The following is a 62,436-nucleotide window of genomic DNA, read 5'->3' on the forward strand; positions in this document are numbered from 1 at the left end:
GGTAGGTAGTTTCATCTTTTTATAAAGCCTGTTAAGCTCTCCATTTGTGATTCAGTTTTTGGCTTATTGGCCCTCGAATAAAATTCATCATCCCACTGCGAAGCTTTACCAAAGTAGCTAAATGTGAGTCATTTTATTATGGTTTCAATCATTTGTGAAGAAATGCCCAAGGATGTCTTATGGAAAATACAAGCACAACATTTGAAAAGACTTAACTTTCTGTAATTTTTTCAGCTTTCACTGTAATTCGCACACAAGGTCTTATTATCGCAGTTATACAACAATGATTTTGATCACAGTTTCGTCTGGAGCGCGGTGAACCAAGCAGGTTTTAGAGACAGTACAGAATTAGAGTGTAGAGTGGTGGTGAGCTCCACTCGCACGGAGAGAACAATCCTCTCAAGAGGGGTCGAGTATATAAATGTTTTCATTTCAGTGACCAAACAGCGCTGTGCATCAGCAAATTTCACTGAGGACACACTGCATATTCTACACTGATCTATACCACTGTTGGCTCGCGGCACACTTTGGGGGATTCCGTAGTCCACAGCAAGAAATGAGTTCTAGGAGCAAAAGTTGTTAGAATTTGACAGATAAAATTTGGTGTTTGATGGAGGTCATGCTGACATTCTCTACATTTATTTCAGATTTTACTAATAGCACCATTAAATGACATATCCAACTAGAAGTAACTTGATGAGCTATTGGTCATCAAAAAAAAATATCGTTCTACACTGTGCTAAGTTTGACTTGTTTGTTTGCTGCAAGGACAAACATTCTGGTATGGCCTTGAAACAGCAATATTTAGTCAGCATCAGTATCTCATTTATTGCCTTTTCTTTGGTCCAAGGAATTGCAAATGCAGATAAGGTGCAGAGAATGGTTCATATTTTTTTTCCCAAAATAAATCTGATTAAAATATTGACATGATTAAAATGTCTCACGATGCCCCTTCTGTCTACTGTTAGTCTGCAAAGAGAGCAACAGAAACTCCAAAGCAGATAAAGATTTACACTACAATGCACTATCATAAAGTTTCAATATAAAAATCTATTTGAAATACCTTGAAGTGTGGTCAGGTCAGTGGGAAGCATCTGGAGTCAAACCAAAGCTGCTGTGCTGCAGATCAGCAAGGCTACCACGGGATTGTGTGGTTGCTTTGCTTGTGCATTTGCGTTTTAGTTGCAACTACTGATGAAAATAAAAGGTCAGAGCCAAAGCAGGATTTGCCCTCTTTAGCCAGTCACTCTTACAATCCTTTTTCAAGAAGAGAGACCCCTCTTGTATAAAATCGACTACAGAGAGACGCACTAGTTGAATGCGGTGAGCGAGCCTCTGAAAACAAGCAAAAGTAAAATGATCTTTAACAATATTCAATACCCAGGCCTCTTAAATGGAAGGGCACTAGCACCTCTTATGCGAGGTTGAAAATCTAGCCTCAGTAGGTATTTTTGTACTAGAGAAGAGAAGCAGAGGCACTATGACATACAAACATTGTGTAACAGGGTCAATAAGCGCTGCTTAAATTACTGAGATTTTTTTTTAGGAATGTGGAGCACCAGATTGTTATCTTTCAGTCCACACACAGCTTTTAGGAATACAGCGCGTTTCTCAAATCTTTATGACAAGCTTGTTTAAATTATTCCAACTTAATCAATAAACTCCCACTGTGAGCTCATTGCCTCTTTCTCACCTCCGCTGTAGCTTCTTTCAAAGAAGCCTCATACATAATGTCCTCGTTTGCAGAACAGTAGGATTATACAGATATATTTGTGTGGTGTTGTTCAGTCAAATCTGAATATGATGCATCTATACTTGTCATTTTTGATATGTAATGCAAGGCTATGTGTAACCAGTCCACTTACAACACTCCCTTGATTCCTCAGTTTCAGGACTTATCTCTACACACTAAATGTGGCGATCCTCCTTGTTTGAGTCCACAGGGAATACACAGTGGTGTGTAGGCACATGGAAGAACTGTTAGACACCAGTTTAATAACTTCCAACCTGCCAGGTGGGTTTTGTCTGCTCTGGCTGGGTCCTGTTATCAGTATGACAGACTGTCACGGTAGACATCAAATTTTCACACAATCCCCCATCAAGCCTCCCCACTATACTATCTCCTCTAAACATCATGCATCAACTGAAGGTAGTGGAATTAGATAGCGTTACTGCCCACACAAACACTCGCACACACATGCACAGACAGATCAAATCAATGGCTACCTTCCTCCACATCAGGAAGAGCTGTGCAGTGGGTGGCCAATGGAGGAGTCCGCCCACTCGCAGGATATTCAATTGCAAGCATGCACAAATTCATCCTCTCTCTGTCTCACTCATGTTCGCATGGGATCAGCTACATTTACTCATGCACCTTTGACCAAGTACCGCTTGTGTGTGCACACCCACACATGTCGACCCAACATAGAAACCTGCGCGCATGCACATGCACACACAAACACAAACACACACAAACACTCCCTCACTGTCGCATAGAAACACTTCAGGACGTGAGCCACACAGAAATACTCCAAAAAGACGCAGCTGGATTTATGAATGAACTTTGAGGATATGAAAGTGGCTCAAAGTGCACTTTCTGCTTTTCTTCAAAATGTGCATTAGGTTGCTCTATATCATATGAGGTTTGAGTTACTTTTTCACTAATTAAATTGACACAAGTACTTTACTTACATAAGCTGCATTTAATGTGACTTTGCACCACTACCATACTGCAATGCAGAAGCAAATGATCTACTATTTACTACACTTTATTAAAACATGGATTAAACTAGAATATCAGTAGGTTCACATTAGGCACATGTTTCCCAAAGGCTACAATAAAGCAATGGGCTGTTCTACATAATTATCTTTTTTTTAAATATTACAAGTGCAATGTCATACTTACACTTCTGCTATTCTGCTCTTGGGAAATTAAGATATTTCTAGCTGTATCACTACCGTTAAAGATTTGAGTGCTTGTACCACCAGATTTTGGCATTCTTCTTTTAAAAAATACACTTTTGTACTATATGTAACATCTTGTGCTATATCAGTACCTGCCTGGTGCTTCCACAGCCTTTCAAATTGAGACAGAATCAGGTAAGGGTCATGCATGTGGTTGTACAATGAACATACAAGTGTGAAACTGGGGAATGGGCAGTAAGAATATTAACCCAAGAGCCTCAGTCCATCCCCCCTGCAGGCCTCTAGTTAGACATCACCATGAGAAATCTGCTCATTAGGACTGTAAGAAACTCATATATCAAACACAGATAGCTGTCAGTTCTTCTCTGGGGGATCCGGTCATGATACTAGAACAGAAAGGCTGCAAGTCTTAGGTTGACGTAGTGTATGTACATGTATATTTACAGTCCATCTTCTCCATGTGTGGTATAACACTTGTAGGACAGATTCTTCCCATGGCACACTGTAGCAGCTTCCATTAAAAATTCATAGTATGAGCAGAAAGATAAGCGATTGATGACTTTAGGTGGTGTAGGACACTGCAGGGAAAAGTCATGATGAAGTTAAAAATGTATTATATTGCACCTTTGATCTGGATATTTTCTACAATATAAAGCCATGTTAGGTTTGTCTCATTAATTCCCACAAAGACAGTTTTTTCATGCAGAAATTCACTACAATATAAATAGTTAAATGTGAGGAACTAAGAGTGTTTATTAAATCAGAGTTGGGATTAGTGTCTCTGCATGCAGGTGGGCCGAGTGTGTTGATATGTGCTTTTTAATGGAGGCACTGTCGCACAGTAGAATAGCTCTGAAACAGATGGTTATCTGTGTGAGAAAGGTCAGTGACAATCTTCCCTGCCCTTTTCTTTCACCCTTGTGTCATGTAGCTTATTTTGAAAGAGGGATTCTGGCAGCTACCATTCAGCAGTGCACACAAAAAAACACTTAAGCTCCAAACAGGAGGTAGAGGGAAGCCTGACATTGATGGTGTGTGATGGTGGAAATTGGACCATGATTGGCTGCGAGACATCGGGCTGACAGAGCGTACGTCTTCTGTGGGACCTTTTTTGGTAGATGTGAATTGCTGACTGACTCGTTGCTATTGCTGCTGATGAAACCTGCCAAGACGTCGAGGCCCGCAAACTTGGAGATTGATGGAAGAGGTTGTGAATACAGACAGACGTGACATTTTTATTTACTTCCACTTTATTTTGCAGAACAGAACCTTTTTAAAAGAGTAAACATGCACAGATCTTCAGATTTTATGCCAGAATGTTTCTGTCATATATGAATTTGTTGAAGAGAGGTAGTGCAGACATTTAGTTTTTAATAGTATTGCTTCAGAAGACACATTTTACAGTCACGTGGCACCTTTATTAGCTCCAATTAGTTAGACAACTATACTGGGTGCAGTGAAAACCCTGCAGAGCGGAAAGTGTTTTGCTAATTGTAATCAATAAAGCAGCGGAGAGATCAAACAGGTCAGCTGCTACATACTTTAAGTTAAGTGTGGTTTAGCCCAACACACACGCACAGTGCGCTACTGGATAAAACCTCACTGTATATAGATATGGAGAATTCCAGTTGCATCTAAAAGTCCTGATCTTCTCTGTGATTGTCTACCTGAAACCAGGTTTAAATTAGTTTTTTAACAATTTGAACGTCTTCATGTAACACTCACGTGACATATATACAAACAGGGAGGTATTAGTCGATTGATTTGGCTAATTCAACCTCCTGAGATCCAATATATGCTTAAAAATGTTGTTTTTTTTGGAAAGGGAACAACAGATCTATGAATTTTCAGTCTTATTCTTTTAAAGAGTAATCTCACTGGCCAATAATTCTCCTAGCATACTTACAGCATGTGAAGGTTGTATTATGATATAACTAAAAGAAACACAAACTTATCTTTTATACCAAACCATCACTCTCATCCTTCCCAAACCCCACTGAGACGAGACTTGCTGTGACCCTCTTTTATCTTTTCCTCAAGCTGTTTTCTGGCAACTTGCCCTAAAGTTGCTACAGAAATATCTGTACATCAGACTCCCTATAGCAACACGCCCAAACAAATGAACACATGCACTGTACATATATCTATAGGTCCATGCATTTGCTCTGTATAAAAAAATGTAATACTCACATAACTGAACTTGGTCACTAAGAATTAACATGAAGGTGTTGGGCATTCAACAAGTGCAAATTAAGACCCTAAATTCTGTAAATACAGGGGGATACTTAGAGAAAGAAACAACATAAAGTATCCTAGGAAGGCATTAGGCCACCAGAGCAGCTGTAATACATCTTGTCATTGATTCTCCCAAACTCTGTAGCTCGCTCTACTGAAGGACACCATTCTTCCGTAAGATATTCCCTCTTTTGGTGTTTTGCTGATGTTGGTGGCAAGTGCTGTCTAACATCTCAGTGCAAAATCTCCCATATGTGTTGAATTGGGGATCTAGTGTTCATAGACGATGATTCACATCCTATAGTCAGCAAATAATCCAGTGACCCTTTGTCCCCTATGGCTGAGGGCATTGTCATCCTGGAAGACACTGCTCCAATCAGGACAGAAATATTCCACTATAGGATAGAGGTGATCACTCAGAACAACTTGCTACTGATTTGTAGGAAACCTTTCATCTAAAACCATGCCAGAAAATGCCTCTGACAGCATTAAAGAGTCACTTAATCCCCTTACTGTAGGAGTCAAGGGTGCAGCTTTTTCCTTTAATTTGTACCCCATCTATAAATGTTGTAAAAAGTCAATGTATTGGTGATGTCTCCCCTTGAACCATCCCCCTTAAACCGCCTCAAGACAAGGTCTGCTGTGACTATTTGCAAATACTCAGAGATAAGTGCACATACACTGTGTAGCAGATCCATGCATTTGCACTATTGAAAGTGGTGGTTCAGTAGTTAAGGTTTTTGACTGCAGATCAGAAGGTCTGGGATTCCAGTCCCGCCACCACCATGCTGCTACTGACGGATCTGTGAGCAACCCTGTCTGTGAGGCTGAGCATGCACCTAACAAACCTGGATATGCAAAAAGGCATTTTTCACAATAAAATCAGCCATACATGCACATTTGCAACATCATAATGTGTATTTGGAGGTGTTTTCACTAGTTGAGACCAATTTGCATGAAATATATCCCACCAATTGCACAGAATCAGTGAGAGAAAAGATGCTTTATTATTTTAAGCTGGATTCTGAAAATATTCTACACAACACAGTGGCTATAAAATAATAAATATTACGGGGGCCTTCTGCTGAAGGATTTGTGAGTGAGTAGAATGTTACCACCCAACACTAATTGCTTCAGGTGTGTTGTGCTGATTGTTGAGGTGAAAGCAAGACGCTGCCTCCAGAGCTGCTCTCTGATGTGACTTTTTGTTCATGCTTTTTCATTTCTTCACCCGCCCATTTTTGACCTCACGTCAAAAATGAGTCCGGTGGCACTCATGGCTCTGTGAAGGACAATGTATACAACACTTAACCTCTCGACTTTTGCAGACTCCAACCTGTCAGACCACCAGAGGCTGCAGGAGCTGAGCCACCGTTCCATCAAAGTGAGCATCATCGTTGTTTTGGGCGTCGTGATCACTTTGGGCAACATCGCAGTCCTCATGGTGATCACCTCCTCGGTGGATGGCTGGTCCAGAAACTCTCGGTACCTCCTGCTCTCTCTCACTGCTGCGGACTCTGCGTTCGGGCTGCTGGTGATGCCCTTGAACCTGTGGGTGAGTCTTTTAAAGGACTACACTGATGGGCCAGACGCGCTCTGCCACGTCGTGGCCTTCAGCAACGCCACCGTCTACTCCACCTGCATGTACACCCTGGCCACCATCAGCCTGGAGAGGTACATTGCGGTGTTTTACCCACTCCAATACACCACTCTGATGACCAGGAGAAGGACATTGCTCCTCATTGCGTTCAGCTGGTGTTTCCCCCCGTTTCTGCTGTTACCCATTTCATTCCCAGATGGCATCATCGAGGTTCATTTCTCCACCGCGTCACTGGTCTGCAATCCATCCTACTCGTCCAATGTCGGATACTCCCTCAGCCTGACGTGCTTCATATTTTTCCCTTGCTCCGTCATCATGACATATGCAAACCTCAGAGTGTGGTGCGCAGCCAAAAGGCAGAGACTGAAATTGCGCAAATATAATTGTGCGCGTTGCAGCAGACACGATGTGGCATCCAGGGTTCTGGTTCCTGTGTTGGCTGCCTACTACACCTGCTGGACTCCCTGCATGGCTGCTATGATCTACAATGGTCAGTAACATATAAGCCTTTATGTGTGGCTTTCTGGGGCAAAGCTTTAAAACAAAATGAAAGGATCTGCTACATAAATGATTTAAGTTTTCTGATGAATCTTCTATGAAAAGTTGCTTTTATTTCTTAAAGTTTTGCTACAAGCCACAAATCTTGGTAAACTATATATCATAATATATAACTACATATTATGAGAATAGTTTGCTAAGCTTCACTTGTTCATAAAGACCAAACGTGCTCAGCAAATACAAATTATCATCCAGTCCTACAATGAAATCTACATTCTAGAAAAAAGGAAAAGAAGGTATCTTAGTACGATGCTGGGTCAACATGTGCTACCACATAAACACATACACTCATTTATAGATCCATGCATTTGCACTATATAAAAATATTTACTACTCAAATAACTGAACTTGGTCAGTAACACTAAAGATGAAGATGTTCTGCTCTCAAAGTGGTAATTAGAACCCAATGATACAACAAAATCTAACTTCTGCACCTACAGAAGGGTGACAAATTAAGGGAAAAGCCAACATAAAGTGACTCAGTAAGGTGTTGGGCTACCAGAACAGCTTCAGTGCACTTCCAACACTATTCTTTCCAAAGATATTCCCTCCTTTGGTATTGTTATGATGGTGGTAGAGTGTTCTCTAACCATTTAGTTCAAAAATTCCCATAGGTGTTGAATCTGGTTAAGATCTAGTGTCTGCAAAGGCCATATATCATATGATTCCCATCAACTGCACACTCAAAAAAATCATTTTAGTGGCTCCTCATGTTGTGCCAGCGTGTGCTACCAGAGCAGCTTCAATGCACCTTGGCACTGATTCTCTAGGTCTGTGGAACTCTACTGGAGAAAAAAACTTTCTTCCAAAAGATGCTTTCCTTTGGTCTTTTGATGTTGGTGGTAGAGAGTGCTGTCCAACATTTCAATCCAAAATCTTCCAAAGGTGTTCTGCTAGGTTGAGATTTGGTAGATGCTAAGGTATCACATGATTCACTTCATCTTTTAACTCATAAAATTTCTCAATAACAACTCCTTCCCAGTCGGTGAGAGCTTTGCCATCCTGAAAGAGGTCACTCCCATCAGTTTAAAAATGTTCTATCATAGGTTAAAGGTGATCATTCATAACAGCTTTGTATTGATTTGCAGTGACTCTTTCCTCTGAGGAGGCAAGCCATGCCAGCAAAATTTCCCCCGAGCCACAGGATCCCCTCACTGTAAGGGTCCAAGGTTCAAGTTTTTCCTTTAATTTGTCACCCACCTTGACATACTGTAAAAAATGGATGTATGTGTGGTGTTTCTCCTGCGTCAGTATCAAACGATCTCATCTAAGAGCATCACATCCTTTTGCTATATAGCAAAATGAAGAATGAGGAAATCCAGCAAAGTAACTAATGCAATCTGTTGATGTGTATAGCTAGACTCGGTGGTATTTACTCTTGCAAATTATCTTGGAAAATGTAATACTGGGGTAGCATCTGATGTGGCCAAAACTAATCTCTCACTGAAAAAGTGCCACGTTAATTTGCAGTGGCTGCTTGAATGCATTTAGAAAGTGGCAGCAGTTTTGTATTTGATTTTAAGATTTAAGTTGTGTTGGATTGTTTATTTTGTTACCTAAAGGAAAAAGTAAGTGAAAGTTTGCAGGTCTTTGTTCATTTAGGTTTATTGTTATGCTGTTTAATATAAGAACTTTAATGTGGTCTTTGTTTTTTTTAAAGATGTACATTTAATAACTATTTCTCCCTCTACAAATCTTTCTGTTGATTTTTATCTAGTGCTTTGCTTAGATGAAGAGTTGCTTGTCACAGTTTTTAGTATGTAATTCTGGGCATGAATATACTAATTCAAAGCCAGTTATATGACTCAGACACTTTTTGACTTTTCTCATTTACTCCAACCATGTGCCGTCTTGGCGTAATCAAGCCTGAAAGTGGAGTCACAGCTGAATATTTTTAGAAGTGAAGACCTTTTCCAAAGAAGGCTGTAATTTATCTGATGTGGATGAAAATCCTTCAAAATGAAGCTGACAGTCTTAACTTAAACTTCAAAGTGTGCTGCTGTCTAAATGCTAGTGAATCTGACTGTAGTTTCCTCCTCTACCAAATCTAGCAGTTAATTTTGTACTTTCACATCAAGACTATAAATGTTGAGTTGATGGCTTCACATCGTTGCTCTCGGGGGAGAAACTTGCATCTTCAAAGGTGTTTTTAATGTGTTATCTGTTGATAGATTACATGCTAATCTGTAGTTTTATAAGTTTGGATGTGGTGCCATGAAAAGTGTTCACCCCGTTTGAAAGTTTTCTACTTTTATTGCTTTTTAACACTGGATCATAGTCAAATTAGGTAGATGGAAAGAACCTTTATTGATCGTGCAGTGGAGAAATTTTCGGTGGTGCAACAGCAAGAAAACTGACAGAACAGATGAACCTTTGGATGCAATTACCACATTGAGCCTGTGTAGATCAGTCTCAATCAGACCTGCACATCTGGCCACTGCAGTTTTACCTCATTCTTCTTTGCAAAGCTGTTAACTTGCATTAGGATCATGAATGAACAGCCCTTTGAAGTCCAGCCTAAAATTCTTAATTGGACTGAGGTCTCGGCTTTGACTCGGTTGACTCCACAAAATTCAATTTACTGTCTTTAAACCATTTCTGTGTAGCTTTGGCTGAATGCTTTGAGTCATTGTCTTGCTGAAAAACAAATCATCTCCCGTGCCGCAGTTCTTTTGCAGACTGCATCAAGTTGTCCTCCAGGATTTCCCTATACTTCGCTGAATTTTTTTTTACCTTCTGCCTCTACAAGTCATTTCCTTTTTTCACAGACTTGATTGAAATATTCTTTTGCCTTCATGGTGCAGTTACAGCCAAGAGCACTGACTCATCAGTGACTGGACCTTCCAGACACTGCACTCAGATGACGGTCACTTTAGAGAGAGCAATGCTTATACAATCACTTATTTTACATTTTTCAGAAGAATCTTTACATTATTTTGTCAAAAAAAGTCTAATTAAAATGGCCACGAATCAATGTTGACAAGTGCAAAACATCCAAGGGTCTAAATACTTTTATAAGGCACTCTGTATGGCCATGGAGCAGCCGTAGCTACACTGTTGTTCATTTGGAAGTTGCTATCTTGTCTTAGCTCTGTTGCTGTCTTGCTATGGATGCTTGTCTCACTTCAGTCTCCATGTTTTCTTCCCCACAGCAGTGTCAGGGAGCAGTGTACCAGAGTGGATAGAATTTGTCGTGGTGTGGCTGCCAACGTCCAATGGTTTCCTCAACTGCATCTTCTATTTCTGGATCAACCGAAGCTTCCGCAGGAAATTCCATCTCGTCCTTCAGAGGCTGGCTCTGGCCGCCTGCCCTGCGCTGGCCAACACTCTGGGTTGCTGCAGCACTTCGAAGACACACTTTGTGTCAGTAATTCCGGATAATAACAACAGCGTCCACGAGCGTTCTTCCAGCGTATCCTCCACCTGCACCTTGCTAACTTTGGCTTAGGAGCTCCGGACCTGAGGAGGGTTAAGGACATGATCAGTGACCTCTACATTGTCTGGCAGGACTGGACAACTGAAGCCATGCTGCTGACATATCCTCACATCAGGTATCAAGGGTAAGAGATAAAGTAATTGATAACATAGGCTGCAGTGTAAATGGTATGATACTCAGACAGGCTATGATGGCAGGTATTTCAAATAGCGACTGTACAGGCTACATCATATTGAGTTTGATGGATTTTTCTTATTTTTATTTTTTAAAATCTAATTTCAGTCTAAAAACAGTGTTCAGTTGACTGGAACACAACTGAATTTATAACTTATTAGGATTTTTTTTTTTTACTCATTCACATACTGCTGCCAGCATTTGATTTCCTGTCAGAACATCTTAAACCACCTTTTAGTTGTTTTAATTAGCCGTCAACCTCGTCTGTGCCTCAGAAAGGCCTGCCATTATTCTGCATGCAGCTGTATAATCAGTCTTTTAATAATGTCAGCTGTTGCCTTATTACACCTGTTGCTCAGGTCAACATACAATATTTTAGACATTTGAGGTTAGCCAATTAGTTCATCACAAGAAACGGATATGCAGATTTATTTTCATGTGAGACTTTGTGAAAACCACTAGTCGATTACCAGCGCTTTGAACGACGGAGGGCATCCACCTCTTCTTCAATTTAAACTGTGCGTCAAAGATCTTGGCATATAATAGCTTGGAGAAGTTAACCTTTAAGTCACAGCATTTCGGTGTGCGCAAGGAGAAAAGTAATTAGGCAACTACACTGTAGAAAGGTCACCACATTTGTGCTGGGAACAGATAGCTTGGGTAACTTCTGAGGCTCTGGTTGTTTATTTTGAGATATTAAGCCTAAGATATTCCTTTTCAGAGAGTTCAGCTTCAGTATGGATTCAGCTTGGCGAAGGCATATTATCATCTTTGAATAGTTTTCTGTCATGGTGAAGACTGGTTACAAGATCACTGAGAGTATGTCTATCCAGAAACTTCTCAGTAGCATTTTATGCAATCTATTTTAGCCTTGATGTTGCTGCTTGGCATTACAATCATTGGAGTTTGACACAATGGATGAGCAGCAGAGGAGTCACTAAATTATGTGAGAAAAGACCGACCTAATAATGTCCTTTTGTATGTATATATTTTGTTGTTTCTAAATTTGTAATATTATAACGACTGAATATTTGATAATGTAATGATTTATGAATGATCTATGAAATAAAGCTTTTGAACTGTTTGAGTTTGAGTCTTTACTCCAAGTTTGATATTTACAAATTGATCATTGTCTCTATAATTCATTGCGCTTGCAGGTGTGTGTGTATATAGGCCTGTTGTTCTGTTGATGTTCATCCTTTGTACGTTGCATGACTGCAATGAAGTTAAGATTAAGTTATTTAATGGGTCCATATAAAATTTCCTCGGCTGGTTCAGCTTGAATTGCTGCACACCATATAACTGAAGAACAAAACAGACCTGTCAGAGTAACAGTGCAGAGTAGTGTACCTTACTACCGAACCTTATAAGGTTGTTCACTTCTATGACAGCGCGTTTCTGCATGAGCTGTTCTGTGTTGTCAGGAAAAATACAGCGTGGTTCTTCTCAGTGAGCGTCTCGGCTTCTGTATGCTGTGGATGTATCTCCAAAACCTGGTAAAGAAAAAACAAAACTGCAACACTAGGAAATGCTGCTGTGTTTTCTTCTTATTAAATGATTTTGTTTTCATTGCAGAAAATGGTATTTTATGCATGCAGTGTTTCCTTTATAGCTAATGCACAGAAATGGTAAGTAGTTGGCTAATGAAGATTATAAGTTGGATTTCTCTTACACAGCATATACAGCACCCATGTGGTTTTATAATAGGCAGTTTGTGAGATATATGGAATACTTTCAAGCAGAATTTATTGCCTATTGTCCATTGTTGTTATAGCAGCCTTTATTGTTGTGAAGCATTTCAATAAAATCAGATAATTTAAATGGAAAGTTTTTATATGTATAGTGTTATAGTGTTGTTTCATAAGACTCTTTGACATAAAGCTTCTAAATTTTATGTGTTGTTGATTATTAAAGGAACTTTTTCCTGTCTAATTCCATTATGTAAAACCGCTCCATCACTAAGTTAGTCCTTCCACTAAAAACCTGACATCTCATTTGATTTTGGTAATGGTTGCACTCTGCTGCTTCTTCTGATGAGATGTTGAATTCTGACGAATAATTTGAATTGGATTATGGTAATAGCTACCTACCAGGGCCATGTTAGATAACAGGTTGAGCCAGGGGTATGGAGTTACAGAACATTATCCAAAATAATCATAAGATGAGAATAGAATACTTTGGCTTTTGCTTAATAGATGGATACAAATTCGATTGATATTGTCCCTGCTGTTGTTCCTGGCAAATGATGAACATCAACAAAACAACAGGTCTACATATACATATATGAGGTCAATGAATTCTGAAACAAGTAGTCTCAAAAAACTGTTTATGCAAAATATGAGTTTAGCAAGAAACATTAACAGGCATATGTGAAGTGATGTGATGACTGTGTGGTTTGCAATCAGAATGAGATATCCACAACACAGCAACTCATATTTTTGTGGTTCAATACAAAGACCCAGAACCAGAAGCGTGACGCTGGCAGGAGAAAAAATCCCTTAGTTCCTCAGGTGAATATAGTGCCTTCATTGGTCTAAGTCTTTCAGGAAAAAAAAGTGCTGGGTATGTTTTCATTGTGAGAGCTGAGTGTCTTTAGTGAACCTTTTAGGCAGTTGTCAAAACTGCAGAATCCACATGGGATTCCCTCTGCAGACAGACACTGGTTCTCTGTAACCAACCAGTCCCCATATGCATGAAAACAAACAACAACAACAACAAAAATGAATCTGATTTGATCCTGTGTAAAACATCTTGTGCTTGCTATGTATTCCATGAATATGTGACCTTTTCCTCAAGCTCAGACCTTGTCAGAGACCAGGTTTATTCCTGCAGCATCCATAAGTGTTTTTCCTTTTTTTTCCCCAGCTGTTTGAGGTTTTTGCCTTGCAGGTCTCCCAGGACACTGGAGTGTTGTGCATTAGCAGCCTCAGCTCTCCTTGAGGGTAGCTGCTGATAGGAATGACAGGCGATTCAGTCATGGGGAAAGATGTTCATCTGAGGGTTTCATATGCTCATATACTACACTATAGGAGCTCATCATTCTCTCTACTCATAATTCTTGTCACTATGTTAAGACTTTTTGCTGAGAAGCTGAGAAATATATGTAACAACAAGACAGGATACAGATCCAACTAAACTGTAATGCATTACTTGCATGGTTTACTCAATAAAACAGTACCATAAAATGCTTCTGTTGTAAAATGTTGTTAATCTGTTGTTTGTGTAACATATTTCCAAACTAGTTGAACATTGCTTCAGACAGGCAGGGGAAGGAATAGTCCAGATGTTTCCAGATAAACAATTTTTTCCAATGTATTGTTCCTAAATATTACTTTATACCCTCTCAGCGCATTCGGTCTTTATCAATGTTCATTCATCACAGTGACAGTGGTGCAGGTTGCTGTTTTCATCTTTCACACCACATCTGGAAGCTTTTTTTTGTTGTTTTCTCTGCTGTTCAGTGCTAATAAAACCTGGAAATTCTAAATTCTGAACTCATTTTAGACGTGTACATCTTTACTGTTTCTGGTAGAAGCAAAATGAAAGAGCTGCCATATTAATATCTTGAGGTTGTAGTGCCATCTTGTGTTTATATAAAGTATAGCATGGCAAAAACAAGGAGAGCTACTAAACATTAATAAAAGTAAATAAAATATTTTTCACTTATTGCGGTGATGCTAAATAGATTGCATTGCTGTCATTTTCATACAGTTAAGAGTGTCTACTTCTATAGCATTCAAAGTTGTTGTACTCCGAGCACTGAGTTTCACAAAACCCAGTATAAATAGCACATGTGGCATTGGAGTCTTTTACAAATAAACTAAAATATTTTTGTCTTCATCAGTTCCTGTTATAAGGAGATCTGGCTCTTGATATATTCTACCTGATTAAACCTGATTAAAAAGGATGATTCTATGGGTGTTGATGAGCCTTCTGTGCTGTGAGGGTTCTAGTGAAGGTTGCAGATTGAAAGGATTTAATTTCAGTCACTGCTTCTCTCCACTTACATCTCTCTCTTTTCCAGTCAGTGTAGCTGGGGGGAGCAGGCACCAATCAAGTATTATTTACTTTGTGCTGTAACTCTCTACAAGCTAGATTACTGTAGGAAAATTAAGTCAGAATATAAGTTCATCGCCTCTTTGTCAGCTACCTTAATAAATTAGAACAATTTACCAGGTAATATCTGATGTATTCCACTCACTTTTCTGTAAAGAATGAAAAGCGCATTGACACTTCTCGTTATTAATCTGTTCCTTATCATCACGGTGTTGTAGTTTTAGAAAGTCACTGTTTTTATGCTGTATATTGCCTTTGGTCACCAGCCGAATATATAAAAGCCAGGAGCAGGACCAGAAAGGGAAATTAAATCAGGTTGTTAAATATTTTATATCTGTAGTCCTTTCAAATTAGCATAGTGCTGTTGTGACACAATGTCCATTGTTGAGTTCATGAATATTTAAAGGCAAAGGAGCGTTGTAATGGTGTGTAGTCTCATTATTGTCTGAGAGTATTTAAACAGGACTAGTCAGAGGTGTGCGGAATGATCCAGCAGTAGTGGCCACACACAACACGAGGCTGAGAGAGGAGCTCCTTTCACTTTAATTGCCTCATCTGATGACTAAGTGATGAGTGTGTGAGTGGAGTTCTCTTGGGCTGCTGCAATCTTAGATGTTAGTTGAAGTAGACCTGCCGAGTGCTCCACACTTCTAGTGGTTGTCACAACAACCACGTACTTGTGTTCAGACTCATTAACCACGCCTGACGTACGTCAACGGGGTTACTGCATTCGCTTCGGTGTCTGACTGGGTAAGTATGTATGTGGGTGGGTATGTCCGGTCAGATATCTCTGCAAGTGCTGAAGTCAGGATAATCAAACTTGGCACTGAAGATCAGTCTAAGGTCCCCTGCTCAGTTGTGGAGTTAGAGGTCAGCAGATCAAGTAGGAAGGGATATATGTAGGATGATCAAAATTGATACAAAGTGTCATGCAAGGGCGTGGTTCTGCCCTCTACTGAGAGCTCATCTAGTTCCTTGTTCCAGGCATCAAACTGGCATTTTCAACTCAATCTGACATCCAGCAATTATTGCCATATCAAAGGCAAAAGTTTTATAGCAGTTTCAAACATTAAACAAAGCACGCTTTACCCACACAGGACCAACTGACAGACCTAGTGAATTTTCTTTCAGCATGACCAGGTTTTTAAAAACATTTATGCTAATTACTCTCTGACATTACTAAAGGCAACACAGTAGATCTGAAATATATTTTGAGTAAATACTTTTGAAGGAAGGAACATTTTTTAATTAATTTTCAAGTATTTCAAAGTTGTTTCATTCAGGCACTCAACTTTAGTGTTTAGATCCTTGACTGAGATAAGTTAGCCTTCCATTTGTTTTATTCCCCCATTCATTTTCCTGCATAAAGGTTTACATACAGCATTTTATTGGTGTACACATAAATCACTCTTTTGTATTTTGTTAACTGAAATAGCTAACTGAACAAATGTTTTGTCTAGACTGATAATCTATGTCACTTATTGTGTTGAATACATATAAAAACAAGAAAAGCACTCACAGAATGCAGTACTCTGCCAAGGCTGCTCAGTTCATTAAAATGTCATAGTTTAGACATACTAAGCTATGACATTTTAGTGACATTTTGGATGACATACTAAACTATGACAATTTAATGACATTTTGGACCACATTCTAAACTATGATGTTTTTTCCACATTTTGGACGACACACTAAACTATGACAAGTTGTCATAGTTTAGTATGACAACTTGTCAATCTTGTCAAAGCAACAAGTTGTTTTTTGGGCCCTTTTGTTGGTTTTATTCAATAGGTAAGGAGAGGAAGACAGAGAAGAGCTACAGTAAAGGGCCATGAGCTGGAATCAAATCTGCGTCTCTGACACAGTCCTAATTGCGAGTTGCCCTCTCAACCAGTTGAGCTATCTGTGCACTTTTCTACACTTGTTGGACGACATCTTAAACTATGATGCTTCAGTGACATTTTTTGACGACATACTAAACTATGACGTTCTTGGTCATATTTTGGACGACATACTAAACTACGATGTTTTTGCTCATATGTTGGACGACATAATAAACTATGACGTTTTTGGGTCATTTTTTGGACGACATACTAAACTATGACGTTTTTTGTCATTTTTTGGATGACGTACTAAACGATGACGTTTTTGGTGATATTTTGGACGACGTACTAAACGATGACGTTTTTGGTCATATTTTGGACGACGTACTAAACTATGACATTTTTGGTCATATTTTGGACAACGTACTAAACTATGACATTTTTGGTCATATTTTGGACAACGTACTAAACTATGACATTTTTGTCATATTCTTGACGACATATGACATTTTTGGTGATGTTGTGGACGACATGCGAAACTATGACGCTTTTTGCCATATTTTGGACGACATACTAAACCATAACGTTTTTGTCATATTTTTGATGACGTATAAAATTTTTGTCATATGTTGGACAACATAATAAACTATGACGTTTTTGGTCATATTTTGGACAACATGCTAAACCATGACATTTTGGTCATATTTTGGATGACATACTAAACTATGACATTTTTGGTCATATTTTGGACGACATACTGAACTATGATGTTTTTTTGTCATATTTTGGACGACAAACTAAACTAAAATGTTTCTGGCATATTCTTGATGACATATGACATTTTTGGTCAGATTTTAGACAACATACGAAACTATAATGTTTTATGTTATATTTTGGACGATATACTAAACTATGACACTTTTGGTCATATTTTGGACGACATACTAAACCATGACATTTTGGTGTTATTTTGTATGACAATCCTGAGCTATGATGTTTTTTATCATATTTTGGACGACATATGACATTTTCATATTTCTGACGACATACTAAACTATGACGCTTTTTGTATTATTTTGGACGACATATGACATTTTTGGTCATATTTTGGATGACATACTAAAAATGATGCTTGTTTTCATATTTTGGACGACATACTAAACCATAACGTTTTTGGTCATTTTGGACGGCAGACTAAACTATGACGTTTTTGGTCATATTTTGGACAACATACTAAACCTTGACATTTTGGTCATATTTTGGACGACATCGTAAACTATGATGTTTTTGGTCATATTTTGGACGACATACTAAACCATGACATTTTGGTCATATTTTAGACGACATACTAAACTATGACTTGTTTTCTCATATTTTGGACGACAATCCTGAGCTATGACATTTTTTGTCAAATTTTGGACGACATACTAATGTATGACGTTTTTGGTGATTTTTTGAACGACATACTAAACTATGATGTTTTTGTCAAATTTTGGATGACATACTAACATATGATGTTTTTGATCATTTTTTAAACGACATACTAAACTATGACGTTTTTGTCATATTTTGGACGACATACTAAACTATGATGTTTTTGGTCATATGTTGGACGACATACTAAAATGTGATGTTTTATGTCATACTTTGGATGACATAGGAAACTATGACGTTTTTGATCATATTTTGGACGACATACTAAACTATGACATTTTGGTCATATTTTGGACGACATACTAAACTATGACGTTTTTGGTCATATTTTGGATGACATACTAAACCATGAAATTTTGGTCATATTTTGGACGACATACTAAACTGTGATGTTTTTTGTCATACTTTGGACGACATACGAAACTATGACGTTTTTGGTAATATTTTGGACGACATACTAAACTATGACATTTTGGTCATACTATGGACGACATACTAAACTATGACGTTTTTTTGTAATATTTTGGATGGCATGCTAAACTATGACATTTTGGTCATATTTTGGATGACAATCCTGAGCTATGACATTTTTTGTCAAATTTTGGACAACATTGACATTTTTCATCATATTTCTGACGACATACTAAACTATGTAATTTTTGTCATATTTTGTACGACATACTAAACTAAGACGTTTTTCACATATTGTTGACGACATATGACATTTTTGGTCATATTTTGAACGACAATCCTGAGCTATGACGTTTTTGGTCATTTTTGAACGAAATAATAACTCTGACGTTTTTGTCATATTGTTGCCGACATAAGACATTTTTCATATTTCTGACGACATACTAAAAATGAGGCTTTTTTCATATTTTGGACAGCATACTAAACCATAACGTTTTTGGTCATTTTGGATGACATACTAAACTAAGACGTTTTTGGTCATATTTTGGTCAACATACTAAACCATGACATTTTGGTCATATTTTGGACGACATACTAAACTATGACTTGTTTTTTCATATTTTGGACGACAATCCTGAGCTATGACATTTTTTGTCAAATTTTGGACGACATACTAACCTATGACGTTTTTGGTCATTTTTTGAACGACATACTAAACTATGATGTTTTTGTCAAATTTTGGACGACATACTAAACTAAGACGTTTTTGGTCATATTTTGGACGATATACTAATCCATGACATTTTGGTCATATTTTAGACGACATACTAAACTATGACTTGTTTTTTCATATTTTGGACGACAATCCTGAGCTATGACATTTTTTGTCAAATTTTGGACGACATACTAACCTATGACGTTTTTGGTCATTTTTTGAACGACATACTAAACTATGATGTTTTTGTCAAATTTTGGACGACATACTAAACTAAGACGTTTTTGGTCATATTTTGGACGATATACTAAACCAAGACATTTTGGTCATATTTTAGACGACATACTAAACTATGACTTGTTTTGTCATATTTTGGACGACATACTAAATTATGACATTTTGGACCTATTTTGGACGACATACTAATATATGACGGTTTTATCATATTTTGGATGACATACTAACGTATGACGTTTTTGTCAAATTTTTGCCGACATATTAAACTATGAGGCTTTTTGTCATATTTTGCATGACATAGTGAACCATAACGTTTTTGTCATGTTTTTGATGACACATGAAATTTTGGTCATATTTTGGACGACATATGGCATTGGACCTATTTTGGACGACATATGAAACTATGACGTTTTTGATCATATTTTGGATGACATACTAAACTATGAAATTTTGGTCATATTTTGGACGACATACTAAACTGTGATGCTTTTTGTCATACTTTGGACGACATACTAAACTATGACATTTTGGTAATATTTTGGACGACATACTAAATTATGACTTTTTTTGTAATATTTTGGACGACATACTAATATATGACGTTTTTATCATATTTTGGATGGCATGCTAAACTATGACGTTTTCTCATATTTTGGACGACAATCCTGAGCTATGACATTTTTTGTCAAATTTTGGACGACATACTAATGTATGACGTTTTTGGTGATTTTTTGAACGACATACTAAACTATGACGTTTTTGTCAAATTTTGGATGACATACTAACATATGATGTTTTTGATCATTTTTTAAACGACATACTAATGTATGACGTTTTTGTCATATTTTGGACGACATACTAAACTATGACGTTTTTGGTCATATGTTGGACAACATACTAAAATGTGATGTTTTATGTCATACTTTGGATGACATACGAAACTATGACGTTTTTGATCATATTTTGGACGACATACTAAACTATGACATTTTGGTCATATTTTGGACGACATACTAAACTATGACGTTTTTGGTCATATTTTGGACGACATACTAAACCATGAAATTTTGGTCATACTTTGGACGACATACGAAACTATGACGTTTTTGGTAATATTTTGGATGACATACTAAACTATGACATTTTGGTCATACTTTGGACGACATACTAAACTATGACGTTTTTTGTAATATTTTGGATGGCATGCTAAACTATGACGTTTTGGTCATATTTTGGACGACATACTAAACTGTGACGTTTTTGGTCATATTTTGGACGACATACTAAACTGTGATGTTTTTTGTCATACTTTGGACGACATACGAAACTATGACGTTTTGGTCATATTTTGGACGACAATCCTGAGCTATGACGTTTTTTGTCAAATTTTGGACAACATTGACATTTTTCATCATATTTCTGACGACATACTAAACTATGTAATTTTTGTCATATTTTGTAAGACATACTAAACTAAGATGTTTTTCACATATTGTTGACGACATATGACATTTTTGGTCATATTTTGAACGACAATCCTGAGCTATGACGTTTTTGGTCATTTTTGAACGATAATACTAAACTATGATGTTTTTGTCAAATTTTGGACGACATACTAAACTAAGACGTTTTGGTAATATTTTGGACGATATACTAAACCATGACATTTTGGTCATATTTTAGACGACATACTAAACTATGACTTGTTTTGTCATATTTTGGACGACATACTAAATTATGACATTTTGGACCTATTTTGGACGACATACTAATATATGACGGTTTTATCATATTTTGGATGACATACTAACGTATGACGTTTTTGTCAAATTTTTGCCGACATACTAAACTATGAGGCTTTTTGTCATATTTTGCACGATATAGTGAACCATAACGTTTTTGTCATGTTTTTGATGACACATGAAATTTTGGTCATATTTTGGACGACATACTAAATTATGGCATTTTGGACCTATTTTGGACGACATATGAAACTATGACGTTTTTGATCATATTTTGGATGACATACTAAACTATGAAATTTTGGTCATATTTTGGACGACATACTAAACTGTGATGCTTTTTGTCATACTTTGGACGACATACTAAACTATGACATTTTGGTAATATTTTGGACGACATACTAAATTATGACGTTTTTTTGTAATATTTTGGACGACATACTAATATATGACGTTTTTATCATATTTTGGATGGCATGCTAAACTATGACGTTTTGGTCATATTTTGGACGACAATCCTGAGCTATGATATTTTTTGTCAAATTTTGGACAAAATAGGACATTTTTCATCATATTTTGGACGACATACTAAACCATGACATTTTGGTCATATTTTGGACGACATACTAAATTATGACATTTTGGACCAACTTTGGACGACATATTAATATATGATGGTTTTATCATATTTTGGACGACATACTAACATATGACATTTTTGATCATTTTTTGAATGACATACTAAACTATGACGTTTTTGTCAAATTTTTGCCGACATACTAAACTGTGAGGCTTTTTGTCATATTTTGCATGACATCGTAGACCATAATGTTTTTGTCATATTTTTGATGACATGAAATTTTTGTCATATTTTGGACAACATACTAAACTATGACATTTTTGGTCATATTTTGGACGACATACTAAACCAGAATGTTTTTGGCATATTTTGGATGACATACTAAACTGTGATGTTTTTTGTCATACTTTGGACGACATACGAAACTATGACGTTTTTGGTCATATTTTGGACGACATGCTAAACCATGACATTTTGGTCATATTTTGGACGACATACTAAATTATGACATTTTGGACCTGTTTTGGACGACATACTAATATATGACGTTTTAATCATATTTTGGATGACATGCTAAGCTATGATGTTTTGGTCATATTTTGGACGACAATCCTGAGCTATGACGTTTTTTTGTCAAATTTGGACGACATACTAACGTATGACATTTTTGGTCATATTTTGAACGACATACTAAACTATGATATTTTTGGTCATATTTTGGACGACAATCCTGAGCTTTGATGGTTTTTGTCAAATTTTGAACGACATAATAAACTATGACGTTTTTGGGCATATTTTGGACGACATCATCACTCTGACGTTTTTGTCATGTTGTTGGCTGACATATGACATTTTTTGGACGACATACTAAATTATGACATTTTGGACCTATTTTGGACGACATACTAATATATGACGTTTTAATCATATTTTGGATGACATGCTAAGCTTTGATGTTTTGGTCATATTTTGGACGACAATCCTGAGCTATGACGTTTTTGTCAAATTTTTGCCGACATACTAAACTATGAGGCTTTTTGTCATATTTTGCACGACATAGTAAACCATAAAGTTTTTGTCATATTTTGGACAACATACTAAATTATGATGTTTTTGCTCATATTTTGGACGACATACTAAACCAGAACGTTTTTGCTCATATTTTGGACGACAATCCCGAGCTTTGACGGTTTTTGTCAAATTTTGAACGACATAATAAACTATGACGTTTTTGGGCATATTTTGGACGACATACTAAACTATAACGTTTTTGTCATATTTTGGACGACATTCTAAACTATGACTTGTTTTGTCATATTTTGGACGACATACTAAACTATGACGTTTTTATCACATTTTGGATGACATGCTAAGCTATGACGTTTTTTGTCAGATTTTGGACGACATACTAACGTATGACGTTTTTGGTCATTTTTTTGAACGACATACTAAACCATAATGTTTTTGTCATATTTTTGATGACATATGAAATTTTTGTTATATTTTGGACAACATACCAAACTATGATGTTTTTGGTCATATTTTGGATGACAATCCTGAGCTATGACGATTTTTGTCAAATTTTGGATGACATATGACATTTTTCATCACATTTCTGACGACATGCTAAACCATGACATTTTGGTCATATTTTGGAGGACGTACTAAACTATGACGTTTTTGGTCATATTTTGGACGACATACTAAACTAGGACGTTTTTTGTCATATTTTGGATGACATACTAAACGATGATGTTTTTGACATATTTTGGACGATGTACTAAGCTATGACATTTTTGGTCATATTTTGGATGACAATCCTGAGCTATGACGTTTTTTGTCATATTGTGGACGACAGACTAAACTATGATGCTTTTTTTTAACGTTTTATTTTTGGGCCTTTTTTGGCTTTATTTGACAAGCTAAGTGAGAGAGTGACAGAAAACGAGAGAGTGGAGCGGGTAAAGACATGCAGCAAAGGGCTGCGAGCAGAATTCGATCCCGGGCCACTGCTTCGGACACCAGCTCCTATACGTTGTTTACTTGCATAACCCATTGAGCTATACGGTCGCCCCAACTATGACATTTTTGTCATAGTTTTGATGACATATGACGTTTTTGGTCATATTTTGGATGTTATACTAAACCATAACGTTTTTTGTCATTTTGGACGACATACTAAACTATGACGTTTTTGGTCATATTTTGGACGACAATCCTGAGCTATGACGTTTTTGTCAAATTTTGGACGACATAATAAACTATGACGTTTTTGGTCATATTTTGGACGACATAATAAACTGTCGTTTTTGTCATATTCTGGATGACATACTAAACTATGATGTTTTTGGTCGACATACTAAACTATGACGCTTTTTGTCATATTTTGGACGACATATGTTGGAAATCAGTCTATTCTACAATTAAACAAACCAACAGAATATGTGTAAGGCTATTTCCGCCCAGTTCTTTTGATGGAGTAATCAGGAGACTTCTTCTTAAATCAGAAGTATTTATTACAGCAAAATTGAATGTCCGATACAGAGCTCTGGGCCTGAATCCTCTGTCCCTAACCAACAACAAGTGTTGGGTCAGTTCGGATGGAATCAGACTGCTAACTGTTCCTGACCCAGTCTTCTTATACTCTAACAGTGTGTATAGCTATCTATCTAGGCTGGCCGCCCCTTCCGGTGCTGCGTTGGTCCGCTCTCCTCTGTCACAGCAGATGTTTTGTCATTATCGCTCACGTAGGAATGACTTCACCCCTGCAAAGCAAGATTAGAAACTGCACACACAACAAGCTCATGTTCTTTACTGATTATGACTTACGTCAAAAACTGTCTGTATTTTTATTATCAAAAACTGTCTGTACTTTGATTATCAATCACCTTATGTCTTGATCATCCTTGCATTCAAACACATGAGTAATAAGTAAAATAAATCTGGACTTTTCTTCTTTGTTTCATTACAGTCACACCGCGGTACTGATGCTCTTGACCTTCCTATTCCTCAGAACCAATACAACTCTTTAATATGCACTCTTAGCAAATTATAAAACACACCATTTCCCACACATACTAAACCAGAACGTTTTTGGTCATATTTTGGACGACATACTAAACTATGACGCTTTTTTACGTTTTATTTTTGGTCCTTTTTCGGCTTTATTTGACAAGCTAAGTGAGAGAGTGACAGGAAACGGTAGAGTGGAGCGGGTAAAGTCATGCAGCAAAGGGCTTCGAACCTGGGCCACTGCTTCAGAGACCGGCTCCTAAATGTTGTTTACTTGCTTAACCCATTGAGCTATACGGTATGACATTCTTGTTTGTGTTTTGGATGTCATACTAAACCATAACGTTTTTGGTCATTTTGGACGACAGACTAAACTATGATGTTTTTGGTCATATTTTGGGCGACATACTAATATATGACGTTTTTATCATATTTTGGATGACATGCTAAACTATGACGTTTTTTGTCAAATTTTGGACGACATGACATTTTTCATCATATTTCTGATGACATACTAAACTATGTCATTTTTGTCATATTTTGGACGACATACTAAACTACGACGTTTTTGGTCATATTTTGGACGATGTACTAAACTACGACGTTTTTGGTCATATTTTCGACGACAATCCTGAGCTATGACTTTTTTTGTCGAATTTTAGACGACATGTTTTTTTTATGTTTTATTTTTGGGCCTTTTTCAGCTTTATTTGACAAGCTCAGTGAGAGAGTGACAGGAAACGGGAGAGTGGAGCGGGTAAAGACATGCAGCAAAGGGCCACGAGCAGGATTCGAACCTGAACCGCTTCTTCGGAGAGCAGCTCCTATACATTGTTTACTTGCTTAACCCATTGAGCTATACGGTCACCCCAACTATGATGTTTTTGTCATATTTTGGACGTCATACTAAACTATGACGTTTTTGGTCATTCTGGATGACATACAAAACTATGACGTTTTTGTTATATTTTGGACGACATACTAAACTATGACATTTTTGGTCATATTTTGGGCGACACATGATGTTTTTATCATATTTTGGATGACATGCTAAACTATGATGTTTTGGTCACATTTTGGACGACAATCCTGAGCTAGGACGTTTTTTGTCAAATTTTGGATGACATACTAACGTATGACGTTTTTGTCATATTTTTGCCGACATATGCCATTTTTCATCATATTTCTGAGGACATACTAAACTATGACGCTTTTTGTCATATTTTGGACGACATACTACACTGACATTTTCGTCATATTTTGTACGACATAGTAATCTATGACGTTTTTGGTCACATTTTGGACGACATACTAAACTATGACATTTTTGTCATATTTTGGTTGACATGCTAAACTATGTCGTTTTTCTCAGATTTTGCACGACATACTGAACTATGACATGTTTTGTCATATTTGGACAATGTACTAATCTATGACGTTTTTGTCATATTTTGGATGACATACTAAACTGTGATGTTTTTTTTTTCCATTTTTTCGAACACATCCTAAACTATGATGTTTTTGTGACATTTTTGGATGACATACTAAATCATGATGTTCTAGTGACATTTTATACGACATACTAAACTCTGACATTGTTGGTGATATTTTGGACAACATACTAAAGTACGACTTTTTGTAAAATATGTTTTGTTCCACTTGATAAAATATCATGTTTTGGTCACATTTTGAATGACATACTAAACTATGGTTTGTCTTTTTGTGATATTTTAGACGACCTACTAAAGTATGACATTTTTGGCATATTTTGGATGACATACTGAACTACTAGAAAAGCACTCAGAGTGTAGTGCTTCGCCAAGGCTGCTCAGTTGATGTACCATTTCCCATGGATGAAATATTTAATAGAAAATGACCTTGTGCTGGACACAGGCATGTGTTTTACATGTGCACGTTATATATGGATATCAAATTACGCGTAAATCACTCTTATAAAGGTCTGTTGATCAGTTCATCAGCTTCACCATTGTCTGGCTGGGGTTTGCTGCATCATGTGACCAAAGTATGTCATGGGTGGTGGGAATTGATGGGACTCAGAAACCCCCCCTCAGTTTAATCATTAGTTCCTTGTATGATTTCCAACTGATCCATCAGTCAATTTGTGAAGGATTTCATTCATGTGATCGTCAGCAGGTAACTGACAGTTTTCACTTGTCATGGTTATAGAGACGCCATTCCGGCAGCTATATTTCACAATGGGAAATCCTTAAAGGACTATAGGCCACATCACTGTGAAAATTTAATGAGGTGGTTCTTGTGTCATTTGACTCCCCCTTAAAATTTCATCCAAATCCATTAGTCCATTTTTGCATGAGGTTTCATACAAACGTACGCCGATGGTCACATAACTCCACCGTTCCTTGGCAGAGTAAAAACTTATTCATGTGTATCAATAACTCGTCAGTGGTACTTCAAGACTCATTTTATTCAAAGAGATTTTTCATGACAGGAAATGGCAGTTGAAATGCAGTGACATGGCAAATGTTGAAGTCAACAAAATTTGACATCTGCAGGTAACATCGTAGTCACATGTAAAAATAGCAGCAAGTTCTATTCAGAAACTTCTATGAACTGACGGATGGTAAATGGACTTAAAATAGTCTGTTATTTTTTTCTTCAATGTTGAATAAAATGCATATTTCAGAATGTTTAAGAAATTTAGTAATTTTAAAAATGTTATGCTTACCCAAATAAAAACATTTTAATCAGGCCAAATCAACAACATAGAGAATTCAAAAAGGTTTAGTCAATAAAATAATTCAAGAATTAAGGGAATCAACAGTGGAGTGAAAGACACTTCCTATGGTTGTAACATCAACTGCCAAGTGCTCCAATTTACCAGCAGTAGCCTAACAAGAACCACACGGCAGACTTAATTTTATACAATCTGAACCCTCCACTGACAGCTGCCTGCATCAATCACCCAAAACATAAAATTAACAGGCATTACAATGAAACAAGGTTGTGAAAAAGCATCAGTTTAAATAACAAATGGCATAGAGATGAAGAATAATTTCAGAATGCTCAAATAAGTGCTAATTTTCTTTCAACAGTATTCAATTGTCTGTCATTGAATACATCTGGGTAATAACATTTTTCTGTATTATTACAAATCCCAAACATCTATACGATCAGGTATTTTGAACATTTACACAGATTTCTGGTTGGAGTACTGTAGAAAAAAAACAAGACCAATCAGAGCACATTCCATCTTAAATAATCAGATACACCACAATTTTCAAACGGGAACAAACAAAGATTGAAAACTACATTTACATAATTGGGGAGATTATCTGTTTGCAACCAAGTGATAAATGCAATCAAGCATCACTTAATATTGGAACTGTGCAGTAAGGGGTGAATGAAATAAAACTGATTTGTACCGAAAGCTCTGTAGTAACATTTCTCATTGTAACAAACCTAAGAAAATGCACCAGAAGTTAAAAGAAAGTATAAAACATAGAACAAGAGCTGCTAACCATCACCTCAGTCTGCATACTAACATTCCATCAGTGCATCCATTTAGGCAGTCTATGTAATGATGATGTATGAAAACCAGACTTTCTCTGAACAGGAAAATGGATAATCCAGAGACAACAAATGCATATGAAAAATTTAAGTTAAAGACAACATTTAACATCAATGACAACAGGCATAATGACAATGAAACATAAAGAAAGTGAAGGCAGGCAATTTAATAAAGTCTCCGCCCAACTGTCTATTTGTGGCTCTGTATAGACGGACAAGGACGAAAGCACTTTATCAAACTGCTACCTCCCTCTTCTTCTTGTTGCAGAGAATGCTGACACTCCTAAGTGCGTGCGTTCAAAGTGAGGAGGTTTTGGTCAAACATTTCAAGGCCTCCAGATGAAAAGAATGACATGAAAGCATGATGCCAGCACTCAAGAGGACTTGTGTTCCAACATGTAGAAGCGATAAAGGACGCCGAACACAACTGCAGCAACAGCAGGTACCAACCACATGGTCCAGGAGCTGCTGCCAAAAAAATAACATCAAATATTACATTTAAAGACATTTTTCAAACATACTCACTTGTCCTCATTTCCAGTTTTCATTTTTTACTTTCCATTTTCAAAAGCATTTTCTGAACTGTCTAATGCATGCCGATTTTTTTTTTTTTTTTTTTAGTAAAAACTCACAGAAAGAAACTTCACTTTTAGGTGCTTATTGTCATCATCCCATCATCTTTGAGCAGTAAAGTCAACATATTCATTATAATCACATACCTGGATTCTCCTGAACTTGTGTCTTGAACCTCCTAAAGCCAAAACAAAAGGATGCAAAATTAAAGAGGATACTGCAGGAAAGTCCAAAATTTTGTCTGATCTCAACATTGATTAAACGGGCAATGGAACTTACCTTTGGCTTCTCTTTTCTCCTGTCGTCCTACAAAGTAATAATATAGAATTAGTGATGACTGGTAGAACTTTAGATCGATACATTTTGAAAAAAGAATATAAAAAAAAATCTAAATCTGAAGAAGCTGGACGACAACATCAATTCTCCATGTTGAGTCCTGAGCATGCATGGACACCAACCAACTTGTTGATGCTACATCAACAAGTCACAAGCATGACTCTCCCATTTTCATCCAACTATTGAAGAAAATAATGTGGCTAGTAAAAACACTGAACTCTTATCTCTACAACATATATCACACAAACTTTCTTTGAATGTGTAACTTGCTCTGTGGTCTTATCTCTCTTCTGTCACTGTTAAATGTAAAGTTCAGCTGGCGATAATGTCAGCCTTCAGCAGTTTGAATAATCAATTTAGAGATTTGTCTAAAGTAAACTTATTAGTAGGAATGGGTATCGCGAAGATTTTAACACTACAACTACTTTTAACGATACTGCTTATTGATCCAGAACTTTAATGGTATTTTTATCAGTACTTTGACTGTTTCTATTGTTTTAAGAGAAAATTATAAAAATCAGAATGACTGCTTTATTTATCTCATATGTACTGTGGAAGAATCAAAATGTATATAGACAGTAGTGATGTGTTGATGGGATGATCAGAACACTATGCCAATGTCACAGTTTTTGAGGAAAACCTCAAACTATTCCATTTGTAGAGGTCATTTAAAGTGCTTATCAAAGGTACTTAGTAGATTCATTGATCTATAGACAGTTTTCTGCAGGTCTGACAATTTTCATTTGAGTAGAAAAGTTTATTTTTGTTTTGTTTCATAGAACAGAATTTGTTGTCTCATATTTGCACTCTTATGTGTGTTTTGAGCAAACAGGGCTTTTTGGCCTCCAGCTCACTTTTTCTCCCCCAGTCGCTCTAACACACAGGCTATATCAATAGTGCTTGCTGTCATAATAGAAGGATCTCAAATTGCTGTGTTGCTTTTTCTCAAATTAGCTGCATGTCATTCCCTCAATTTTTCCATATTATTTCCATAATTAACAAAAAGTAAACATCAGAATGAATGCAATGTTGCAGAGATATTTGAAACAACTAGATTAGTTGAGTTAAACAAAACGACTCTGTGCCATTGAATCCAGAACAAGCACTCGCTTGATAGCCATGTCTGAAGGTGTAACAAACCAATTTCCACTAAATGTATGTCCCTGAACTAATTAATAAACACGTAAAACCCAAATTATTGCATGGTGACATCTTCTGACTCCAAGGAACTAGCAACAAGCAACAAAGGCCTACTCTTCCTTCAAAAAACAAAAATCTGTTGACAGTAATTACTTACCTGACCTGATTAGGCTAGGTTAGGCAGTGACTATTGTTTGTTAGACATTTACCCAGAGTATTTCAAAAAGGAATACAGACACAATGAAGAGATGTTACAGGCAGGAAACCAAGATTTTTCCTTTTACCATGTGAACCTCCCCAATAAAATACTGTTGGAGCATCTCTCTGGCATCTGTAGAATGACCCACATCCTCAAAGCTCTCTGTGGCGTCTGCACCAGCCTGCTCCAGCAAAACCTCCTCACCTCCGGGATGCTGAAATCACAGAATGGGTTCAAGCAGAGTGGTGAGTCTCACTTTCACAATACCTCATGATTTTAGAATGTTTGATTAAGTTTAGCTATGAAAATAACTCCACTGCACTTTAAATCACAGGAAAAATAGTGGAATGCACCACCACAGTCTTTCAATGGTAAAAGTCTACAACTGTGGTTTAGTTGTATATAAATAAGTCATGAATGTAGCCAAGATCATTAGGTGTTCCCTGTTATGTACGGGAGCTAAAAAAAAAAAAAAGAAGAAAAAAAAAATGCTATATGCTATCATACAAGAACCATACATTTCTGCATGCAACATAGTGAGTGATAAAGGTGCTAAAGAAAAAAATGATTATATTTGAAAACTACTAAATATATGAGAAAGAATATTAGTAGTTCAGGCTATGTAACTAGTGTATATATATATATATATATATATATATATATATATATATATATATATATATAAATGTAGATCTCCTGAGAAAGATCATTTAGCATTTTGAGTACTTCAGACAATTTTGACAATATTTTGTTTCAAATACATTTTGTCTACAGATCTATAATTATACATTAACATTTTTGAATACAGAACTTTTCCTAGATATTGAGAAGCTTAAACATGTTGAATTACTAATTTTAGTGAAGTCATTTAACTATATGAATACCACCACTGGTGTTTCTGATGAATGTTACTTGGTGTATAGGACTGCTAATTTTACAGCCAGGTTGCTAGCGTCAGACTACTACAAAACAAGCTCACAGTTAAGCCAGGTTAATGGATGTAGTTACAATTAATACTGTGAATTGACAATAACGTCGCAGTTCAGCCCAACGTGGTGCAGACATGTCAATGTAGCCGTTCTGAACACTGAGACCAGCAACTAATTCAGTTGCTACTTGTTAGCTAACGTAGCTAATCGTTCACAGCAGCTATTGTTGCTCTAAGTTTCAGCACTACACTATTTTGCGCAAGAAGAAATGTTAAGCAAACAACGTTTGAAGCAGCCTTGCTTAACCCCGGGGTAACTCGAGATCGTAACTTTACACAGACATGTTTCGAACGTAGGATGTGAGCTCTGAGAGCAGCTCAGACAGCCAACGGTACACGTCAATACATAACATTTGGTTGCGTACGTCCAGGAAGTAGTCTTAGCCAAGATGATGTAACGAAATGCTTAACGCATAAGTTTAAATCAAAGAAGTAACAAAACCAAAATAGTTGTTGCCAGCAGACAAAAAGCGTGTCTTACCTCTTCAAGAAAACCTGTGATGTCATATACTTTATCGTGGATGATGAGCCATGTGTCATTACTCATATTATGTACTCTGATATCCTCTAATGTGTAATATTTTACGCCGCCGTCCACTTTTTCGCCATTTCCCTCAATGCTGGAGTCACTTGCAGTGCCGCTGCCTGTGGTAATGAGGTTGTCGTTAATTTCCTCACCCATTCTAATGTTAGTTCTAGTAAGATGTTTCGACTTTGCAGCTAGCTGCGGTTAGCTTCTGTTAGCCAGGTATGGGTGCAACTCTAGCCAGCTTCGTCTGGATAAGCGTCCACCTAGATTGAATAGTAGTGCTCAGAAAGCTCTTAGTTACACTGGAGAAAGCGATAGCATAAAGACAAATCAAACGTTAAACAACGTTGTGTTACGACACCATGAAACACCCTACACCGGCACATCAGCAGACATGTGAAACAGACCAATGGCATTCGTGTTTTTATACCATCATGCGCATAAACATTCAACGACTAATCAGATCAGCCGCTGAGTGATCACGAGATTATCGCAATTCGCCAAGGTTGTCAAGTGTGCGCTGTTAGTGCGCATACGAGTTTTTGCTTTTACACTAATTGTGTTGTATTTCACCTGCGTCTGTGTAACGAGTTCTTTTCTTTTCTTTTCTTTTCTTTTCTTTTCTTTTCTTGTTTTTGCAATATTTCTAAACATTGAAATAATTTCCCTAATTTTCACCTGCAGACCTAAGCAAGTCATTTCTGGGACGTAAAAAAATTAAAACAAACAAAAAAACGTGCTCTGTCTAAATATCTAGTATTTGTAACTCACAATAACTGGTTGCAGTGGAAAGTACATATTTTATGATAATTGATATTTTAATATGTAAATGCATTATATATATATGACACACACTGGAACAGTGAATTAATGAGTGAACAAATGGGTCTCTCAAACCATGGAAATTTTCATCTATTGCATACACTGTAGAAATGATCAGTTATCTTTACATAGAAAAGTGAACTCTTCAGAGTCTTGTCTTCAGAGTTAAACAGTAACTAGAGCTTTTCATGAAGTATGAATATCAGCCTGTAAAACAAGAACAAAAACATACCTTAGCTGTAGGCTGACAGGATTGGATACTTAGCTTCTGGGCTTGTAATTGAACAGATGCAATACAAAACATTTTAATTAGTTTACTGAAAATAAGTAGTGTAGTTTAGTGATTTGACATTATTACATACTGTATGAAAACAACTTGCAATGCAGGTCTTTGCTGCTTGTTGCGCCACAGCACAGATGTCCTGATGTACCTCTCTCTGTGCTGATAAGGCCCGTGCAGCATATGCCATCTACTGATATGGCAGCATAGCAACCAGATGATGACAATGGAAAACAAGCACTTGCCAGTTGTTCCATATTCTTCACGTGTCAAGTCTTTACGTCATCATTTGCAGCCATATTCTGTGTGTTTAGGACACATGTCTTAGGACAAACCCAAGAAGAGAAAACTCTATATTTAGTAAGCACCATAGGTTTTTGTTCAACTGATCCATCAGAAAAAATATCTATACTCATGCAACCACAATACAATCATGGTTTGCTCCAGAAGGTTCAAACACTGTCACAAGAGCCACTCTCACTCCTATGGCATGGATCCCTCTATACATGATGATAAAGTGTGAATGTAAATGAGTCTCTAATGTGATAGAAAAACTACTCTGTCAAAGAGCAGCTGATGATTCAGTGCAACCTTCAAAGATCAAGACCAGAGAAAACATCAATTTAAATATCACTGCTTCAAATGTCAATTGTTGAGTAAAAAACGAACAGAAAAATAAATGTATTTAAATGTATTTGTTTTTTAAAATGACATAAAACACAGCTTTAATTGAAACACATTCATTGAGTGTAAACATACATGTTGTATTTAACATTTTAAAGACAATGCACAACACAAGATTACAAATTCAATCAATCAATCACTCACATTTTGTTTATACAGGACTTTTCTGATAAATGGAATACAAAGAACAAAGGGATTAAAAAACAGTAAAAAAACAGTAACAACAATATCCTCCCACTTGCACCTCAGAACCCTATGTTATAAAGAAAAGACTCAATGAAAACAGGGACTGAGAAACTAAGGTAACTAGTTAATTAGTTTGTTTATTTCATTCACCAAAATAAATACATTAGGGCACCCGGGTCGTACTTGATGTTTGAAATACTGACCGACAGCTCAGATTTAAGTCTGTAGTTCTGTTTTGATGGATGTTAAATTTTCACTCAAAGCCGCCAGGAGCTGGGTCTTTAAAATAACCACCGTCTCATTACAGAGTGAAAGTAGCAGTTCCTCCGGTCAGAGATTGCAGCATCTGAGGGCCTCTTCAAAGAAGATGTAGTTGATGAAGATGTTCTCCAGCAGGGCCAGAAAGACCACGACCAAGCAGTCTTGAGATCTTAGGCAGCATCTCCTTCAGGTGAGTGTCAGCGGTGTTCACGGTCAGGTCTGTGGTAATCCTGTCAAGAAACAAAACAGAAAGAAATCTAGATTATAAATCAACATCTAGCCCAAGCACTCTGTGTATAACGCCATAGTATAGGATGTAGTTCAGAAAATGTCAAAGTATAGAATACTTTTCAAGAATAACAAAGAAAGGCCTGTATTTCATAGTATAGCACGTCAGCAAAAACAAAAACAGATTATGTGGTTCAAAAAGCACAAAAATGATAGGATGTTGCCTAAAATTGTCATGTATGATATGTGGTTAAAAAAATGTAATAGTGCAGTTTGTCAAAATAGTACATTATTCAAGAAAACAGAGTAATATGTTATCTAAAAATGCCATAGAATAATAGTTCATTGCACAAGTGCATTCATTTTTAAAACTGTTCAAATTCTTATGTTTCTAAAAAACAAAACTAAAACAAACAAAAAAATGTCAGTAATATCCATCCATCCTCTATACACCACTTTATCCTCATTAGGGTCGCAGGGGGTGCTGGAGCCTATCCCAGCTGACTTGAGCGAAGGCAGGGGACACCCTGGACAGGTCGCAAGTCTGTCGCAGGGCCACATATACAGACACACAATCACACTCGCATTCACACCTACGGGCAATTTAGAGTAATCAATTAACCTCAGCATATTTTTGGACTGTGGGAGGAAGCCGGAGTACCCGGAGAAAACCCACGCATGCTCAGGGAGAACATGCAAACTCCATGCAGAAAGATCCCAGGCCCACCCTGGGATTCAAACCGGGATCTTCTCGCTGCAAGGCGAAAGTGCTAACCACTACGCCGCTGTGCAGCCCCCGTCAGTAATATGTCAATTAAAAAAGCCTATAGTAATCTGTTATCAGTCAGAACCCTGACAAACTTATTTTCATCAGTTTTTTTAGTGGAAGTCACAAATAAAGGAGCTCTTGGCTTTTACTGGCATTACTGAGTCAAAAGCTGCAGTTTCAACACAGACACGTTCACATGCATCCACAAACCTCTCAGCACTCAAACACCCACAGACAGGTGGCCGGCTGGGCCGAGACTCAGCGGCATCCTCACACCCACGAGTCGGGGAGTCTGTGAACTTGTTGGTCCAGTTTGAAGGCCTCCGTGTGGTCCAGTAGAAGTCCGTGTAGTCGGTGTTGGCTTTGAACTGCAGCGACTGGCTGCCATCAGGTGGACCAGCTCATCCTTGTAGGACTCCTCCTGTAACCTTGAGGGGACCACAGGAACATTCAGCAGCTGTTGAAGTTCTTCCTGTCAGGCTTGTGATAGAACAGCTCTGAAAAATCTTGTACTCGTCTTGTCTGGAACAATCTAACAGCCTAAACTGTCAAAAGCGGTGTAAAGAAGCAAACATACAGGCATAGATTAGGACTCAAACTAGATTTATTTTAGAAAACAAATCAACTTAGAGACATTTGTTCACACATGTGGCTGAATAGGAGGCCATCCAATCAGGTTAGAGGTCTTCACTCTGTAGGTTGGTTGTTTGGTGAGACTCTTGGACCTCCATCAGCTGACGTGGATGTTTGATGGTCTTCCTCTCCACTGCCAGATGATTCATCCTTGAATTCAGCAGCTACAGACTCAAATGAAGCTCATGCTGCCGTTATTGAATTCCTGTTCCAGATCAGATGCTCAGAGCTCACCTTGAATGCTGCCGTCTGCTGTCTGATAGTTTTTATCATTGTCGTCTTCAAATAAGTCTTTTTCCTCATGTCAGGATGTGGTGAGACTCTTTCTCAGTTGCTGCAGACGTCCCTCATTGTGCATCTCAAGAGAAGAAACAGAAAAACTGGTCACTGCTTCAGCAGCACAAACGCTCTCCGGCATTGAGTGTTTTAGGAATTAATTCATTGTGTTGTGAACTTTGAAGGAGCAGAACCTTTACAGCTGCCAAAGATTTGAGCTCCAATTCTGGATGTTTTAGGAAATGAAGTTCATCAAATGAATAATTGATTTTTTGCTGATAACTATCAATAAGTTACTGAAGAAATCTAACCTGTAAACTCTCAGGCAGCTTTTGCTACGTTTGTCAATAATTCTATCATATTCTGGAACCAGGACTCTGCATAAGTTTCTTCAAACAGATACTTGTGTTTCTATTTAAGTATATCCAAATTAGTTCAGTGTATTTACATTTTATAGAATATTTGATTTCTTAATCTCAATACTGTAGGGTCTGACCATAAATATTATAATGATGTAAATTTAAATAATATTGTAGTGCAGAGTCATAAACTTTAATCAGCTAAACTTAGATAATAAATGTCACTGCACAATCTTAACCTGAACATTCATATTACTGAAGTAAATTTACATAAATCATGATATTCTAGGGTCTTAACTGGAATATGTCCAACATGAATCTTTTTGTATTGTACTCATAAACAACAATAACCCGACTTTCAAATAAGATTTATTGTCTGTGATTGTGAGACTAAATTCCTCCACATTCTGGAACTTTACCTGGAGCAGCTGTAGGAATAAATAAAAATAAAATCTGTTCATTTCCACATTATGCACATTTATTTACTCTTAATATCTCAGACTGAATGGTAGCTGGCAGTAAAAACAAACTCATCTGCTGGACTGCATTTCCCAAAATGGAAACATGGACCTAATTTAACACTCATGTATCCATGGCAACACTAAAGTTTCTGCTTCTTACCAAAGTTCACAATAACAGTAAAGAATTTAATGTCAAACTTCAGGGATGATTGCTGACCATAAGTATTCTGATCAATACTTCATGATCAATATCAGGACAGATGCTACAACTCCAGCTGTTCCATTCGACTGCAGTTATTCACAGAGAAATTAAAACATCACATGCCTCAAAAAAACAAAAAACAAACTAGATGGGACTTTTATGAAATAAAGTGTTGGTGAATAAACTGTAAAAAGTGCAAAGCAGCTCCATTAAATGAGGAGATGTGAGACTTCCACAGCATGGATCACCATCAACTGGATCTGCTGTGTTGATTCAGAGCTGAATGTCAGAATGAACTGAGCTAGAAAAGCTGCTTTGAGCTGTAACACTACGGTCTGACAATCCAACACCATCACACTTTTCATCTGGTTGTTCTGCTCCAACAAGCTGTGAAGTTCAGTTTTTACCAGAATCAATACAGAGATTTTATTTCCAACCAAGACTGGAATAAAAATTAGAACGTTATGAGGTTATTAATGCAACTAAATCCTGTCAGATGGAAGGATTTACTTTTAAGTTCTAGTTCAAGTTTCAGTTGGATCACACTGCATTCACAAAGAAAAACAGCAATACCTTCACAGCAACATTTAATAAACCTAAAGCTTCCCTGTTGACTCATTGGTGGAGTTTGTTACTGAGCATCTGAACCTTAAATCCAGTGAGAGGACCATCTTCAGTCCGAGAACTTCAAGACCTTCCATCAGCTGGACCACATGTGGCATCATCTCTCTATGAACATCTGGATGACAGGAGAAAGGAGAAATCAAACACAGATCACACAAATACAATTTTTTCACTTTCATCATATTATAAAAGTAGCATGAACTTTATTAAAACTTAGCATCAGTAATGAAAGTAAATGTTTTTATCTTGTGTTGAAGCTAAATGTAAAGTCAGTTTTAATGACAGTTTATCCTGAGAGGAGTGAGAATGGAGCTTTTCTTTCCTTTTTAGAATATTCCCTAAAAATATTCTGTATATGTCTATGGTGTGGCTCCACACTTGCTTATGACCACTTCCAGTCTGAGAAAATGAAAAAAAATGACTTTTTTCGTTTGTCTTACTGATTTTACCCTTTTGTTATTCTAAATATAAAATGAAAATCAAAGCATTTTAAAAATTTTGTATCATGAAAAGGAAAAACGCCTTGTATTTCAATTTTATTTTGCATTATAAAGCGAAAATCAAATAACCACTTTTTTGTTTTTCAATACCTGTTTCAGAACGGAAAATCCAGTTGTCAGAAAAATACACGGATCATTGTTATTATTGTATGATTAATATTCGTTTTTTTTAAAAAAAACAACATTATTAACAGTAATACTAAGAGCAAATTTATCGAGTCAATACACACAAATAAGAAATTAGCATTACAAGTCAAACAAACACCAAGTGGAGAAAATCTGAAGAATTTTAGGTAAAAACATTTATGACAATTATATTATTCTGGTAATAATTAAAAGGCCAATACGAGAAAACTTGAGGCTTCGAGAGAGGTTTGTGGGATAAAAGCACATTTCATAAATAAGACTAACAAACGCTTTATCAACCAATAAAACTGTCTTAAAGTGAATTCCAAAACAAGTACAGAGCCTTCTCTCCCTCTGTCAACACATCATTTTTAAATAAAGTTTTCAACGTTTTTCTGCCGTCACCACTTAGAATTGTGGGATCGTAATGGCTGCTCCCTTGTCTGTAAACATACGCGTTGTGTCTACGAAAGCCGCAGTTTAATTATTTTCCAGGACGCCAGACGTCCTCAGTCTGGACTCTTTTCTCGACCGTTAGTTGACGTGAAACTTTATCATTCATGTGACACTGTCTACATTTTAGTCTCAAAGAAACATACGGCAAATTCCCACAGTGTGCCGCGCTTGTTGGGACAGAAACAGCTAACAGGCTAGCTAACGCTAGCTGCTCAGACTGAGGTACGTGATACCTGAATTTCATGCAAGTGTTTATCCCAGAAAGCACCGCTTGGTCCTCATTGTGTGACCCAATGAGGACCAAGCGGTGTGTAGATAATGAATGGAATGATGCTAAGAATTTACTCATAGGATCCTAAGTCCTAAATAACGTCCGCTTTGCGGACTATATTAACACCAGCTATTGCAAAAAGGTATAACACTACTGTAAAATTCACCGTTAGTTTTCAGCTACCTCAATTATTCGCGACATAAAACAAAAGATAGCATAGTAACTATAAACTTGGCATCATTTATTGTCTTGGAGCAACATAAGAAGCATTGGTTAAATTGAGGAAAAGGATGTCATACAAATCTATGAGATGTGACTCACGGTTCTGAGTCACGGATCGGATCAGCTGTTTATATGCCGGCGATAAGCCGTTGTTGAGCAGCCTTAGTCTTGGCTCCTGCCACTGACACATCCAGGTGATGTTGCTTCATATGGGTGACCATACTCGATGTATTTCCACTCTCATACGGTTGTCTCGTGCCACACTACACACGGTTATAGTTTTGTCCACCCATATGGGCGACTTAAATGACGCAGAAGGTTTTTCAAGATCCTCTGCTCCTCCGCTAGCCATGACTACAGCTGCACTCAACTAGTGTTGATTAAACATGCTCTCTCCACGTGACCACGTACAACTTTTTTTTCATCAGCCAATCCGCGCACCACGTGCGTTCCCAACCGTGGAGAGCGATCACGGATGATCCGTTGCACCACTACTTGATAGTTGAGTTATCTGTGTCCAACTTATTGTTCCTCTGTAAAGCAACGTATTATTAGAGATGAGGGTTAAAATGGATTTGCTTATATTTATTTTTTGTTGGTAGATATATACAAAAGCCTGAGATTTAACTGGTGACTGTGTCCTGGGTAGGAAATTGACATAAACTTCAGTTAAGGGTTGTGCTGCATCAGATAAAATGAATAGGAAGTTAATCACCAAATATCTCATATATAACTTGATGTTTTTTCAAGTGATTTACTGTGACAAAAATTACAAACATGGTTTTGTTCTAGCTATCCACTGTAAGGATTTGAAGCTTGTCTTTGTTTTAAATCTATGTTAATAAAAACTGAAACTGTTAGTTAACCAAACTATCAGTGAATGGACAGAAACTGAATGAGAAATCATTTAACTGTCAGATTTTACCAAGGATTACAAAAGAAGATTTTTACTAGTTCCATCATCTAGATCTGGTGATTTCACGTGACAGAATTATTGATAAGCTATATTAATTATTGCTCGAAACCCAAAAGCTCAAAACATTTGTTTATTGACAGTAACAATTTGACAGTAAGTATTTATGTTTTACAAGGGTACTCGTGTTACAGTTCAGTAGTTTTTCAGATTTTCACCTCTTCCACATATTATTTCCCCACAGACAATGGATGATGATTTGTCCATGCACAGGCTGGAAGGGAGTGATCCGTCTGCTCAGGTCGGTGGGCTGATAGTAAAGAAGAAGAGTGCTGCTTCAGAGCAGCATGTTTTTCGGGCACCCACTCCACGCACATCTTTGTTGGGCTTGGATCTGTTGGCAGCACAGAAACGGAAGGAGCGTGAGACTAAGGAACAGGCAGATTCTGGTGGTGATGACAGAAATAGAAAGAAGTCCAAGGTTTCCTCCTACAAGGACTGGGAGGAAGGCAAAAGTGACTCTGGTTCTGATGAAGAAGATGATGCTCAGGATAGTGGTGCTAAGAAGGAGAGGTCAGTGACCGTGCCTCTCACAGAATATTGCTGTATTAAAAATCATGGATAATGTCTACAGTCGTAACAAAAGTGTGAGCACCACTGGGCAATTATATTTAGTCAATTTTTAAAGTTAAATGATATAAATAAAACCCTGGCAACAAAAAATAATTTTTAATGTACTTAAAAATAAATGTGCTAAAAGATTGAACAGTCCTGGGGGACAGATATCCTTTGACAGATGCCACAGCTTGCAAACACTTTTTGCAGACTGTTTAGAGGAAGTCTGTTCTTGATTTACGAATTTCAGCGGACAGATATATGTATACTGTGAATCAAGTTGAATATTATTTTTTTGTCTTACCAGCAGGAAGTATCGTGTGACTGGTTCTGAGACGCCCTCAAACCCTGGAGGGGTCAGTGAAGAGTTCAAACGCAAAAACCAGCAGAGGGAGAAAGACAGACGTGAACATGGAGTCTACGCTTCCTCTAAAGAGGACAAGAACAGAGACAGAGAAAGGAGCAGAGACAAGGGCAGAGAGCGACGGAATGACAGAGGTGATTCTGAAGTCATGCATTAGCAGATGTGAATAATTGAAGCTAGACTTCTAATCGTAATTCAGATTTTATATAAAATACTTTCTATTTCCAGGTAATAAGTTCTTAAATGTGAGGATATGATTGCTTACTCTGTATCACATCTGTACCATATGAAACATGGTATTTTTTAATTTGAGTTACATTTTTGGATGATTCATAATGCAATTATTTCTGGATTAATAAATGGACTGATTATTTTAGAAACACAATGAAAGCTACTGTAAGAATAGTTGGGGATGTTGAGGGTAACTTTTCCTTGTCTCCGTCTGTCAGATGAGCGAGAGAGCAGTACAGGCCGTGGCAGCAGCAGCAGCCGGTCGGAGCGCAGTGAGAGGAGTGAACGCTCACAGAGGGACGGCTGGTCTGATCGCATCAGTCGTGGGAGTAAGAGGGATGAACCACAGACACCACAGCATCGTCCCAGAGGTGGTTTTTGCTTTCTTCATTTGCTTTTATTATAATTTATTGTTTAGATTTTCCTATTTACAATGGATCATATATTTAATTGGCTGGCTATACTTATTTTCTTACACAGATTCCTTTACACCTTCGCGCTCCAACTGGGATGAGGATGACAGTGGTTATGCCAGTTCCAGACATTCCCAGTGGGAATCTCCATCTCCCACCCCGTCTCACAGAGAGTCAGATCGCTCAGAGAGAAGCCACCGCTCTGGCCGAGAGAGTGAAAGGAGGGACAGGTGAGCAGCAGTAATTATGCTGTACTTTTATCCTGCTGATCCAAGAGATCTTTTGCAAATCCTCGCTATCAGTTGTACCATTTTTGCTAACAACATTTATCTCCTTTGCTCTTAGGTCAGTCAGAGGCCGTTACCCTGACGACACACCGCTGCCTACCCCATCCTACAAGTACAATGAGTGGGCCAATGATCGAAAGCATCTGGGTTCTACGCCCCGTTTGTCACAAGGAAAAGGTACTTTTTAAAAACAAGCAATTTTGTACTCGCATGCAAGATTTAACTACTGTATATCTGGTAACATTTCTTTGTCTTTTCTTCTTTTGTTTTTTCTTTGTTTTTTCTTCAGGTCGGAGGGAAGACGGAGAGGGAGGAATTATGTTTGATAATGAGGGCGAGAAAGAGCAGTGGGAAGAGGACCAGAAGGTGAGTATGACAGCATCCCTGGTATATGTGTCACAGAGGTTACTAATAATTTTATGATCATTGGGGGTTTTTCACATCTTTAATTGTTTCATTGAATTGCAGCAAGCTGACAGAGATTGGTACATGATGGATGAAGGCTATGATGAGTTTCACAACCCTTTCACCTCCACCTCTGATGAATATGTAAAGAAGAGAGAACAGATTCTTCAGAAACAGACTCAGAAAAGAATATCTGCCCAGAAGCGGCAGATCAACGAGGTACAACCACAGAGCTTCATACCACCCTAATCAGAACTGTGTGTATTTGTCTTGTTCGTGCATCTATCAGTGTTGGTCTGTCTTTGTAACTCGTTGTGTTTCTTGTCTCAGGATAATGAACGGTGGGAGACCAACCGTATGCTGACCAGCGGTGTGGTGCAAAGGTTGGAGGTGGATGAAGACTTTGAGGAGGACAATGCTGCTAAGGTTCACTTGCTGGTTCACAACCTTGTCCCGCCCTTCCTGGATGGGAGAATAGTTTTCACTAAGCAGGTAAACTATACCAAGGTTATGAATGAAGACCTGTATTCACTAGGTGACTCACAGTGTCTTTGGTGTCATATTTATGCCATAGCTTTAGTTGAGAAGTTTATTGTGTTAGTGGTTGAACGTGTGTGTTGTTTTTCTCCCTCAGCCAGAGCCTGTCATCCCAGTAAAAGATGCTACGTCTGACATGGCCATCATCTCACGCAAGGGCAGCCAGCTTGTCCGTAAACATCGTGAGCAGAAAGAACGTAAAAAGGTGAGCTGGATTTACAAGTGAGATTAGGCTGATTGACAGTCAAAGAGACTGCTCTACAATAAGGTTCAATCTGAACTGGGGATGCTTCCAAAAATATTATCATAAAGGTTTCTCTAGCTATAAGTTTGGACACATTGTCTCATGCTGCAGATTGAATTTAATACTGATCGGACGCCTGCCACGTTGTATTTCTTGATATGTAAGAGTCTGAACATCTGTAAAACACCACCAGTGATGTTAAACAACTAGGCAAATGTGAAACCAGATGTTCTATTAACTTTTCTGTGAATTAAATGTTCATGCAATTGAATTCTATGCCTGCAGATCATAATCGGTAAATTAACTGCAATAACTGTCTTCAGGCGCAGCACAAACACTGGGAATTGGCAGGCACCAAGTTGGGGGATATCATGGGGATCAAGAAGACAGAGGATGAAGACGCGTCTGGTGACAAAGTGGTGGGCGAGGATGGCAAAGTAGACTACAGGTGATCAGACTGACGTTTCACATTTTATTCCACTGGCTAAACTCACATAACTGTCCTGTTGTGTTTGTCTGACCTGCTTTACTCATTTTAACATGGTTGCCTTACAGAGCCGAACAAAAATTTGCAGACCACATGAAAGAGAAGTCTGAGGCCAGCAGCGAGTTTGCTAAGAAGAAGAGCCTTCTGGAGCAGAGACAGTACCTGCCTATCTTTGCTGTCCGACAGCAGCTTCTTAACATCATTAGGTATTGTTACCATCTCCTCAAATCAATTTCATCTACAGCTTCCATCTGGAAAGTGTTTATAATGAATCATCGTTTCACTGAGTTACGTGATTGTTATTGTGTTTACTGCAGAGACAACAGCATTGTGATTGTTGTCGGGGAGACGGGCAGTGGAAAGACCACTCAGCTGACCCAGTACCTGCATGAGGATGGTTACACCAGCTATGGCATGGTGGGTTGTACTCAGCCCCGAAGAGTGGCAGCCATGAGTGTAGCCAAGAGAGTCAGCGAGGAGATTGGCACCAATCTTGGAGAGGAGGTGAGAGGGCTGGAGGGAGCAAACAAGCACTTGGATCACCTAGACCTGCTAGTGCCAACCTGCTTTCTGCCTCAGCATGCAGTTTTATCTCTGATTGTAGAACAACTAGGAACCCTTAAAATGAATTTATTTGCTGTAGATATCTGGATAAAAAGTTAATGAGCTGAGTATAGTTTGTGAGATCTATATAGCAGTATACATTTACTTAGCTACTAGACATAATCCTTCCTGTTTCATTTTGGCCATTATCCTGTTTATTATATACTGAGATCTGACAACATGACTGGTAGTCATAGACCCTACTAAAGATACATGATGATGATCTTATGCTGATTTGGGGACTCCTGTTTGACATTTTGGCTGCCTCCATCTTTATTTAAAACAGGATGTTACAAATGATAAGTACAGCCATTTTCTGATAAGCTTCTTTATAATTTGATTTCTTTATTATGCAAAGAATGCCCCCTGCTGGCTGTTTCAAAGAATGCATGCACTTCTGCATTGGCTTCACTTTTCAGACCACCACACTATTATGTATGCTAGTAGCTTTTACTGTTGGTTAAAACATGTTCCCAGTAGGTTCCATGCACAGACCTCACATACTTAAAAGTTAAAATGAAAGCGGATGCATCCACAAATGTCTGTTAAAATCAAGATGGTGACTCAGAAAGTAATAGCTGTGAAATAGTAGCTGTAGATTTAGATTTTCTAAAAAACAAAAATTGTTAAATCAGTGAACTTGGTTAGGTTGATGAAGTTGGTTAGAATGACTGTTAGTCGCAGCAATTCAAAATGCTTAGAGACTGAGGTAGCAATTGTTGCCCAAGCGTAGTAGTCATATATTGTGTAACACTACCATCTCGTGGGCAATAAAAATATATAAGCCATGCTTGTGCTATGGAATTTGATGCAATATAAAATTAGCAGAAAAATGGGAAACTGGTGATGAATTGACAAGTGGAACTTAAAAAAAGCTCCTTTGACCTGTGTGGTTTAGCACTATGTCTGCTTTTATTTCTATATTTTGCCTGTGCATATACAGTAGTATATGCTGTGGTGAAGTTCCCTAAGGTTTTGGACATGCATGTTATGTTTACTTGATTATTGTAATGATGTTTCCTGCAGGTGGGCTATGCAATCCGTTTTGAAGACTGTACATCTGAGAAAACGCTGATAAAGTACATGACAGATGGAATCCTGCTCAGAGAGTCCCTGAGGGAGTCGGACCTGGACCACTACAGCGCTGTTATAATGGATGAGGCTCACGAACGCTCCCTGAATACTGATGTGCTGTTTGGCTTGCTGCGTGAGGTCAGTACACAGCTACCTAACATACACTAATGATAGATTTATTTTTGTTTGTTCTAAGACGGACAGGTCCCTGTTTCACTGAAAATGACCAAATTATGTTTCCTTTTCTGATTTCAGTGTAAATACTCTCTGATGTGAAGCAACCACTTTACTTGTGTTTACTGTTTTCTATCAGGTCGTATCTCGGCGCACTGATTTGAAGCTTATAGTTACCTCTGCAACTATGGACTCAGACAAATTTGCGGCATTCTTTGGCAATGTACCCATCTTCCACATTCCAGGAAGAACATTTCCAGTAGACATCTTGTTTAGCAAGGTATGTTTGGCTTCTTAAAGCACTCACACTTTTAATGACACTTCTAAGAACGTCTTTTAATATTAAAATCAGTTTAACCATGAAGTCCACATATTGTGACTTTAATACAGCTTTTAGTTTGTGAAATATAAAGAAAACACATATAGTTTGCCAACTGACATGTGCAGCGATATCTGACTTATAACGGTAATAAGAGTTTTTGTTTGTGTTTTGTATTAGACTGACTTGTTGTGTTGTGTGCTGTGCAGACACCTCAGGAGGACTATGTGGAGGCAGCTGTGAAGCAGGCTCTACAGATCCACCTCAGTGGGCTGGTGGGAGACATTCTCATCTTTATGCCTGGGCAGGAGGATATTGAGGTGAAGGACATGGCTAAATTATTGTTTTGAAATCATTTTGGTATTAAGGAGGACTGCAATATCAGTTTTATGGACAACCTGTTGCACTAATAACTTTACAGGTTAACATCAGTTCAAAAGTTTTGAAATGTTTTCTCAACTTCCAGCATATAACTTATTTCCTTGCCCTTCCACTCTTAAAATAGCTGAATGTAAAGCAAACTGTCACACATTGGTGGCCACACCTTTCTGTATGTTCTATGTTAAGTATGCAGGGTTCTCGCCAGGATTTTTTTTCAGCGTAACGGCAGGTCCTCTTGCACGCGTGTGCAATAAACGGGAACGCGCATGTGCGCGCGCAATTGACGGGAACGGGTCAATCGACAGGAAGGTACGGCTGAGGTGGGGAGACATAAATTAACCGAGCTAGGCACCCAGTCGATTTAAAACAAACGCACATGGCGTTATCTGTCAAAATAACAGCGCAGCGGCCCTAATCACAGTGTTAACCCTTCCTGTTCGGCCCGTGGTCAGGAAGCCCGGGGTTAACCCCCTTCACTTCCTCAGCAGCCGTAGAGGCAAAGACACACGAGCCCAGCCGTATCAAAGAATACTGCAGCCTTTATTGTCTATCAACAGTGACTGAACCGTGCAGTATCGCCAACCCAGCAACTACACACCTCTCCACCTCTACCGACTGCCGTCTCAGGCTGCATTCAAGGTAGCTTGGACATCTCGCTCTCCCCCTCCCTCCCACACACACACACACACACACACTGCTCTCTCTCCCACTCTCATGACGGAGCCACACACTCTCATAACAACAGCGTAATCTTTGAAATGCGCTGGCGTTGCGGCCCTAATCACAGCGTAATCTTTTATACTGAGCGTAACGGGCCGTTAAGACTGCGTAATGGCCCGTTACGCTGAAATGCGCTGGCGAGAACCCTGGTATGTTTCACTTGTGGACAGAAATGAAGAGGTTTTGTCATTTTGCACTCTGAAGGAGGTTAAAGTATCTACTTCTCTTTGCAGGTCACATCAGATCAGATTGTGGAGCGTTTAGAGGATCTGGAGAACGCTCCTCCTCTAGCTGTGCTGCCCATTTACTCCCAGCTTCCATCTGACCTCCAGGCCAAGATCTTCCAGAAGGTTTCTATCAGTCATTGCTCATAATATTGTAAATTATTTCCTTGTCTGAAACATAGCTGACGTCTTGATAATTGCCATCATTTCATCCTCTGCTAGGCTCCAGATGGTGTGAGGAAATGCATTGTCGCTACAAACATTGCTGAGACTTCCCTCACCGTGGATGGAATCATGTTTGTTGTGGATTCAGGATACTGCAAACTGAAGGTAAGATTCTTGAAGGCCTCAGCCACTTTGTGCATAAACAATGTGTGCATTTTTCATGTTGTAAACCATGAAAGATAACGTCTTTTGTACATTATTTAAGCAAAGTGACACCATACTTTCTTCTATCAACAGGTTTTCAATCCTCGCATTGGTATGGATGCTCTGCAGGTTTATCCTATCAGCCAAGCTAATGCCAATCAGCGTGCAGGCCGAGCCGGACGTACAGGACCAGGGCAGTGTTACAGGTAATAGTCAGACCCTTGCTGGCTCTTAGCATACATGTAGTCACAAATGCATGCACATATGTCACATGCACAAGAGTGCTGAACTGGAATTAGTGCGTAGTTCATAGTTTGTTATGTCCCGTCGGACATTACAATGTGAACTGAGCCAAATGTTCGGATATTCGTCATTAATTGGGCCGAATATCCGGAGCCCAGAAACTGCTATTCGGGCCAGCCCTACAGGATACATACATAGTCTGTTTGGCAGGTTAAACATTTTTTGTTTGTGTCTGGACTGAACATTATTTTTCCACTCTGATAGTTCACATTCGGAAACAGTGCACCTAAATAGGATGTTCCTTTCCTGTTTCTGCCAAGCTAAAATTTAGAGTCATTCAAGTGTGTTTTCTTCCTTCAGTCGGTTGAGATCAGTGCTGCTCTCAAATGGTGTGCTGGATGTGTGACACGGCCATGCTTTCAAGACAGTCTGAGGCAGGATGGGAAAGAGAGAGAGAGAGAGAGGGCCAGAACCCTAATCTCCAGAGGATTTCATGCAGTTTAACTCTGTTTATGGCAGGGAAATGTGCCACAGGAGATCCTGTCAGAGGTTTTCCTTGACCCCTCTCTCTTTTGCCACATTTACTTAAGTAGAGACTGAGTGACACTCAGATAGTGATACATTTTGCATTCCTAATGAGCTGTGATGCCTATGAAATCCCACATATTTCAGGATAAATCCTGCCCACCTGCTCTTACACGCAAGCTCACAGAAATCTATGAAGAATCAGTTTCGGAGGAGCTTTGCGCTGAGCACAGTGGAGCTGTGGATGTGTGTATGCGTTAGAGCGCACACAGTGAGTCACGCTGGTTTGCTCAGCTCGCGTGGAGAATTCCCCACTCAAAGACCCTTTTAGCTGTGACTGCAGGCACCCACATACAAGCTCAAAACCTTCATATACATTCAAATCAGGCTGTAATTATAAGCACCTACACAGCTGTAATTGTAGAAAAAGAGCCTCCTTCACTTTAACTTGGGCTCTGGATGTTTCTCTAAATAAATATTGGCTTCCTGAAATTCCCTCAGCAGCTGCTCTGTGTGTGATACTTACAGTGCTAAGTTAGAATGACATATGCACATGCAGCAGATGCCACAAAACAAGGTGACAGTCTTTCTTGCAGTCTTCAGTTTTTTAGTTTTCATCAAAAATATAGGAAAACCTTCAAACATCTGTATATTTTCATCATTTAGAATTAAGCTTGTTATAGTATAACATCATTATTGGTGACTTAGATTGAATGATCACTTTGTATGTTTTGCATTCATGTCTCTGCCCTTTTGCCCTTCCAAGGCTGTACACTCAGAGCGCCTACAAGAATGAGATGCTGACGACCACCATCCCAGAAATCCAGAGGACCAACCTGGCCAACGTAGTTCTGCTGCTGAAGTCTCTTGGTGTTCAGGACTTGCTCCTTTTCCACTTCATGGATCCGCCACCCGAGGACAACATGCTGAACTCTATGTACCAGCTCTGGATCTTGGGAGCTCTGGACAACACAGGTGAACAAAGGAAAATGATTAGAGGCATCATAGTAATGGTAACGTAGTACTTGGATCCACAGTGTTTGATTTTTAATTGATTTCCGCTATGTTGAATTGTGTAGTATGTCGCAATTTAATAGTTACCTTGTGAGGCAGCTGGATTCTCACAAGATCTTACAGAAGTCCAACTTCCAGGCATGAAGCTGTGACCTTTTGACAGAAGTAATGTTGTTCAGACCAGTCGGTGTCCTTTGAGGAATTACTGGAAGTTCCAGCCATGTCTGGTTTATTTTAAGCCTGTAACATACAGTGATAGACAGAGAGTTCATCCAATCACCTGCCAAGTTTTCTTCAGGTTCCAAGAATGTCTGTTTGTCAGTTTAATCCAATAGCTTTTTGATAACAATGTAGAGTCATTTTCTTTACAATTTTCTCTTGAAAATTGTAAAGAAAAAAACACAAAGATTAAAGTTGAGGATTTGATACTTTCTTTTTGTCTTTTGTAAGATTGAATTTAATGCCATTGGATTTGGACTGTTAGGGGAAAAAACAAACATTTTGATTTCTTAAGATATTTGCTGGGCTTTATTCCTACTAGATTCTGACATTTTAGAGACAAAATAATCATTTGAGATGAAAATCGGCACATTTATGAAAAATGACAACGAATGTTAGTCACAGCCCTTTAACTTATTTTGTGTCTGTTTTATAGAATATAGTGTAATATAACTGAAAATAACACAGGTAGAGATTAATTATTTTTTAGAATTAGTTTAGGTCATTCTGGTCAATTCTGTTGTGGCAAAATGGGACTGTGAAGTAATCACACCCAAAAATAACCAGTAAGAGAACAGATTAGTAAATTTACATTTATTTATTGCATACAAATGTATAGACTTATGTGTAGAGTAATATCACTGTATTATTATTATTATTATATTAATTTTCTCACAAAATGATGCTGTATTTTTTCTTTATTGCCCATAGTCCCATAGCCACAGCTGGTCTACATCACTCTTATATACAGTAGGGCCAAACAATATAAATCATCCCCCTTAAGTGATGACAGAGGTTATTACATATTTGAGTATTTCCCCCTCAGTGCTGCTTTGAGCTGCTACACAGTGACGGTGACACCACAAACACACGCAGGAGACGGCTTCTGTAAAGGATGCTGCATTTATGATGCAGACAGCGCAAACAGGCCTGCAGAAGATAGTTGAGAGGTTCAGCCAGTGGAGTAATTGCCTAGTAACTGATCCTGTGTTTGATTTGACTGGTCTGGTCTCATTTCTGTCTCATCCTTAGCCAGATTCCAGGGGATTTAGGGATTTGGGGATAAGGGGGGACTTTTGATGATTCCCTGTATGGTGTGTTAACAGCAGATTATCTCTGATTAAGGCTTACCTGCCCCAAACTGGCTGCTCTGCTACTCTGCTTTTCCTCCTCATAAGCTTCTTAGACTCTTTCGTCTAATCATTTAAATCAGAAACTGCAAAGTTTTTGATCTGACTCTCTTCTTTTTTCTACAAGTATTCTCCACTGTCAGCAGTTCATCCTCCTCTCTCACGGTGATAGATAAATAAGTGTCATATTATGCCGGTTTCTTCCTTACGCCAGCAGACTTTTGATAGAAAAGAAGCTTATCACTCGTCTTAATGCTTGTCCCGCCTACATTCTTCACGTCTCATGTACCTTTTATATTTCACACATGTGACCTTGTAATTTTGTTCTCCGTTTTCCTTTCAGGTGCTTTGACACCAACAGGGCGACTGATGGTGGAGTTTCCCCTTGACCCTGCCCTGTCCAAGATGCTGATAGTGTCCTGTGACATGGGCTGCAGTGCTGACATCCTCATCATCGTCTCCATGTTGTCTGTGCCAGCCATCTTCTACAGACCAAAGGTAAATCTCTCGTTTTTGTGAGGAGGGGAACGCACCCTAACCATCATGTCATCCCGTATATCTAACTACATACTCGCATATTTGAGACAAATATTGACCAAAAAAGATGAATTGCCTTTTTTCCGAATCAATTTGTGTTCACATATTCTGTGAAATGTGACAAACAAGAAAGCCACAAGAGACTGAAAATTTAGAAGGGACCATTGTATCACGATGCTTAATTTATATTTACTCTGTGTGACATGACTACTGAGAGAAACACATTGTAAAGTGCTCTGAGTAGCGCTTAGGTAGAAAGGTGCTACATGCTGTCAGTGCAGACCATTTTACTTGAATGTGTGAGGAATTTCTTTTACTGATGAACCCACAGAGAATTATCACCCGACGCTGCAGTTCTCCAGAGCTACAGGGAGCCTTACAGCATTTCTTAGCTCATTGTTGAGGTTGTACGGCTCAGAATCTTTTTAAGTGTGAAACCTCATACAGTTGCTCCTGCTAGTTTTCTGTTTCTTTTAACATTCTTGTTTGTCACATTTGTGTGGATTCTTGCTGGTGACCTTTTTGATCTGTGCCAACTCTTTACATATAGCAGGGCTCCTGTATGACAAAACATTTTTACTGGTCACACTAGTATACTGGTCTGATTGTACCTCTCTTCATCCAGTGAGATAAAATACATCCATTTCAACTAGGGCTGGGCGATAAATCGAATTAATTCGATTAATTCGCATTTTTAAAACCTGACGATTTGAAAATTTGCGAAATCGTAAAATCGAGGCGAGCTTAAATATATAACAATACAGATTCTTCTTCTGCCTTTCACGACTTGTGCACTGGCGTTTGCTTCCGCCTCTCATCTCCTTCCGCCAAAACACTCACGCCCCCACCCCCCGTCATGGCGGACAGAACAGCTGACGAAGAGTTGGTTGCGAGAAAAGGGCCTCATGTTACATCGATTATATGGAAGTGGTTCGGCTTTGACAAGACTGACACAGAGCAAACTACAGTCATGTGCAAGGTTTTCAAAAGTACTGTGAAAACGAAGAGTAACAGCACAACTAACCTCTTTCAGCACCTCTGGCAGAGGCATCCTAAAGAATGGGAAAAGTGCTCACAGCTACAGGAGTGCGGCATGGCTAGCACTAGCCATAGCAAACAGACCGCAAAGAAACAACAAAAATCGATTAAAATCGTAATCGTCCAAGATGACTAAAAAAAATTCAGATTTTATTTTTTGGCCATATCGCCCAGCCCTAATTTCAACTGAAGAAAATCTTGCACTCGAATACTGTATTTTGCTCTTTACAAGTTAAATCATTTTTGGCCACACAGTTGTCCCAGTAGTACACACTGCAGTAACTGAAAGGGGACTAGAGGCTTCTACGTGCCAAAGAAGAGCTACCTGCTTCTAACTTTATGTCCCAGATCGTTCTTATGAAAAAGAAAGTCTTGAATGTACAGTCACTTACTATTTCATTACAAAATTACCAATGTGTAGGGGACCTGACAAAAGAGGCAACACTTGTTATCTAGTATTATGTATTTCTGAAGACTTTTGTGTGCAACTAACTTATGTGCTTGTGCACCTAAATGAAACGGTTAGGGGCACCAGTGCAGCCAATGTAAAAACTTTTTCTGAAGCTCTGTCCTCTTTCTCTCAACAATGCTACTCCTCCCAGCAACTCCAGTCCTGCATTTTTTTGCACCAGGGAACAGCCTCATGTGTCATGCTTAAGCTGGCTGGCATGGCAACCAGAACAACAACAGACATCAGAGGAGGATACACAGATGATGCAGAGTATGAATGAAGTGAAAAGAATAGGAAACCAAGACCAGACAACAGACACTGATCCATTCTGTCATCTCAGGCACTGATAAACCGTTGGACAATAACAATGATGAACTAGTGACCGAAGTGAGGAATGAAGTGAACTTCACGAAAATGAGAGTTAGGCTATGTAGTTCATCGATATTTTGCCATAGGAAGCTACTCCAGATCCCATCATCTCCATCGACAGCTTTCAGGCAGGTCAGGCAGATGTGAATAAATCCAAGGAAAGAACAACAAATGGTGCCACACTGGTCATATTGAAGTAAAGGGACTTTTCAGCATTCTAGACATTAAATTGTTAGCCAAGCACACAAGCATACCCAAGAAATTGACATGCCAACGTGGTTGTGTTTTCCATCCCTTCCTCTACTAATCGCACACCAGTGCTTTCTTGTAAATTTTCTGTATTCTCGTATAATCTTACAGCCTCCACAGTTTTAAGCAACTGTTACAAAGCAGTTTCCCTCTGGGGTTCTGCATTCTCACTACCCTCATAGCATTATTTCTGGCCGCAGCTTTTGCAGTGAAAAAGCTTAAAAAATCCAGACACAGTTAGCGACTTAGCAGCCTAAGAGCCAGATAATTCCCTCAGGAATTAGTGGATACCAAAAACAGAGATAAAGAGAGTGAATGGTGGATTTAGATTTGCCATGTGACCACAAACATGACTCCATATGAATGATAGTGTTGTTCTGTATCTGGTGGAAGGGTGAATATGCAACGTGTTTGCTAAGATATTTGCTGCATCATCCTGAAAGGTTGAGTTCACAGCTTGCTTCTGGTTCATGGCTATAGGAACAGTTGTAGCATTTTAAATAGTTTTTCAAATCATATTATACTTGTCATTTCTACAGGGCCGTGAGGAGGAGAGTGACCAGGTGAGGGAGAAGTTCTCAGTCCCAGAGAGTGACCACCTCACCTACCTTAATGTCTACATGCAGTGGAAGAACAACAACTACTCCAGCATCTGGTGCAATGACCACTTCATCCACACCAAGGCCATGCGCAAGGTCAGACATGAGCTGTTTCCCCTGTTCTGTCTGTGAATGCCTTCTCTGTGAATGCTTGTTAAATTCCAGCATGCTATTATTATGTGGAAAAATAATATGTGGCAAAGATATCATAAATGTAGTGAGAAAAAGTCTTTATCCTGTGAATATTCTACAAGCCTGTCAGATTGCCAAATATTCACATGATAGCAGTGATCTATAGTTCTTTCTAAAGCCATCGATTCCAGGCCAACAGGTTGGAGCTTTTTTTTAATTGGGTACCACTTCCACTACATCTTGTTTTTGTGCAGGTGCGTGAGGTACGCTCCCAATTAAAGGACATCATGGTGCAGCAGAGGATGAACCTGGTTTCCTGCGGCTCGGATTGGGACATCATCAGAAAGTGCATCTGTGCCGCTTACTTCCACCAGGCTGCCAAGCTCAAGGTACTTTCTGTACTCTGGGTTTTCCTCAGTTAATATGTTACGCCTAGTGGCAACTGGTTGTGGCAGATTTATAGCAGCATAATTACAGAGTGGTGAAATATCCCCTCTGGCCTCACATTAATACAGCGCTAAAATCTGAAAGGGAATTTGAAATCATGACTATATAATCAAGGTTCTCAGTTTGACTTATGAGCAGCCACCTAACCCAAGCAATCATAGTAATGTTGGATATACTTTAAATTTATTTTCCCGCTGTCTAAGCCAGGTGTAGAAGCGAATTAGCCCACATGACCTGCTTCGCTCTGACCTTAAAGCGCACCCATACATGCAGGCACAAACATACACACATTTAAAGCTCAGCACCCAAGGTGGTGCATTCCTCATCCTGGAATTCACAGCCACACGTCTAATTTGTTATTTATGCATGCGTTTGCTCCCAGGGTATCGGTGAATATGTGAACGTGAGGACAGGCATGCCATGCCACCTCCATCCCACCAGCTCCCTGTTTGGAATGGGCTACACTCCTGACTACATCATCTACCATGAGCTGGTTATGACCACGAAGGTAAGATGTCTGATGGCTGCAGTGTTTGGCTTGCATGAAAACAATTAATGATTTTTTTCTTGATGTTGAACCGGCTTTGTGTTGTAGGAGTACATGCAGTGTGTGACAGCAGTGGACGGAGAGTGGCTGGCAGAACTTGGGCCCATGTTTTATAGCATTAAACATGCAGGAAAAAGCAGACAGGTAAGTCAAAACAAGGCTGATGCTTTGCTCAATGCATATTAGGTTTATTAGTAATTATGCCAAAGTATGTAGAGATGGATGCCCATCTTATAAATGTACATTTTGAGTGGCCTGATTTTCAGAATTTGGACATTTTCCCATAGATTCACTTGTGAGAAATGTTGGGGCCGTGGTGGACCAGTGGTTTTGAAGGATTTTGACTTTAAACAAAGTGGTGTCTGCTGACTCCTTGTCACTGGTTTTGCCCAAAGGTCACTGAAGTATCCTTGTTTTTGCCACTGAGGTGCCAAAATAAGTGCAGACAAATATCAGCTGAACCAAAAATGTATTTTTTTTGAGCAACTTTTAGAGCAATGAAAAGGTAGAACTGCTCAGTAATTCTCAGGAGAACTAGTAAATAGCAGAGAGTATCATTCTGACAGTAAAACTTATCTGACTTGCCAATCTTTTGTTTCCTTTTGCCAATCCCCAGATTTATCTTGCAACTCTGAGCATGGGTCCTGACCTTTTAGACAACTGTGTGTTCTCAGTGTTGTGTTAAAAGTAGCAGCAGAAAGGAAATATCTCCATCATTCCTATAAATAAATGATCTGCTCAGATTGGTGTGAAAGGACTTGACTTGCCTGTGCAACTGGAATCAGGCCTTAGTTTCCATTTTCCAGTTTCCCTAGAGCCAGGATCTAACATCTTGTGGAATGTCTTCCCAGAGGAATGGCGGCTGTAGCTGTCGTATATTCACGCCTATGGTCTTGGAAAAAGACATTAAACAGTCACATATAGCTGTATCATATGGTTCTCCTTGTGCTTCTAAACACACCTGCTGCACTGGCTAAAATATAGCTCACTGTTTTCTGTATTTTCCTGTGTACTTTCTTCATCTGTCTCTTTTAGGAGAACCGTCGCCGGGCCAAGGAGGAGATCAGCAACATGGAGGAGGAGATGGCGATGGCCGAACAGCAGCTGCGATCTCGTCGAGAGGAGCAGGAGAAGAAGAGCAACACCGGCAGCGTAAAGTAAGTCGGCAACACATCTCTCCTCCTTTTGGTTCATCACTCGGGCCTCATCCAACAATGGTTCCCCGTGGCCCTCATTTTCCATACACAGTCAAGATTAGAAGCGTTTAATTTACCTACCCTGCTGCCAATCCATATCTTCATCCCTCCTTCCCTCTCCTCCTCTCCCACTCTCTCTACTCCACCTCTCTCACTCTTCATGATGAGCTTTTCTCACCTCTGGTCCCTCCAGACGAGACAAAAAGAAATAATATTGACTCCTGGCTGACCCCCATTACTGCAGCAATTTAAATTGTGCCACAGCAGAAGAGAGAAAGGAGGGGAACGTTCATTTTCAAATTAGACCAAAAAATTAATTTCACACCCATCTGTGAGCTTTACATAGAGAAATAAGGTTATAAAGACAGACTTAAAAAAGAACTTTTGTTGTTAATTAATCAGCTGGTTTATCTGTCTCGAGTTTAGTGTGAGCACGTCTGTGACAGATATGTTGAAAATAATCACACTCGAGGTATAGGATTAAGAATTAGATTTAAGCAGAGGAAGTTGGATGTGTGATAATGAAGTTGAAGGCTCTCCTGGGCTCGTCGCTGCCTTTGTCCTCCGGCAGGCCTCACAAACGTCTCCCCTCTCAGCTCAGTGGCACCAGGAATGAAATGTTTCTTCGGTCATTTTCTTCATGTGTCGGCTGCTCATCACCTGTCAAAGCAGCACAAACCACTGCTGTGAATTAGTACATGGCACAATCACCTGTGATGTGTGTAGATGTGGAGCACTGAGTGTTTCAAGAATCACATCAGTGGTAAGAACGTGCAGTAGGATGTGTCGGTTCACTATGAATTGTAGTATACTTACAAACAGGTAGGCATCAAACCTCAATACTGTCTTGAACTCAAACCAAAGGTTATTCTTTACTTGTAGAGAATAATTTGTCTAGACATACTTCCCCCTCAACAACCTCACAAGTTTCTCTTCCTTAAAACGTTGCTTTGTTGAAAACAGGGATTTTAAGAAGAGTGTTTTGATACGCCTCAAAGATAAATCTTCACAAACATCTAACAAATTCACTGATACTACCCTGGCCTATGTGTACTTCACATTTTTGCTGACTATTTTCGACTGCAGGATATATAGGCCAGACTTATCAATGTATTTTTTCCAGTTTTAGGCAGCCATTGTTTGTGTTTCTGTATGCGTTAATGATCAGTTAACAGTGACCATTTGTTTATCAACTTATGTCCATCAGGTTGCTTCATGCATGTCTTCATATTCAGATTACTGTAGATTTGAAATATGCCTTGTGATGCAAGAATAACAGTCTATTGATTTATTTATGATGTCGTATGTAGTCCTGATGTGTTGCACAACTTTTTAGAGCGTGTTAACAGCATTAAGTATTGTACAGAAATCAGTGGAATGGAAGCGATTTTGTTTTGAAAAATACATTCAAATTTCATAAATTCAGTTCAATTCAAATTACTTTATTTGTCCCCAAGGGGCAGTTTAAAAAAGGACAACCAAGCAAGACACACAATAACACACAAAAAGACAAAACATTAAGAAGAAAAATGGAAATGGAAAATACACATCATTTGTAGCTTGTAGTCTAAAACTTGCAAATGATCCTTAAAGAAACAAACACTTGTTCAAACCTAGTAAGCACTTGTCTGGGTGTGTGTCCAATGTGAAGAAACCCCAGACTGTTGTGCTCATTGCAGTTATGAAACAAGTAGCAGGTTCTATATTGAGGGAACCGTAACAATTTGTGGTGAAGCGAACAGGGCGACAGAGTGAGGGGGGACACAGTGACAGAAGGGGGTTATGGCCTGATGGTTGTAATTGCTGCGTGTGTGTGTGTGTGTGTGTGTGTGTGTGTGTGTGTGTGTGTGTGTGTGTGTGTGTGTGTGTGTGTGTGTGTGTGTGTGTGTGTGTGTGTGTGTGTGTGTGTGAGAGAGAGAGAGATGAGGGAAGTGTGGGCAGTGTCAGTGTGTCACGCAGCTGTAATTAAAGATGATAGATTGTGCTGTCAGAGGCGTCAGGCTCTACGTCCCAACACTCCTCACAGAGACACCAGTCTGCCTTTTAACTCTCCTCCAGTCCTTCTGCTTTTATGTTCACATTCAGCTGCACAGGCCAGTCTCCTTTTTTAAGTCTAAGAAATGGTACGCATTTGAATAACCATAAACAACAAGACTGAATGTTCTGTTATAACAACAAACCGAAATGAGCTTAATCTGACTTTTCTCTTGATTCAGGGCAGTGAAAATCTGCACACCCGGAAGAAAAGAAGAGGCCCCCATGACACCCAGACGTACCCCTGCCCGCTTTGGACTGTAAAAGCTCCTCCTGGAAGTATCGATTATATCAGCTACCAGAGATTCATCCAGACTTGGACCACAGCAGATCAAGCAAAAACAGTGTAACTTCCAGCTAACCATGTGTCCCTCCCAGCATGACCATCCACTGCAGTTCACGTACCGACCACTAGAGTGAGAACTTGTATAAGCTACAAGACTCCGAGACAAACCAGCTTTATCAAAATGCCTCCCTCCACCTTCATCTGCCACTAGCTGTTTCTATGATGCATTTTAAAAGAATAAAGGACTGTGTTGTTGTTTTTTGTATTCTCAATATGTATATGTGCTCATTACCAGAAGTTTTTTTTTCCCCTTACAGAATGATTTTGCCCAAACAAGGAAACTAAAGCTTAATTTTCTATCTTCCTGACTGCATTGTTCAAGGGCAACTGAAACATAGTGCTCTAATTTCAGTGTGACTTGTCTTTGTGTCCTTGCATTTCCTAGTTCTTGTAGTGTTGTGACTTGAACAACATGTGCCACCTTCAAGTGCTCCTCTACAGACTGAAGCACTACTCAAACTCTACTTGTGGAATGAGTGTCTACTGACTCTGGAGTTGTATTGTAATATACCCTAATACACACAACACACTCGTGCAGGCTTAGGCAATTGACTTCTTCCTACTTTCTGTTGACCTTGTTCCAACGAGGTAATGTACCACAGCATTGCTTCGTATCTTCACCATGCTGGATTGAAGATATCAACTGTTTTATTTTCATGGTCCCTGTGTTTAAAAAGAAAGGCAGTTTCCTTTGTGGTTTTCCTCCAAACAGATGTTGCAAAATTGTCTTTTAAACGGGCATTTTTGTTGATATGCGCCTTCTGAGCTGATCAGAATATCACGCAGCTTCGGACAGACTGGTTTATCTGTAACCGTGCTTGGATTGTGACAGTTACTGTTTTTTTTGTTTGTTTTTTTTTGTGGAACTCAGACAGCTCTTGATTTTTCCTTCAAAATCTTTTGTAAATGAAAAAAAAAATAAATGTTAGCTATTTTTTTAAACTGATGTAATGGCATTTGATGTTGTAGTCACTAAATGTTTTTCAGTGTAACTGTGGTTTGTGCTTAAACATTTAAGTTGGTTGGATGAAAGCTCGATAGGCCATAAATTCTTCACCTGCAGCTTCTGTAAATACACTTGCTTATGTATCTATAAAAAGAACACAGTGGTGAATGATTCATTTGGAAACTCTACAACTGAACTGCCAGGGGTTTAATAAGGCACAAAAAAGGGAACAACTCTGCCAAAAATCATTATTTTCATTACAGATTAATCTTCTGATTACTTGGATCTGGGTGAATAAACTAGTAAAACACCAAAAAAATGACTTAATTTTTTAGAGTCATAGGAGGACATGGTTTATGAAATGTTAGAAAACAGTTAAAATGTCAATCACATTTTCCAAAGCCCTACAAAATACCTTTAAACCTGCTCTTTTTGTTTAACCAACAGACCAAAACCTAAGGAAATCCAATTTATCATCACAAAGGACAAAGAAATGTAGCAAAAAGTAGCAAATTCTATCTAAAAAGATGGAACAAGAGAATGACATTTTACAAATATGACTGAAAATATGAATGAATTACTGAAATAGTTGCTAGTAAGTTGGATATCTTTCATCTTTGGCAAGATGAAAGATATCAACTACTTGGTTGGGAAAGGGCTTTAAATTAACCTACAACTGTCCTAATGGTCTGCTGTTGCACATGCAAACTTTTTTCTTCCAACAAACTTGGTCGTGAGCCTTGTTTGCACAACGTGTAAATGTAAATACAGAGCACACCAAACAGCTACATAACTGAAATGGTCCTAATAAAATTCACAGAATGGTTGTTTTCACAGTCGGCTTTACAATCGCGAGGCGAGCGAAACTGATCAGAGAGAAACAAAAAGCATGGATCTGTCCCTCCCTCACTCACTGAGGCACTCACACCCACATATGCCACACATCTACATGTGTGATCCCAGGGCTTTGAAACCCCTCAGCTGTAAAGATGTTGATACGCTTTAGATGAAGAGCCAGGCTATATGTGGGTGCATCTTGCGTCTGGCTTGATTTAAGCTTGTATGTAAATCTTCAGGTCACAAGACTGTTGAACAAAAAGCCTGGATGGTGTTCCAGTGTCTTCATCACGGTTTCACTGACATTTTTTTGACGCCTCTCAGCTGAAACCTCTCTTACAAGCTGACATCAATTTGGAAGGAAAGACAAAAAGAGGCTGGCCTGCCTGTGATTTCTTCAAATGTAGCGTGCAACAACTAGCAATGTTTTTCTCTTAGCTGAATCCCTCTGCTGCGGGCCTTTCTTGTTGGTCAGTGATCGTCTGTCTAACTGTAACCGTGATGCAAATAAGCATATTACGAGTGTCCCCTAAACCCCCTCAGTTCTGCAAGTCGTCTTGATTGAGTGTGGCAGGTGGAGGAGGGGATGGATATAATGGACTCCACCAACTTTAATGAGACAAATCTCAGCTATGGGCTGACATTTTGAAATAGTCCTTGTGAATGACGGTGTCAGCAGTCACCTTTACTAAAGCTTTCCAGGAAGGTCCCTGTAATGATGGACGGAATTAAAAATGGCCTCCAAGATAGGAGCCATAGGATTAGGGAGCAAAGCCACGCCTCTTAAACGGGTTCCTCAGCCACACCCCAAATAAAGAAGCTGCCTTTTCATAAGACTGCATCAATCCTCTACAGGCGACGCATCGTCACCCTGAGATTAGATGGAGGGATTATGGTGAATGTTAGTTGTTGACCACAGTTGTTGAAATGAGCTGTCCCTCACATTAACTGCCCCGCCCTCGCCTTCCCCTCATTCTTCCCCCTGGTTGAGTGTCTGGTGGCTGACAGGGACAAGCCCTGCTGTCATTACAAACTTAATAAGAGCAGAAGTGAGATTGATGAGAAAAACAGAGGCATCAACTGCTCTTTTAATTAACTCTTGTCCCGTAATGGTGCCAGGACAAAGGCACTGAGCAAAGAATGAGACATTTTCTTTCTCCTTTCCCCCTTTCTGTTTTGTTGCCTCGCTCACCCGCAATAATGAACAGCCTTCTGGGACCCAATTACATCCAAGGCTGCATTAGGAGCACAGCAGGCCCAGTGGAAACTTCAGCTGAGTTTTCCCTCATCCACCCCCCCCGCCTGCACATGCTGTTACCCTGCTGGAGATGGCCTTCACTTGATTGAATTTTGAATGTTACACACCCCGTCCTCCCCCGCCCTCCCCCCGTTTTCTGTAGTCCCTTACCTTCAGCAGTTGTAAACCCACATGTGGTTTATGATGGAAACAGGAGGCAATGTATGCTTGTTGTTAGCTGTCCTTCACTTTATAACTGCCTTCGCTGATGGAGTGGCTCTGTGTACAGTGTGTAATGGGCAGTGCCAATTGGTGCACTGAAGCCTGTTTGTTTCTCGCGGCCCTGCGACATGCTGCATATTCTTGCA

The 62,436-nt window shown here is 38.8% G+C and overlaps 3 protein-coding genes and 1 long non-coding RNA gene across 8 annotated transcripts; 2 read left to right on the top strand and 2 right to left on the bottom strand.

Annotated features, from left to right (window-relative positions):
* The first annotated feature begins 6,429 nt into the window (after positions 1 to 6,429).
* zgc:162592 (uncharacterized protein LOC561993 homolog) lies at positions 6,430 to 12,012 on the top strand. Its single transcript, XM_022203349.2, has 2 exons — positions 6,430 to 7,250; positions 10,471 to 12,012. The coding sequence occupies exons 1-2, from the start codon at positions 6,455 to 6,457 to the stop codon at positions 10,764 to 10,766; spliced, it is 1,092 nt and encodes a 363-aa protein (XP_022059041.2). The 5' UTR covers positions 6,430 to 6,454; the 3' UTR covers positions 10,767 to 12,012.
* A 15,354-nt stretch (positions 12,013 to 27,366) lies between these two features.
* On the bottom strand, positions 27,367 to 32,684 carry LOC110957371 (cytochrome b5). 2 transcript variants are annotated; one of them, XM_022203351.2, is made up of 5 exons: positions 32,205 to 32,684; positions 30,821 to 30,949; positions 29,340 to 29,366; positions 29,207 to 29,238; positions 27,367 to 28,952 (listed from the first exon to the last, which is right to left on the bottom strand). In XM_022203351.2, the coding sequence occupies exons 1-5, from the start codon at positions 32,403 to 32,405 to the stop codon at positions 28,862 to 28,864; spliced, it is 480 nt and encodes a 159-aa protein (XP_022059043.1). In that variant the 5' UTR covers positions 32,406 to 32,684; the 3' UTR covers positions 27,367 to 28,861. The 2 variants fall into 2 exon arrangements, with proteins under 2 accessions (XP_022059043.1, XP_022059042.1); XM_022203350.2 differs by having other exon boundaries at positions 27,367 to 28,955; positions 32,205 to 32,683.
* A 1,394-nt stretch (positions 32,685 to 34,078) lies between these two features.
* On the bottom strand, positions 34,079 to 40,208 carry LOC110957377 (uncharacterized). Of its 3 annotated transcripts, XR_002596108.2 has the most exons (4): positions 39,712 to 40,147; positions 36,350 to 38,152; positions 35,693 to 35,910; positions 34,079 to 34,715 (listed from the first exon to the last, which is right to left on the bottom strand). It is a non-coding gene; the product is annotated as an uncharacterized LOC110957377 (long non-coding RNA). The 3 variants fall into 3 exon arrangements; XR_007938789.1 differs by lacking the exons at positions 34,079 to 34,715; positions 35,693 to 35,910 and having other exon boundaries at positions 36,069 to 38,152; positions 39,712 to 40,208; XR_007938790.1 differs by lacking the exons at positions 34,079 to 34,715; positions 35,693 to 35,910 and having other exon boundaries at positions 36,069 to 38,152; positions 39,690 to 40,208.
* Positions 39,076 to 60,165, top strand: dhx38 (DEAH (Asp-Glu-Ala-His) box polypeptide 38). 2 transcript variants are annotated; one of them, XM_022203352.2, is made up of 27 exons: positions 39,076 to 39,341; positions 40,770 to 41,098; positions 41,448 to 41,638; positions 41,954 to 42,106; positions 42,216 to 42,378; positions 42,494 to 42,612; positions 42,725 to 42,801; positions 42,904 to 43,059; positions 43,171 to 43,332; positions 43,475 to 43,582; positions 43,945 to 44,069; positions 44,177 to 44,314; positions 44,426 to 44,612; positions 45,738 to 45,923; positions 46,099 to 46,239; positions 46,488 to 46,598; positions 47,613 to 47,729; positions 47,826 to 47,933; positions 48,066 to 48,178; positions 49,507 to 49,715; positions 51,447 to 51,601; positions 54,287 to 54,442; positions 54,733 to 54,867; positions 55,308 to 55,433; positions 55,521 to 55,616; positions 56,508 to 56,629; positions 58,885 to 60,165. In XM_022203352.2, exons 2-27 carry the CDS (start codon positions 40,773 to 40,775, stop codon positions 58,964 to 58,966), a joined length of 3,762 nt encoding a protein of 1,253 aa, XP_022059044.1. In that variant the 5' UTR covers positions 39,076 to 39,341; positions 40,770 to 40,772; the 3' UTR covers positions 58,967 to 60,165. The 2 variants fall into 2 exon arrangements, with proteins under 2 accessions (XP_022059044.1, XP_022059045.1); XM_022203353.2 differs by having other exon boundaries at positions 41,451 to 41,638.
* Positions 60,166 to 62,436: the final 2,271 nt, after the last annotated feature.

The sequence above is a fragment of the Acanthochromis polyacanthus genome, chromosome 2 (genome assembly GCF_021347895.1).
Source record: "Acanthochromis polyacanthus isolate Apoly-LR-REF ecotype Palm Island chromosome 2, KAUST_Apoly_ChrSc, whole genome shotgun sequence".
Lineage (NCBI taxonomy): Eukaryota > Metazoa > Chordata > Actinopteri > Pomacentridae > Acanthochromis > Acanthochromis polyacanthus.

Coding starts and splice junctions, on each gene's coding strand:
- zgc:162592 (XM_022203349.2), top strand. CDS start 6,455: ATGTATACAACACTTAACCTCTCGACTTTTGCAGACTCCAACCTGTCA. Junction 7,251..10,470: donor GGCTGCTATGATCTACAATG/GTCAGTAACATA, acceptor TCTTCCCCACAG/CAGTGTCAGGGAGCAGTGTA.
- LOC110957371 (XM_022203350.2), bottom strand. CDS start 32,405: ATGGGTGAGGAAATTAACGACAACCTCATTACCACAGGCAGCGGCACT. Junction 30,950..32,204: donor TCACAGGTTTTCTTGAAGAG/GTAAGACACGCT, acceptor CTGTGATTTCAG/CATCCCGGAGGTGAGGAGGT. Junction 29,239..29,339: donor GGAGAAAAGAGAAGCCAAAG/GTAAGTTCCATT, acceptor TTTTGGCTTTAG/GAGGTTCAAGACACAAGTTC.
- dhx38 (XM_022203352.2), top strand. CDS start 40,773: ATGGATGATGATTTGTCCATGCACAGGCTGGAAGGGAGTGATCCGTCT. Junction 42,107..42,215: donor ACCACAGCATCGTCCCAGAG/GTGGTTTTTGCT, acceptor TTTCTTACACAG/ATTCCTTTACACCTTCGCGC. Junction 48,179..49,506: donor GGACCAGGGCAGTGTTACAG/GTAATAGTCAGA, acceptor TGCCCTTCCAAG/GCTGTACACTCAGAGCGCCT.